The following is a 72,089-nucleotide window of genomic DNA, read 5'->3' on the forward strand; positions in this document are numbered from 1 at the left end:
TACGTGATTGGCATCAGAAATGTACTCCTGAAACTGTGAGACATGAAATACGTCATTGGTATCGGCTTATTAAATTCGAGAACTAATGTTAAGATGTTTGATGCTCCAATTTCAGATCAACATAAAGGCTTTTAGCGCACTGTGAAACCTCACCTTTTTCCTGATGTATAATCTCATCAATATCTCTGGTAAATAGTTCGCTCCGATAGACGGAATGGACTTAGTCATTTGATCCACGACAATATATTATGAAAATAATGGCTATCTTTTTCCACTTTCATTGTGGAGTCTTCAATAGTTGCAACATCTCGAATGACTTTTGGTACTCGCTCTTCATCTTCTAACATGTCAAGTATTCAGTCACACGTGCTGCCACGTTATTCATCATTTCGGGCCACTCAACCTTATTTGATCAAGATTGTGATACATCTTAGAAATCCTTGGTTGAATTAAATCTGTTCTTAATGGCTTTGGACAATGGTTTACGTTCCCATTTTCTGCATTAAGCATACTAATCTCTTCTTGTACTTTCAAATCCGTTTCTTCATTCCTCCCAGTTTCATTCTTTGTTTTCCTCGATCTATTCTTGATCCCCTTTTGTTTACCAGGCTTCAACATCCTTGGTAGCTCTCTATCGTCTTGTTATGCTTTCTGTATCTCATCTTTACCATGTTTCATAGTTGCAATGGATTTACTCCGACACCTCTAGCTACACCCTCAATATCCAACTTAGGGCTCCAACTTACCTAACATTCCTTCCTTTGGAATTTACATCCAAGCATCCCTCAGTAACTTCTTGCTCAGGGCGTTCGCTGCTACCTCACGATATTGCATTAGCATGCTTTCTAAGTCCTCCAATAATGCATCACAATAATTTCCGAAATGGTTCGTTAGGTTCAAGTGATACAAGTATTGGCACTAAGGTTAATCTTTCTCTCGAGATTCGAAAGCTTTCTTCGCATTCAGGCATCCATACAAATGGTGCATTCTAGCACGTTAACTTAATCATAGGCATTACGATTAGCAAGAATTTAAAGCTCCAAAACTCCTCTTGATGTTGCACACTTACCTGCTTCATTTTTCGTGTTCAAACGTCTTGCTCTAAGGAATCAACATCTCGATGGTTACAACTAGGATTAATATGTGATACTAATTTAGGCTAGAGTTAATTTTCAAAAAGACATTAAGCTCGAAAGACGAATGAACAATACGAACAGTGTTCGTGAAAAATCTGAAAGAAAGTCTTGTGTACAGTCAAACAGAGTTGTACCAAAATAATGGAATGTACAAGAAAAAGAACTAAGGTGCATCTCAAGAAAAGAGTGCAATTCAAGAACCCTTGATAAAAAGAACAAAGCATATAGAGTCAAGGAAATCTTAGCCGATTTTGAAGAATATTGTTCCGAGGGTTACCTAAAACTATGAGGTCGATCTCGAACGAGATCTTTTGGTGTGATCAGAGCTGTCGTGTCCGACTTGTTGGAGCTTGAGGTGCTGTTGGTCCTTGATTCACCGGAGGGTGGTGGTACTTGCAAGAGACTCCGAAACTTAAGTTAGCACGGGGTTTAAGCAGGTTTTTTGTAGAATTGGAGTATCCATTATACTTGGGTACTCCAGTGCATTTATAGTAGTGTGGAGTGACCGCCCTTGAGATACGTATATTATCATATCTTATCTTTTGTGGGCGAAATCACTTATCTTTTGGCCAGCCGCCTTCAGGTGGGCTGTGTTTCTCTGCTTTGGGCCTGTTTTGGGCCTCTATGGCGATTTGGCCGAGCTCCTTGGGAAGAGATCGGTGACGAGCCAACCTTACAAAAGGTCGATCGTTTCGTCTTCGTCCAACCCGGACCGTATAGCTCGGTCCAGGGTATGAACAATGCTCCTGCTTGAGATTCGATCTTCCCCTTGAGGTCGTGTTTTTAAACTTCGACCCCTTTGAGGAAGTCGTGTTCAAGCATTATGTCTGATCTTGTTCCTTCTTCAAAATGTCTTTCAAAAAATGTGATGCGTTTTTTTTCTTTAAATGCGGCATTGTTCCCTAGCACATTAGTTTTGGATTTACGTGAGCGCTTTTAAAGCCTTTTAATAGGGTTTTAATTCCTTTTTGCCGTTTCGTTCCCTCCTTCATTTAAAATCAAAGAGATTTGGATTTTTCAGTTCTTTCTTCTACCTTCATCTGTTTCGTTTCCATTATTCTTCTGAAAAGAACGCCCTCTTGCCAAAACTTTGCCCTAAGCTTTTCTTCTTTCTTTGAATTTTTGAAGCTTTCATTTGGACCGTTTGTGCTTTCGCCACGCATCCGTTGCTGTTTCTCGTTCTCCTTTGCAGGTTAGTGCTTTGCTTTATATCCTTTCTTATTTTTACATCTTTTAATCGTCGTCATTCTTTGTGCTTTACTGCTGCATGCTTCCTTTTTGCACAAAGTTTTGATCTTGCTGAGCCTTATTTTGAAAAGGTCGAAGCTTTCTTGGTGATTATTGGATGCCTTTATTTCTTTGAAGTCGCAATCTTTTTGTTTTGCTGTTTTTCGTGAAGAAATGTTGGTGTCTGGGTTTCTGTTTGCCTCCTTGTGTTTTCTTTTATTTGAGAGGGTTAGGGATTTGGCTTTTGCGTCATTTCTTTTTCTGTATTCTGTTCTGTTGCCTCTAAAGGGTGCCATGAGCTTTTGGTGTTTGATTTTTCCTTTTGGTGAATCTTGGGGAGCCCTTTGTTGCTATACCTCTTGCTTGTCGGTTGTTTTCTTCCTTTTTTTTCTGTCCAAGTTATTTAGTAGTGACCCTTTTTATTTTCTTGCTGTAGGTGTAGTTGCTCTATGACTTCTCGTAAGAATATTGTCGAGATGTCCACAAAGGTCCCTGCTGGTATGGCCGATTGGTTAGATTCCATAGTCCTGATGTGTGTTACCGTAGCCGACCCGGAATACTGTGAGAAGCTTAGGAGGTTTCATAGGATTTGTGAGTGTAGAAAAGATGAGAAAAATTATGAACTGGTGTCACCCGACCCTGAGGAGAGAGTTAGCTTCCCTCCCTTAGATCGGACAGAGTGTCCTTTCTTTTATGCCTATGACTATTTCTTTAGCCAGTTAGGTATTACCCTCCCTTTTACTGCTTTTGAAACCAAATCTTGTGGAACTGTAATGTGGCCCCTTCACAGCTTCTTGGGCCTTTATAAAGATCTTCCAGTTGCTGTGCCAAGAACTAGGCGTCCATCCTTCCCAGTCCCTTTTCCTTTACCTGTTTGTACTGACCAAACCGAGAGTGGCCAAGAAAAAGGCTTCTTGGATCTCCTTTCGAGCTTGGATCTCCTTTCGAGCTACCCAGGGGAGAAAGGTTTTTTCCATGTTTGATGGCTCTTTTCTTGACTTTAAGAACATTTATTTTAAAATCTGAGCTGTTGAGGGTGTTCACTCTTTCTTTCTGGATGAGAATGACGAGCCGACCTTTCCCTTATAGTGGCGGAAAGATACAGTAGTTCTTATGTATCCTTGGGAGAGTTTAAATGAAGTAGAACAGGCTTTCGTGGGTGTTTTAGAGGAGCACTGGGGGGAGCCTCCTCATCTGGATACTAAGAGGTTTCTAGGAGATCCTTCCCTCCTCCATACCGAACTAGGTAGTATCCGTCTTCTTTTTTCATAGAGAAAGTTTTCTTTCATTGTTTTTGATCTTGTCCTTTTTTGCTGTGTAATTGTTTTCCTGGTTTCTTTTCAGATATGGTGTCCTCTTCAGATTCGATGAAAATGTTTCACAAGGCAAAGAAGGCAGTGGCTGCCCAGAACTTGTCAAAGAAGACTTTGGGGGAGGGGTCTTCACAACTGCCTCCGAAGAAGATGGAATCTGATCCCCAAGGGCGGAGAAAGATCATCCCGACCCCTCGAGTTCGGACGGTTTCTTCGGATCCGCCCGTGATGACCTCTGGTGCGACATCCTCTCCTACTGCGGCTGGTCCTCCTCCGAAGAAGCAAAAGATTGTTGGGACTTATAATTTGAATGATAAAGAGTTCGATGGTGTGGCCTTTGCCTCAGAGTTGATTTCTCCTTATGGAAAGGTTCCGCTGGATGACGTGTCAATCCTCCACCATCTTGATTTTATATCGAGCAACAACATTCGGATGGCCACTATTAGTGCGTCGTTATCTTGAGTTATCCGGGAGTCCCCGGTCCGTGCTACCAAGGCCTTTATAGAGGAGGCCAAGGCTAAGTACAACAGGGTGAAAGGTCTGAAGGACGAGCTGGATACCAAGGTTGCTAAATTGGAGATTGATGTAGAGAGGGAGAAGACTCGGGCTACTGCTGCAGAGGCGGCTACAAATCTGGCCGAGGAGACGGCTAAAAAATACAAGGAGAGCTATACCGGCACATATGGCAAGCTCTTGGAGACCAGGGAGAGGCTTCAATCTGTCCAGGATGATTACGCCGAACTTCAAGGCCATATGGTGAGCAGTATGACTGACATGTATGAAAATATGAAAGCCCAGGTTCGGGAAAGAATTTTCCATATAACTTACTTGCTCAACAGAGGATTGGCCATAATCAAAACATTCACCTGAGAGATTCCTCCACTAAAATCATAGGAGCCATCATGTGCATTCACAACTGAGACTTGCATGTTTTCTAATTGTTGAGTGATGGCATTGATTTACTGTGACATGCTTTTGTTTTGAGCTAGAATAGTATCCAAGACATTCAATTCCATGAATCCCTTCCTCATTGTTCTTTCTGAAGAGTATAGATACTAATTATTGGCCACCATCTCTATCAATTCCAAAGGCCTCATAAGTGGTCTTCGCCATGTGCAGAGATTCTCCTACAGAGTTATCCAATGAGTTTCTTTGAAGCCAGAGTGATCCCATCATAAAAGATTTGCAATTGCATCCAATCTAAGAATATATCTGGAGGGCACTTTCTTTTCATACCCTTGTACCTCTCCCAAGCTTCATAGAGAGACTCGCCATCTAGTTGTCTGAAACTTTGATTGTCTGTTTTCAGCTTTATCAACCTTTAAGGCAAGAAGAATTTGGTTAAGAGCTTACTGACCAAATCCTCCTAGGTTGCTATACTTTCCTTGAGTTGTGTCTCGAGCCACTGACTGACCCGGTTCCTCATGACAAACGGGAACAACAACCACCAGTAAATATTAGCAAGAACCCCATTAGTCTTGACTGTATCACAGATTCGTAGGAAGTTAGAGATGAACAAGTTGGGGTCTTCTTGAGAACTCCCATTAAACTGACAGTTTTGTGGAACTAAAATGATGAGTTGAGGCTTCAACTCGAAGTTATTAGCATTCACCAGAGGAATAACAATACTACTGCCATCATTTTCAAGATTAGGGTTAGTGTACGACCCCAGAGTTCTTCTTACTGGTGGGATATTGTTGGGATTATTGACAACAAGATGATCATTATTCTCCGCCATACTGACTTCAGTTTTCTCTTTAGTTTCATCCCAAGGTCTTCTTCAACTCTCTAAGCTCCAACTTGTTGCCTTTGTCTGCTAAGAATGCTTTCAATCTCGGGATCGTAGTAAAGAGGTTCTTTATCTCTGTTTTCCAACATAAACACTCAAAAAATAAGGACAATTGTGATTCTCTACGTCATAGTGAAGAGAATTTCTAGTGAAGTAACTAACAAAAATTAAATAAAATAAAAAGTCTAATCTAGGTAATCAATCAATTGGTAGTTGTTAATCACTATTAATCCCCGACAATGCCACCAAAAACTTGATGCGGATTTTACAAACTACAAACTCTCGGCAAATGCACCAGATCATATCAAATAATACCACGGAAGTGGGTTATTGTTTCCACGAGAATTAACAAATTAAGCAAGCAACAGTCAATTAATTATTCTAGTCAGACAATCAAAATTTAGGGATTCAAGAGCAAATAGAATAAAAACAAAGAATTAAACAAGATCAATTATAAGCGTGTAAAAAATAATATGAGAGAAAAGTTAAGGTGTCCGAAATATTTAAATTTTTGGATTAATGATTATTATTATCTACTTTGATTATGCAGAGATATAATTCATGGCAAACCCTAAGTAATTGAACCCCAATCCCTTGACAATTCAATTTCTCCTAAGCTAATCAACCGTTAATTCCTTGAACAATTAAATATTTTAAGAGATTAAATACAATTTCCAGTTTAAAGGACACATGATTCTCAAGAACCAATCCTAATTGATTTTATGTCACTTATCAAATTAGTTTCAGACAATTGAAGAATTATGAGAAAGGGTTTCTAGCTTAATTCCAAAGATTAACTTTTCCAAGATCCAATAGAATTCAATTTAGATTAGAGTTATTTTCTAGTATACTCTAATCCTTAAGATGAAGAACGAAACTGAATTCTTGAATAAAAATCAGTGCATTAATCAAAATAGAAAAACCAAAGTATTAATCCATCAAAATAAATAGAACTCCTAACCTTAGCAATGGAGGTTGTTGCTCATGGTGAAAAAAATAGAAATCCTAATTTTGTGTGTAAAGAGAAAAAGGAATGAAGGGGAGAGGTGAGAGATCAGAGGAACGACGCTTCTTTTTTATATCAGCGTGAGATTGGGCTCTGGGTCATATTGCTGGTGTTTAGCGCCACTTGGGTGGCGTTTGGCGCCAGGTATGATGCAATTCGTGACTCCTTGCTTCCCGTCTGACGTTTAGCGCTAGTTTCTTGGTGTTTTGCGCCAAGGCTCCTGAAAGGTTGTGAAGCTAGGTCGCGGACTGGCGTTTAGCACCAATGTCACGACGTTTAGCACAGTGAGTCTAGAGAGTAAGCATATACTATTATATATCATTTGAAAGATCTGGAAGTTGGCTTTCTAATTCCACAGGAATCACGTCATTTGGACCTCTATAAATCATGTTATGCTCGTTAAAGTGTGAAGAGATCAGGATTGACAGCATCCACGAATTATTTTTGCACTTGTCTACAATTCTTAGTTCCTCGTTGTTATTTTCTTTAAGTTTTCAACACTTTCCTACATAAATCAAAACTCAAAGCAACTCTAAGAAATATTGATTGAAAGCATAAGAGTATTAATAAAACTATGGAAATCACTAACTTTATTTAAATAAATAATGACTAAAAACAACTAAAGATGCTCATGTATCATTAATCCCGCTTATTGTGGACTAATATGATAGGCAAGGACAGTGGTTAATCCCGCTTACATGTTCTGGCCTTCTGGACAAGGACGGTTGGTGAATTCCGCTTGCTTGTGGAACCTACGGGTAATGACGGTTGGTTACTCCCGCTTACTCGTGTCGAGTTGTAGCAATAAAACCAATGCGTGAGCTCACAACCAATAGGACAGGCATGCGTCATACTGCATTTTTTTGCTATTGTTTAGGTGTGCTTAAGTGTTTTGGTTTTCCTATCTGATAAATTTCGTCTAATTGTTAATTGTGTTACTTGCTGTAACTGCTCTCTAATTGTATTTGCCTTGCATTATTTGTGCTTGTGATTGATTATGTTTTGAGATTGAGTGTTGGATGGATATATTGGGCTGGAGGCCGAGATTTAATTATATTTTGGGCCGAAGGCTGTGATTAGTTATGCTTGGGTCGGAGGCCGTGATTGGTAAGTTTGGATTGATTGGTCCTGTTGTACGTATTGAAATGATATGTGATTTATCGAGATTGGAGCTTTATATAAATAAGGATACACTTTTGGATTTTTGAATTGTTTATATGTCGATGTTTGAATATATTCATAAGACGAATGATAGTCGCTGTGGCTGAAATCCATACTCTTTTTATACGTATCCTCTTATAACAATTTCAAACTTCTCTAATGAGACCGTATGGTTAGATTCTCACCCCATACAGACTTCTCTTTTCAGAAGATGGACGAAGAAGCTTGTGAAGGGATTTTAGTGTGTTTGGTTATGTGATATCATTATATTAGCTTAGTGATTATTTTCCCTCACCATTATCATTATATTTTTATAAGAGGGATAGGAATCGTTATTGTAATGTTTATAAGTTAATGTATAAAGAACTCTGGTTATTATTTATGTGTGTGTCTGTGAGAGTGCGTGCGTGCGTGTGTGTGTGTGCGTACGTGTGTGTGTGTGTGTGTGTCACTTACACCACTTTCCATCGTACGTTTGACGATTTGGCCTGATGGCAAAATGGGATAAGTATAAAACTTTAAGTCTTCTATATGTTGAAAATGTCTGACTATTGATTCTAATTTAGTGGATTTAGGGTTGTAGGTTTGAACTGCTAAAAGTGTTTGATATATTGTGATTAATGATTCTTGATAGTTGATTATAGTTTTAGTGGATTTAGGATTGTAGGTTTGAATTGCTGAACGTGTTTCATTTTTTCTGATTATTGAATTACTGAAAGTGTTTGATTATGAATTCTAGTTTAGTGGATTATAGGTTTGAATTGCTTCTTGATTATTGTCTGTTGTTCATTGATTTTTGGCATTTGGTTCTATTTAAGTTAATTGTTTATGGATAGAGTTTGTAGCGTATTTCAGTTATAGATGAAACTCTACCGAAATTTCTGTAAAAATCTCTATATATTATGGTTATTTACTTCTGAAGTTTTAATTTATATTGCCATATTAGTTTGTTTGTGAATTGTTGATAATTTGCGTCAAATAACACATGTACTCAGGAGATGACCAACATCATCAAGTTGATATACCACCATCCATGGCCGAGCTACAAGAATATCCCATCTGAGCCCAGAGAGTGATGGTTTTAGAAATGGGCGGTAATTAATATTTTTTAGTTTCAAATCTTCTTAACTAGCTTATATCTTCTATTTTGATTAACTAATTTTAAAATTTCTTTGTACAACTGAACTTTATATGGGATGCTGAACACGATGCCCTCATCAAGAAGATATATGACCATCAAATGGGTCAGCAACTGCAACAGATGCTGGAAGATGTTCATGAGGGGCACGAGCACCTCACGATCTGGTTCTGGCCGAAAGTCAAGAAGGCTTTGTTAGTTAACTGGGAGACCGATGAGAGGATTAGGCATCAACATCTCACAAATAGAGCTATCATGGCATCGACCAGGTCGTCTAGGTATACCTGCGGCTCAGCGGCCTTCATGAAGACTAAGGCCAGGCTGGTATGTAGCTTCTTTAATTTTGTTATTAGTTTAGTTATATTCTTTGACATAATGCAACATGTGTAGTCGAAGTCGTTGGATCACGATACGACATTGGCAAAGACGTTGAAGTACACCCACAGTTTGAACAAAAAGAGATTTGCTGATCAACGGTCTTAGGATCCTTACATGAGTAAACATCTGATATTGTGATATAAAATTAGAGATTAAATTTATAATTATTGTACTAATCATAATAACATGTGTTACACAGAAGTCTTACACACAGAGACTAGAGGCTGCGACTCAACAATCTCAGCAAAATGGGGAGGATATCGATGGCTTTGCTGCTTCAGTCATCAATCCGGCCTCAGTGTTGTACAAGAACTGCGTATACGGACTAAGGTCATTCTTTGCCAGCAGCCTCTGCACCTCCATACCTCCACGTTGAGACCATCATCCGCCTCTATCATCAGTTGAGCTGTCGACCCCGAGGAAGGCATTGATTTGAGGCTGCAGGCGTATGAACTCATCCGCAGCCTTCACGAGCAGGCGCAGGAGCTGGCCGATTATCGGGAGAGGTATCAGGAGATCCTCACACACGTGGCAGACACAAATGACCACAGGCTGGAGTGGAGGGAGCAGCTGGAGCGGCTCAGTGGATAGAGGCTTAGATGGAGGTGTACTAGGCTCAGATACGCATCGCTGACATCATCCTTGCTGGTGGTAGCAGTGCTGCTGGTGACGCACAGACATTACCACCTTTTGCACGCCTCAACAAGACCACGGGAACAATGACGAAGACTACATGAATCTTTAGTGATTATGACTTTAATTTCGTTTTATTGTTTCATTTTATTTATTTGATTTATTTAACTTTTAACTTATTTGAACATTTGATATTTAATATTACATAATTGGTTTCTATTATTGATAAATTGACCATTAATTGTGTGAAAGATAAATTTAAATAAAAAATTTTAAAAATTGGGTCACATTTTTTTTAAATTGACATTACCGTCGGATTTATCAAGAAAATTATTCGATGGTCATAGTGCAGGAAACAACATATTGTGGCGCCAACATTATCATCGGAAAAATTCGACGGGAACCAAAAGGTTTTTTGGATAGGTAATCTGTCGCAGACTCCGACGATAATTACTGTTGGACAAAAAATCCGACGATAACTATTTACCGACGAGATTTATACCATTCGATTTCTTTTGACGGTAACTTAATTATCATCAGATTTTATTTATTTTTCGACGATAAATCTAAATATTCAACGTTTTTTTGTAATGTAAAGAGGGAGACATATACATAATAAAAAGAGGAAATGTGTTTTATATATATATATATATATATATATATATATATATATATATATATATATATATATATTTCTATATTATACATTAAATTGGTGAATGTATTTTTAATATTATTGAATATAGAGTATGGAAAAATTAATTTTTAGAGAAATACATTTAAAAAATACTCTTGTAAGTCTTAACCCATTCTCGATGTGTTCATTAACTGTGATGACTTGTATGTTAACTTAAAATACAGCAAGTCATTGAGGGTGTGAAATTGTGAATAGTAATTATTGTCACTAATGTATACATATTAGAAATGTCAAGATATAGATTAAATCATTTGAACCTGAACGGCAACTAAACCTGAATTTCTTTTACAGAAGAAGAATTGGGACACTCAAAACGAATATAGTCATACATTATTCCCTGAAAGGGGCCTGTAGCGATGGCCTGAGTTAGATAAATGGTATTGTTTCCTTCCAATAATTGATGGGCAAGCACATCAATGTTGAATAGCCAGTATAGTCCATGAATTCCATGTCTAGCTATTGCATTGTCGTTTCCAATAACCCCGGTTGTAAATAGTGGAGGATCTTGCTTTTCATCATTCACTCTAACCTTTAAATGCCAAAAGAATAATACATTAATACTTATAATAAGGGATGAGACATACATATAGAATGGAAGTCGAAAGCATTCACTATTTTATAATTTTTTTTCTCTAATAATAAACCTAGCAGCATTCAATCTTCGCTCTCTAAGAGTTAAATTTATAGGTTGTAGCACTAATAACTTTCACTCTTCACTCTAAAAAAAGTGAAGATTAGCATTCTCCTTTTTCCCCATACAATAAACTTTAAGGATCATTTTTAATTAAAGTATATATAAAGAAAAAAATTCATTGTTTAGAATTTAAATTTATAAATCTATCCTTCATATTCTGTACAAAATGGTACATATATAAGAAGGGTAAATTATATAAATAAATAAAGTGCAGGCTAAAATTATTCAATTTCATTCAATATTTTTTAAATAATTTTCATTTCGATCTTTTACTTACTCTATATAAATTTCTCCAGAGTGTAGATGTTTCAAAATTTATACATAAACTACTATAAAATATAGAAATTTATGTGAAAATTAGCTAAAATTATATAAACTGCTAGAGACAATAACAATTTATGAAAAAATAACTTCAACATGTAAATTGCAACAGACTGCAACGTTTACAAAAATATTTAGTTTTATATCCATATGTATTAAATGTATATGTAAATTAGATAAATAATTTTACATATTAAAATCTAAATATTAGAAAAATCTATTTAAATTTTAAAAATATAATGTATAAAATTAAAGTATAAATAATACCAATTTTTTTTCACACAATTGATTCATATTGGCTTAAAAAGTTATATATGTGATTTATGTACAAAAATTTAAGAAATAAATATTATTATGTGCTTTAAAAAAATAAATATATATGTGCAATTTTTTAAAGTTTAAATTTAATATTAAAATTTATTTTTATCTAAAATTATATTAATTTTACATCATATTTTGTACAAATTGACATGCATGATGAGTTGACTAGGAGAATAATTTTTTTTTATATATAGTAGCTGGTACATATGATGTATTTGTAGTGTTTATTGTCTATTGATGAACATTAATTATAAATTTTTTTTTGAAGCTCAAATTTAATAACAATATAATTCCTTATAATTAATGTAAACTTAAAAATTATAAATTTAGTTTTGATACACTGTCAGTGTAAAGTAGTTTTATAGGTAAATTTTATTACGTAATGACATATTAGTAAAAATAACTACCTTTCATATTGACCACGTGAATAGTCATCCAAAAGAACGGATATGATTACACGACTGTGTAAAAAATTTTACAATATCAGTGTATCAAAATTAAACTCTAAAATCTATTTCTTGATACATTTAAGAGTTTATATATTTGCAAAGAGTTATATTATATCCCTAGTTTTATACAAAACAATTTAAATATTAAAATCTCAATATTAGAAAAATTTAAAAATATTTAAAAAAATGTAAGATTCTAAATTAAAGTAGAATTTATTAGAATTCAATTAGCTTAAAGTAGAATAAGAAAGGGTATAGCTTTTTTTTTTAAAGTTTATTAATAAGTATTAATATGTCTATTAATTTATTTTTTACAAATTAAATATAAATAATTATAACAAATTTAAATTCAGATAAGATAATAAAAATATTATATTAAATCCAAAGATTATAGATTCAATTATTTGAATTTACAAAAATAATTTTTTATGATTATATTTTAAAAAATAATTATGCAGAAAATTTCGCTAGCTTAGTTAAATATGTGTGATAAATAAAAGAAAAAAGATTTAGCTGGCTAGCTAAAGTCGAAAGGAAGTAAAAAAAAATTATATCAATTCTAAAGAAAAAAAGTTGAATAGGTTTCTTACTTTATCATTTAGTTATTACTATTTAATAAATAAATAAATAGACAAGGGTGCAGAGAGAGATAAAGAGACTAGAAAGAAAGAAACTGGATATGTTTGGTGGGAAAAGAATTGTTTCTCTTTCACCTTAGGATCGAAATATAATTATTATTCAAATATTGTATTGAATAATTTTAAACTCTACTTTATTTATTTATTGTAGAGTCAAAATGTTAAATGAGGTTTTTTAGTATTGTCAGTGTTCAGTGATCTGGAGGGAATACTTTGCTTAATTTTCCATAAATTCTGAACATCATACGGTTTAAATATAAACATTTTTATTATAGTTCATGCTTGATTAATTTACCTAAGTAGTTACTGCATAAATTTTGTCTCCATTGGTGTTCAGTTCAACATTTAGGTAGTCCGCATTTTGATATATAACCAATATTCTTGATCATGTTGTCTTGAAGAGTGTGTCCTATTCTATTTGTGTTGTATGTCACGAAATTACTAATCAGCCTGTTGGTTCTAATTATATTTTGCCAACAATTAACTATTAATTTGGAAAAAAGTGAACAATGAAATGATATGTTCTCTTAATGTAAATTTTGAATTTGTTATTCAGATCTATTCCATGAGGTGAAGAAAAGAAGAAACCGAAATAAACAGGAAAAAAGGATGGAAGACCTAAATGAGAAAAATAAATAATTATAAAAATGACTAAAATTTTATAAAAAATAAAAATCATTGCTATAAACATTATGAAAAATAAATAAATATAATAATTAAGGATATATCTTTATAAGAAAATTTAGTTCTTATTTTTAAATAACATTAATCTTTTTTAGCAATTTAAGTAATAAAAGTCATTTTGAAAAATTAAATTTTTGTAACAGTTCTTGTTTGACTTGTCGTCCGGGCCCAAATGGTCTAACGATAACCTGACTCTTGAGTCCAAACCGTCCTTACGGTCCAAATAGGTTAAAGGACCGGAAATTACTAATTAACATTTAAATTCAAATATCTCTCTTATCTTAGCTAACAGATAAGATAAGATAACAAAACAAATTATATATATGGAGTCAAAAGCTCCCTTGGCTACGTTACATACCCCTAAGTTATACCTCTTAGACCCATTCTAACTTAAGCGTCAAAGTGTCTTTGCAGGTACTACCCACCGCCGCTCCAAAGGTCCAATTATGTCATCACCAAGATCAGCGGATCCCCGATCCTTCCATCAACCCGTCCAAGGCAATTCTTGTACATTGGCACCGTCTGTGGGGACTTGCGAAACCTTGGTAGCATGACAGATAACATGAAGAACAGTTTTCAAACCACCACCACAAACCAAACCCACAAACATCCCCTCAGCGCATGAACCACAGAACGATGACTACCCCCGACCCACGGGAGGGTAACCAGTGTCGTCATGCCCAGCCAACCCGTAGCAAGCAATAGCCACAAGAAAACGACCGCCGATCTGGCGAGGCCAGATCAATCGACGGTCTGGGAGGACATGCAAACCGAATAATTCAAGAGCTACACCAACGGGTATAGACCTAGAAGGTCGGGTCGCCTCTAAAGAATGATACCAGCTAGAATGAACGAGTGAAGCGATCTCTCGAACCGTGTCGCGACGAGAGAAAAGGAACGAGATATCGCCAAGCCGACATCACGGCAGGCGCTAAAACCGCAGCAGATCTCGGGAAACCAAATTCCACCATGAAGATTATGAAAGGAGACACCGGAGAGATTCCAAGAGAAGAAAGAGCGAACACGTAATAATGGGAGCTACAACATTCATCGAGAAAGTCCTAGAGGCCAAGCTACCAATAGGTTTCTACAAACCAACAGACATGAAGTATGATGACACCATGGACCCTTAGGAGCACTTAATGACCTTTGTGGCCAGGATGATCCTAGAGAGAGAAGTCGATGTAGTTCGATGCAAGCCCTTCCCGGTGATAGTAGCTAGCCCAATAATCAAGTGGTTCAACGCCCTCCCGAATGGATCAATATCCTACTTCGACAACATCTCCAAAAAAATTCATGGCACAATTTACTACACAGATTGCGAAGGCGACATCATCCTACTCAGAGTCACTCAACGACTGGACAAACCCATAAGGAAATACCTAGACAACTTCAACGATGAGTGTTTGGAGGTCGACGGGCAGACTCGGTAACCAAATTGTGCTTGACCAATGGGCTGATGAACGAAAATTTTTGAAAGCACCTCACAACCAAACCGGTCTAGACCATGCACGAAATCCAGAACGTAGCAACAGAATATATAAACGACAAAGAAGTGTGCCAAGTTGTGGCAGCCAATAAACGGAACCATGGGCACACGGCATCACTGAATAACCCATCGTTCTAAGAAGCCCCAAAAGAACATCTCAAAATCACTGCCCTCAATCGGCCGCCTAAAGTGGGAAAGTTCACGAAATATACCCCTATGTTGGCCCCAATCACCAAAATCTACCACCAGATAGCAGAGGGAGACATCATCCCAAAGGCCAGACAACTGTCAGTGCACAAGAGGCAATAAAAGCCTATACTGCGACTATCATAGAGGATACGAATACAAAATCCAAGATTACTTCGACCTCAAAGATGCTCTCATACTTGCCATTCGAGACGGAAAACTCCCTGAGTTCGCCAAAATTATTGAACAGGCTAGGAGGGTCGAAAAGGAGAAGTCACCAGGACGGGAAGGACAAAATCCTAGAACGGTGTGACCGGCACATCATGAAAGCCCGGAGACTGACCCAACCATAATAGTAAATGTCATCACTGGGAAATATGCATCTAAAAAATCCAAATCCGCATTAAAAAAGGATCTCCAAGTGCCAGCTGTAAAAGATGGAAAAAGGCCTCCTCCCTCCCACTGACAATAACATTCTCCTCCAAAGATTGCCAGAATGGCATCTCAGTAGAAGATGCCCCCTTCGTTATTTCTGCTAGAGTCGAAACTGAGTTAGCAAAGCGCATACTGGTTGACATGGGAGCCGATTCCAACATCCTCTTTAAGGGAGCCTTTGATAAGTTAGGATTTAGAAACGAAAACCTACAAAGTCACCGCAATGGAGTAACAGGACTCTGAGCTAATTTTCTCAAACCAGACGGTTCCATAGTGCAACCAATCACCAATGGAACTGGCAGCCAGAAGAAAACCATACTTTACGAGTTCGTGGTTCTAAAGGACTCCACGACTTACAACATCATCCTAGGGAGGAAGACAATCAATGACCTCTCTGTCACCATATTCACTGAATTGCTTATCATGAGTTTCCAGGTAGATGACGGAACCATAGGAACCATACATGGCGACAGGGAAGTCGCGGTGGAATGCGACAACACAAGCCTAGCCCTCCAAAAATGGTCTCGCAATGCGGCGGGAATTTTCCTAGCCGACCTAGATGCCTGACAAGTCGACCAGCCTTGACCAGAACTGGAGGGAGACATGGAGAAACTACAAATAGGGCAGATCAAGGGCGAGTTCACCTTCATCAGCATGAATCTTCCCTTCAACCTAAAAGGGGAACTCCTTAAACTGCTAAAGGAAAACAGAGAACTTTTCGCCTTTACTCCCGCTGACATACCGGGAATAGACCCAAACTTGATGTCTCACCAACTAGCTGTAGATAGGGATGTTCGCAGTGTGGTTTAAATCAGTTTTGAGTAAAAAACTCATCCGATCCAAACACTAATTTTACTTGTGGTGCGGTTTTGATTAGATGATTTTTTAAAAAGAATCTAATTCAATTTGATCCAATTTAAAGCGGTTTGGAAAGGATTGGATTTGCGATTTTATTAATTAAAAAAATAAAGATACATAACAATTCTAAACATCAAATTTTAAATAAACAACAATGACACAACAAGTCTCAACAATATCTTGAAAAACCAACAATAGAATAACAATAGAAATAAAATTATAGGAAAGCTAAAATAAATAAATAAATCTCATTTTGAACATAAGATATTTATAAATAATAATAATATATGAATAATATAAAAGCGTATAACAAATTGAAAATATTATAGCACATTGTGCGGTTTGGATTGGATTGGATCGGTTTTGAAGAGTATATCCGAAATCCGATTTGATCCATGCAATTTGAAAAATTAGAATCCAATCAAATCCAAATTAGTGTGATTTTAATTGGTTTTTAGTTTGGATTAGATTGGATGATCAGTTTAATTTGTATCAATTTGGATTCGAACACCCTCAGCCGTAGACCCCAAAGCCAAGCCGGTAGCCCAGAGGAGAAGGAAGTTGTCCTCTGGCCGGGCAAACTAAGTTAAAAAGCTAGTTAAGAGCTTACTCGAAGCTAGCTTCATCTGGGAACTACCATATGCGACCTGGAAGGCAAACGTCGTGTTGGTAAGAAAAGTAACAGCAAGTGACGAATGTGCGTTGACTACACAAACTTGAACAAAGCTTGTCCAAAAGACACATTTCCCTTACCAAATATCAATGACCTGGTGGATGCCACTTCCAGACAAGAGTACCTCAGTTTCATGGATGCCTGCTTAGGTTACAACCATATACCCATGCACAAGCCGGGTGAGGAAAAAATGGCATTTGTAACCCCCCGAAGGTACATACTGTTACATAGTCATGCCATTCGTACTAAAAAATGCGGGTACCACATACCAAACACTCGTCATGAATATCTTCAAAGACCTCCCAGAAACAAAATTGGAGGTTAAAATTGATGACATGCTAGCTAAAATGGAAACAAGCGAAAAGCTTATTGGCGATCTCAAACTCATCTTGAAAATTCTGAGGAAACACTGGATACGTCTCAACCCGGCAAAGTGTGCAGTCGAAATAAAAGCAGAGAAATTTCTGGCTTCATGATCATACAACGAGGAGTGGAGGCCAACCCGAAAAAGTGTTTGACCATTTTTGAGATGAGCAGTTCTGCAAATCTCAAGGACATCCAAAGGCTGACCGGACGACTAGACACCCTCTTCTGTTTTCTCAGAGCCTCGGCTTAGAAGGCTCTCCCCTTCTTTAGACTTATGACAAAGGGTAAAAGTTTTAAGTGGGAACCTGAATGTGTAGAGGCCTTCCAACATTTCAAAAAAATGTTAGTGGAAGTTCTCGTACTCTCGAAGCCCAAAGCGGGAGAAACATTATACCTTTACCTTTCCATAACAGAAGAAGCTTTAGCATCGGCACTGATTCGGGAAGACGAACAAGAAACACAATGGGTCAATATACTTCATAAGTAAAGTATTCCAGAACGCTAAGTTGCATTATTTCCAGCTTGAGAAGCTTGCCTATGCCCTACTCACGGTGTCCTGACGGCTTCGACAATACTTCCAAAGCCACCCTATCGTGGCCCGAATAGACTAGGTTGTTAAGCAAGTACTTCAGAAGCTAGGCTTGGCAGGGTGAATGCTTTCTTATTCGACTAAACTATCCAAGTATGAAATCTTGTTTGAAACCGGAAATGTGATCAAGGCTCAGGCCATGTTGAATTTCATCACCAAGATGATCCCGGGAAGCAAAGCTCCCAAACTGTGGAAACTCCATGTCGATGGCTCGTCGAACAACAGCTCCGACGGAGCAGGAATAATATCAGAAAATGAGAATAGGATTACTATCGAACAGTCAATTTGGTAAGAATTTCCAATATCTAACAATCAAGTAGAGTACGAAACTATCTTAGATGGATTAACGATGGCTAACGATGTCAGTGCAAAGACACTGGAGGTTTGCAGTCACTCCCAGATAGTTAGTTCCCAAATAAATGGGGACTACCAAACACGTGATCCCCTGCTATAATAGTACCTATCCAAGGTTAAGGAGCCGATTACTGAATTCGGTGGAGTGTCTATCCAACACATTCGCAGAGAAAGGAATGTGAAAGCCAACCTGCTCTCAAAGCTGGTGAGCACCAATTCATTCTTGGGAAACTGAACAATAATCCAAAAAGTCGTAAAAACACCTACCGGCGTGTCCACCTACTCGACAAACCTACCATTGTCCACCTAGCACTCATGGACTCTACCAACCCTCAAGTACCTCATCACCGGAGACCTACCCAAAGACCCGAAATAGGAAAAATGTTTGAAACGGGAGGTTGCAAAATACACCACAATAGTAGGGCAGTTATATAAGAAGGGACTGTCTCAATCCCTCTTCAAGGGCATAGATCCCAGACAAACAGACTACATACTTCATGAAATTCATAAAAGATGTTACGGCCACCATATCGAGGCAAGACCTTGGCCTAGAAAGTTATCTGAGCTGGTTACTTCTGGTCTATCATTATCAAAGATACCCTTCAACTAGTTAAAAGTTACAGACAATGCCAAGTGCACACCGACCTCCACCAAGAGGCCCCACACCAACTTACCACGATAACAATAGAATGCCCTTTATTAACCTGGGGAATCGACCTCGTGGACCTTTACTTGACGGCTCTCGGGCAACTCAAATTTCTCATGGTGGCTATTGATTACTACACCACGTGGATCGAGGTTGAAGCACTGGCCACAATCACGACCATTCTATGCTGAAAGTTCTTTTGGAGACAAGTCATAACCTGATTTAGGATCCCAGAGATTGTGATCTCAGATAATGGACCCAATTTGCGGATAAAGGCTTCAGAGAATTCTCGGAAAGACTCGGCATCTCATAAAAAATTTAGCTCGGTGGAGCACCCGCAAACGAATGGCCAAGTAGAGGCGGCCAACAAGATTATCCTAAAAGGGCTCAAGGAAAAGCTAGACGAAGCCAAGGGACTTTGGGCTGATGAACTCAGTTCTGTCCTCTGGTCGCACCGAACATCATGCTAGAGCTCGACCGAGGAGACCTCCTTCAAGCTAACATACAGCCTAGAAGCCATTATTCCTGTTGATGTCGGAGAACCCAGCCCTTGAAGGACCTTCAGAGGACACGACAAAGTCACAAAACAGGATCTCGTGGATGAGGATAGAAGCATAGTCCACCTACAAGAATTCACTTTGAAACAAAAGGTGAGCCTAAGATATATCTGAGACATGTTAAAGCATGATTTCAACCCAGAAAATCTAGTCTTACGGTGCAATGATATCGGTCCTCCCATCCCGGGAGAAGAAAAGCTAACTCCCAACTGGGAAGGACTACCGAGTTAGGGCTGTAATCGAGAAGGGAGCATACAAACTGGAACGACTCAACGGCACCGAAATACCAAGGTCATGGAACGCTGCAAACATATGGTGCTACTACTCAGAGGTAAACTCTACCGAGTTAATAACTTTAGCAAAGTTTAAAAGGTTTATTTACAGATTTTGTATTTCTTTTGTTTTTGTTATTTCCATTATCATGTTTATTTATTTTCTCGAGTACTCTTTTCTACCCAAACAAACAACAGGAGGTTTTAACGAGACCCAACCTTTAATAAAAAAGTTATTCGTTTAAGACTATCTTGATCTTTCACATTTTTACCAAAGCAAAATGGTACGAACAAAACGGCCACTCCGGAAACCGATCACCCCCGAGACCAACAAAACGGATATCCCAAAAAGCGCAAATTCAGCCCACTAAAAGGCCCAAAACATAGTTCATAAACGAACAACCTAGGAAAGGCCGACCAAAAGCAATGCATATGCCGAACAAATAGTTTACAAACTTCGAAATTTTTTTACAAAAAGCACAAAATAAAAACAACTCTAAGTCAACAATCCTCGCCTCTTTCACGGTTCGGAAGGCCCCCATGACAGACACATCAACATCGGGAGCCAATACCTAGACCTGAGCTTTCATAGCCTCCTCGATTGCTGAGATAGTATCCTTAGCATTAGCAAGTAGGCCCTCTTTGTCCTTCTTCAGCTGAACGACCTCGGCCTTCAAAGACTCTATCCGGCATGAACTGAAGTGGCTCTCGACTCAGCTTTGGTAGCCCGCTTTTGTTCCTAACCAAGCTGAGAAACAAGCGAGGTCTCTAGCTCTGAGAGACGCATAATCTCCGAGCTGGCCTCCTCATCCTTCGTAGTCTTCAAACGGGCGGTCTCAGCATCCTCTAAATGCTTCTTCAGCTTGGCGACCTCCACCTGAGAATGACAGAACTTGCCATCCAGGAGAAGCACCTGGGACAGCATTGGCTCCGCCTTCCAAACAATGGTTGCTGAATAGAGGAGAAGGTGCTAGTCAATGAAGGCCGGAGCATCAAAAACCTTATCCATCACGGAAGTAAATCCCACTTCCTCTTCGAAAGTTTCCCCACTACTCCCCTTGACCGGCCTCTTCCGCTTCTTACCGGACTGAGGGACCGAGATCTCCACGACTTCGACATCGGCACTTGTGGCCCCGGCAGCAACCACCTCCTGAGATACCATTTGCAAACCCGACTGAGAAGCAGGTTGAGGAGTTGATGGCAGAGCCCCATCACCCCACTCTCGGAATCGCGAATAAAAGTAGCCTTCAAACCTCACCAAAGTTGTCTGCCTACCAGCCATCTCAACTAGAAAACAAAGCAAAAAATCACAAGTTATAAACATGGAAATAAAACGACGTCACAAACTCGGAAACTCAGAGAAGGGAAAAACCTACCCACATAAGATATACCCGCATCGGGATCCCCCACAACTTTGCGAGGATTCAATGGTTTATCCCAAAAAATCTCCAACAAAGCATCGGCAATATCTTTGTTCTCGGGAGACAGCCCTTTATAAGTTATCCAGGTAAGATACGAAGCCTTCGCATGGAAATTCCAATAAGTGGCAATTCGGCACTCAATCTCCAGAGCCAACCAAAACGGAAGGTAACCCTGGGCCGGGCGGACCTTGAAATACTCCGCCTTAAACCCGTGGAATGAATCCTCAAACAAATTGAGGAATCAATGATTTGGCTGAGCTCGAAGAGAGATATAGCCCTTTCAATGTTTTCCTTCCTTATTCGGACTCATACAAAGAAAAAAGAATAAGAACATCTTAACCCAAGCCAGAATTTCTAAGAACTCACAAACTAGCTCAAACGTTCGAATGGCCACCTAGCTATTTGAATGCAACTGAGAAGGTGCCGCAGAAACCTTATTCAGAAGGGACATTTTGGAGAAGGGTAGCCGAATTCCCAATTTGGTGAGAATCCAAATTAAAGTAGCATACCCTCTTGTTCTCATCGGCGAGCACGAGCTCACAGTGACGCTTCGCCTCGCCTCCACCACACACGACCTCCTCACTCAGTCTAGAAAGCGTACCTGAAACATCAGAAGTCACCCAATGGCAAAGATCCGGTATGCCCCTAACCGTAAAAATCAGACTTGGGTTTTTCTAAACTGTCCTCCATCGAACCATACTTATAACTAAAGGGGGCACCACGGTCAGCTAACTCGCCAGAAATAGAGAACACCAGTCCTATGCCAAAGTCTACCAAACTTATAAAGCTATACAAAAATAGCAAAATAATGGCACCCCCTTTTCTTACTACTACAGCACGAAGAAAACCTTACAAAAAGGAAGAGACAAAGGCAAAACAGTGCACGTAATCGCAAAAGCAAGATAAAGGACGCTAACCTGTTTTCAGAAATCGAAGGAAAAGGAAAAGTGGCATGGACGCATGGAAATGCAACACCGCAGAGTCTCAGCAACCAACCCAAGGAACAACGAGCAAAGAGCGTGCAGATAGAAAAACGAAACCCAGTAGGAAAATGTAGAAAAAGAAGGAAGCAGTTACAAGAAGAAAATCAAACCTCCCAATGTTTCAAATGAAAATACAGAGGGATGAGGGGAAAAATTGAAAAAGAAACAAAAACCTCTCTCATTCCCACTAAGCATTATAATGACGCCTCGAAAAACATAATGGACGAAATCTTACCACTGGGAAACGCAACGAACAGATGCAAGGATGTCCCAGCACTCTAACAACGAACTCTCGAACTCCCAAAACTACGGATCTGCAGAACCGAAGTCACCAACATCAGCAACGAGACTATACCAACATGCTCTCATGCTCCGGGGGCAACTGTTCCGAACCTGACATCTAGGGTCCCAGACGGTCCAACGATGACTCGACTCTTGAGCCCAAACTATCCTTACGGTCCAACAGGTCAGAGGACCGATAATCACTAACTAACATTCAAATTCAAATATCTCACTTATCTTAGCTAACAGATAAGATAAGATGATAAGACAAACTATATAAAGGGAGCCAAAAACTCTATCAGGTACGTTACACACTCTAAACCTGTACCTCTTAAACCCATTTTGATTTAAGCGTTGGAGTGTCATTGTAGGTACTATTGCCGCCGCTTCAAAGGTCCGATCACATCATCACTAAGATCAGTGAATCTCCGATCCTTCCATCAACTAGGGGTGGCAACATGTACTCTACCCGCAGGTACTCAATCCGACCCCACCTAGTTGGTTAGGGTTGCCAACCCGATCCGCAGCGGATAGAGTAGGGTGCAGGTAGGGTTCTCATGCGGGTTGGGTAGGGTGTGGGTTGAGCCTCAACCCTACCTGACCAACCCGCACCCTATATATGTATATGTTATATACTTATATAAAAATATATTTTAAGTGGATGTTGAACTAAAGACCTCTCACTAAATGAAAAAAATTCTTAACCACTAAAAGAAGATCATTAATTGATAATTTAATATTTTTTTATAACCTGCGGATAGAGTCGGGTATCCGCGGGTTAAGAACGAGTAGGTTAGGGTTGAGACATTCTCAACCCACGAATAGGATAGGATTGAATTTATATAAAAATCTCAATCCGCGGGTAAGATTAGGGTTGGCTCCAAATCTTACCCTACCCTATCCATGACCACCTCTACCATCAACCCATCCAAAACAATCCTTGTACAGTCTTTCAGAGTAATTTTTTCTAAAAATAATCTAATTAAAATGTTTTATCTAATATAAAAATTTAATTATAAAGTCAAATTACAAAGATCTAATTGAAAATGTGATGAATCTATAAAAATTAAGAAAGTAATTAAAGTTTTTTTAAAAAAAAATATTCCAAACCTGTAATTCAGAGACATTTGCACTTGCAAGAGCCAATCGCAGCTTATAGGTTCCACCTGCCTCCACATGAGCAAGATCGAACTTAATTTGCCATGTAGTGCCTTGGTAAGTGCCATCATCTTTCTTCCTACATGCATTCTTCTTTCATCATGAAACACCATAGGTTAATTTATTCATAGAAATCACTTCTATATATATGTACCTGGTGACATGTGCAAAGAACCAATCTTTGCTGTAATCACTGACACCAACAGTATAAATTAAATCTTCCCTTGGGTATAACTCTGAATATCTTTCCCACAGGCCGTATTGCCTAAACCTGTTAAATAGTCACTCAAAATTTAAAATATCTTTACCACTAATAAAGTGGTTGAGAAGGGGGAAAAAAAAAAAAGAAAAAAGAAACTTCTCTTTTGGTCACAATATATGGTGTTTGCATTTTTTTTGTGAATTTTTTGTAAATAGAATACTTTTATTAGATTTTAAATATGTTTGGCTACATTTTAAAAATGTTACTTTTACTTAAAAAAAAAAGTAAATTGTTGCTTTTTCTTAAAAGAAACAATAATACATTTCTTTTAAAGAAATAGAAACAAAGGAAAATTTTGATTATTTTCATTATAAAAATATCATTTACAATTATCAATAATTATATTTATATTCTTATTTTTTTTCCCTTATCAAATTTAATTTTTCCTTCAATCCTAATTTTCCCTATACATATATACTTGTATATTCCCTTCAAATCGAAGTAATCGATCATCATCATCATTTAATCATACTAATTTTTTCTCCATGTATATATATATATAAAATTTAATTTTAATACACTGATAATATAAAAAATTTTATACAATTATATAATCATATTCATTATTTTAAATGATTATTTATGCGGCCAATATAAAAGATAATTATTTTTATTAATATGATACTATCGTATTACGTAATTAAATACACATATAAAATTACTTTTACACTATTAGTACACCAAAATTAAATTCTATAATTAAATGCTAATCTTTTATCGCCATCATGTAACCCAAATGCAGACTTCCGAAATCTTGCAGTTTTCAATCTCGCTATCTAATCAAAGTTTTTGAATGATTTTTTTAATATGTTTAGATTTTTTTTTTAGTTTTTAGATTTTTTTGTATTTTAAAAAATAACATCTAAAATTTAATAAAAAAATATCTAAAATCATAAAAAAAATCTAAAATCTAACAAAAGAAAATCCAAATTTATTAAAAAGAACATAAACATCTAAAATCATTTTTATATTTTTAAAATTGTTTTCTCTTATTTAAAAAGTCTTATTATTTTTGTGTTATTAATATGTTTTTTGTTCATCACATTTCTCATAACAAAAAATATGAGTGATATTTACGAGTTCGTAAAAACAAAAAACAAAAAAAAAAGTAAATATTTCCTTTTATATAGTTTGCTTAAAAAAAGTTCTTTCATTCTTTTGCATCTAATAAAACTAAAATTACTTTTAATAATTGAAAGTAAAAGTCTATTCGAATAAAACATAGTTTTTCTAATAATAAAATAATTATTAAAATAGAAAATAAGTATTGTTTTCAAAAATCATTCCAAACGTACGGTTATTATGTCTTAACAATTTTGTATTGAATAAGTATAGAGAATCTATTTTGAATTAGTCAATGTTATTTAATTTTTTAATTGTGAAAATTTATATTATGTTTAATATACTTTTTAAAAATTTTCCCCATAAACATATATTGTTAGATCCTTGTATTGTTCGCTTTAAATTGATTTAGGCCTACCTCCAAACTAAGCTCTGGTGGAACTCCATTACAACATTGATTAAAGAATAATAGTTTACGAGATGAAATAATTAAAGAGAATGAGAAAGAAAAAAGAAAAAAAAATTATTGAAGAGAGACTAACTTATCTGGATGATCGATATAGAGCTTGTTTATGTAATTTGGATTGGGATCAGGAACATAGAACTCGGCAGCAGAACGATCTGGAATTCCTATTTCCCATAAAGTTGGACCATCTCTTGGAGGCTCAAAAATAATGTCACTAATGTTTTTGTCACAGCCTGCATGTTTCATGCTTATAATATTAATAGTTGATTCTCAATCTTTTACTAATATAAAAATGAAGGAAATTCTTTCGTTATTTATAGAAGCGAAACGAAGAGTGATTTCAAAAATATTATTATGCATTTTTCTCTAAAACGAATAGCGTATTCAAATATGGCACAATAACTTTTATTGCATGTGCATATTTTGTAAATTTCTTTTTTCTTTTTTTTTTGTTTTTAATTCTCAACATAATATGCATAGTACTTAGTGAGTTAGAATTTCAACATTATTTCAAAATTCTCTTCCTTCTTTCAATCGTGACAACTACATATAACTCATTACTCATGTGAACATACATCAGGTATACGGTATTTTCTTTTTGGTATTAAAATATAGTTAAATACCCGAAAAAAAAAGAGATCTAAGTAATTAAGTATAAACTAAACGGGAATAAGATAGTCATTTTTTTATCTTCACAGAACATACTAATTATTAATGACTAATTTTGATTTACATTTAATGTAGTTATAATAAGATTTAGAAAAAGAAATTAAAGAAGAACCTGGAGTTATGGTGAGGAGATAATTGCTCCGATAGTCTCCAATGAAACCTGGAACCCATGCATAGATATTGTAATCGCCACTACGTATATTATCAATTGAGAAGTACCCATCATCATCTGCTATACTCCAGAATTGGTATCCCTGACCAAACACCTCACGTAAGCTAAAGTTTTGGCTTTTCAAAAATAACTTATTAAAATAAGTTTTTCCGAAAATCATAACAATTATTTTCAATAAAAATACAAATTATAAAAATTATGTTTGATAAAATTACTTTATCATTTAAAATGACTAAAAATAAATATAATATATAAACTTTGAAATTTTCAAAATAATTTTAAAAAGATTTTTATAGATTTTTTTCATTTTTAATTTTTCAAAACTAAAAATACAAGAGCATAATTTTTTATTTATAAAATACAAAGTAAAACATTTTGTATTTTTTAAATATACAAATACTGTTTCAAAAATCTTTACAAGACCGAACCTTGGCATATCTAATAATAAATGCACGGACGTACCCAAGTGTTATGTGGATTCATATAGAAGTATATATTTGATTTACATATATTAATTTGTTTCTATTATTTTATTATGACATGCATTTTTTCAACTAATAATCAATTAATAGTTGATGAATAACCTATATCTAAAGTTGATGCATTAAATTTTGGTGAAAACTCAGGCGCAGTCGATTTCACGTGAAGTTAATAGCCGAGCTGTTAAATGAAAATTTAATCAAATCAATCAAATCATATAACGACTCTCAGTTATCAACTTCATATAAAGTCGACTGTACCTGAGTTTCCACCTTAAATTTTTGTCTATAATTGCAAGTATATATATATATATATATGAAGATAAAACCTTGCATTCTCTTTGCCATGATCCAGCTTCACCAGGTGGTGCTAGTCCTACGTATGCACCTCTTGCTCCAATGAAATCGTCACTTAACATCCTGAAATATTTCAATTTTATTTTTGAGATACCTTCGAATTAAAAGCTTCAGTTGCTATTCACAGTGGAAATTATTGAAACATATATATACCTGTCTCTAACTAGTAACGTGCCACTTACACTGCCCCTTTCGCTAGAAATTTGAAAATCCTCTGAAGCTGGAAAATCATAGGGCCAGTTTTCAACTTCCTCATTCATCTGCAGAGCAATTTTTTAATCTCAGTTAGTACTTTAATTTAGTCCCTAATTGATGTATTTTTATTCTTTCTTCAGTATAAATGTAACTTCGACTTTTCTATAAAGCTTGATACGACGAGAAATTATTAATTAAATGCTTCTTGTAGTGACAAAAGTGACTATGCATTGTGTAGCTACCATTCATAAGTCAATTAATATATGGATAAAATATATTTTTATTTTTAAGATTTATAATTTTTTAAAAAATATTTTTTAATGTTTAATCTTATTCAATTTTGTCTTTAATATTTTTTATTTATTCAATTTTATTTATAACGTTTTCAATTTGTTTTAAAAATATTCTTAAACATTTTCAATTTTATCTCCAATATTTTAAAAACAAAATTGATACAATTAAATGTTTTAAAGGTATTTTTAAAATAAATCACAAACATTAAAAACAAAAAATATATTTTATTCTTAATATAAAAATCAGAAATTAAAAACACAAATAACTCATAATTTTCGTTCCGGTACAATTTAATATAGATCTTAAATTTTAAAATGTATAATTTCATATATACCATGAATTAAAGAAGTTTGAAATGGTCTACAAAATAAATCTAATGTTGATATACTAATAATGTTAAAATGTTTACCGCTACATTAAATTGCATATTGACATGCAAACAAAAATAACTATAAAATTTTTACATCTATTGATAGTATAAAATTAATACAATCAACGTATCAAAAAATTATTAAACTCCAAAACAAAAATAGATAAGACATATAAAAGAATAACTATATTACTCAAGAGAAATTTCACTTATTTTTTCAAAATAAAGAAAAATAACTCATTAACTGGTTTTATTTACAAATCATCCGACTCGCCACCATACTAAAAGAACCTAACAGCGGAAATGACACAAATGTCCAACACAAGAACAATATGAAAGCACTCAAAATACAATATGACAGCAATTATAACAAGCAAATATAGCAAGTAAAACATTAACAAGAACACACCAAGATTTTAACGTGGAAAACCCCCTTAATGTGAGAGGTAAAAATTACGGGTCGTCCAGACCAATGAAATAGCTCCACTATAATCAAATGAGATACAAGAGAGTCTCAAACAAAGCACAAAAACGTGCATATAACCAGCCAAAATTTCAAAGCACCAAAGCTCACAAATAAGAAACAAGAAGATGAAATATACCCCAAAAATAGAGCTAATGTTGAAGCTAATTTCTCCCTCTGCAGACCTCCAATTAAAATCTCCACCGTCAAAAATTAAGACCAAGATGTTAAAAATCTACAGTTTAAATTTCACATCGATCCAACGGTGAAAGAATGAGAAACTGCTATTTCAAGATTGCTGCTCTGTGTAAAAATGGGAAACCTAATTTCTCTCTTTCAAAGCCAATTTCTCCTACTGCAACTCTTCAATCAACATCTCCACCGACCAGAATGAAGAAAAAAATGATAAAAACACGTAGTTTAAGTTTCAAGTCAATCCAACGGTGAAAAATTGAGAAACTGCCATTTGAAATTTACTGCTTTGGGCAAAAATAGGAATTCTGTTTTCCCCCTTCTTTCTCTCTTTTGGTGGCTACTCTCTTTCTCTCAAAACACCTCAAAAAACTGAATTAGGATTGTGACACTAGGATTCAAGAATACACCCTCAAAAATTTGGGCTTGGGCCTCACAAAGGAGAGAAAAAAAACCAACAAATCTCCCCTTTCTCGACTAGGTGGAGGCCCTCGCCATTCCGGCGATCGAACAACATGTTTCAAACTTTTCTCTTGACAATGCTTTTGTCATCATATCAGCACCATTGTCATCAGTGTGAACTTTCTCAAGTTTCAACAACTTGGAATCTAACACATCCCGTATCCAGTGATATCTAACATCAATATGTTTAGATCTTGGATGAAAAGTAGAATTCTTGGCAAGATGAATAGAACTTTGGCTATCACAATATAACACATAACGGTCTTGCTTGAAACCAAGTGCTGCAAGAAACTTCTTCATCCACAACAACTCTTTACATACTTCAGTTGCTGCAATAAACTCTGCCTCTGTGGTAGAAAGTGCAACGCACTTTTGTAGCCTTGACTGCCATGAAATAGCTCCCCCTGCAAACTTGACCAAATAACCTGAAGTAGACTTTCGAGAATCAATATCTCCTGCCATGTTTGTATTAGTAAAGTCAACTAGCAAATGTTTCTCACCACCAAAACTCAAACTCAAGTTAGTTGTAGCTTTGAGATATCTCATAATCCATTTAATAGCATTCCAATGTTCTTTACCTAGATTTGAGAGAAAAAGACTCACAGTACCAACCGCATGAGCAATGTCTGGTCTAGTACACACCATAGCATACATCAAGCTTCCAACAGCTGAGGCATAAGAAATTTCATCCATTGCTTGTTTCTCCTCATCAGTGGTTGGACACTGCTTGGTGCTCAACTTAAAATGAGGAGCAAAAGAACTAACAACACATTTGGCATCATTCATGCCAAATCTTTGAAGCACCTTCTTTATGTACTTCTCATGTGACAAATAAAGCTTCTTGGAATCTTTATAACGAGTAATAGTCATGCCCAAAATTTGTTTGGCAAGACCCAAGTCCTTCATAACAAAGAACTTGCTCAACTGTTTCTTCAACTCATTAATCCTCAAAGCATTCTTGCCCATAATCAAAATATCATCCACATAAAGTAAAAGAATGAAAAAATCATCATCAGAAAATTTTTGCACAAATACACAATGATCTGAAGTTGTCTTACGGTAACCATGCTCCCATATAACAGATTCAAACTTCTTGTACCACTGTCTTGGAGCTTGCTTCAACCTATAAAGACTCTTCTTAAGCTTGCACACAAAATCTTCCTTTCCTTTAACAACAAAGCCCTCCAGTTGCTCCATGTAGATCTCCTTATCTAAATCACCATGAAGAAAAGCTGTCTTCAGATCTATTTGCTCAATCTCTAAATCAAGAGACGCTGCTAATCCAAGCACAGCACGAATGGATGACATCCTCACAACAGGAGAAAATATCTTCTCATAATCAACATCTTTTCTCTGACTAAAGCCTCTAACAACCAATCTAGCCTTATACCGAGGCTTAAAATTGTGTTCTTCATTCTTGATTCTGAATACCCATTTGTTCTTCAAAACACGCATACCCTTCTGTAGCTTCACTAACTCATAGGTATCATTCTCAAGCAAGGACTTTATTTCTTCTTGCATAGCTTCAAGCCATTGACTTTGCTTTCATCTTCAACAGCCTCTCCAAAGAATTCAGGTTTTTTCCCATCAGTCAACAAAACAAACTCATATGAAGAATATCTTGATGAAGGCTTCCTCTCTCTTGTAGACCTTTGGAGTGCATTTGCAGGAATTTCCAAAGCTGGTTCTTCATCTTGATCATCATCACCAACTTCATCAAGTATCGGATCAACTGTTCCATCTTCACCTGCACTTGTATCATGCTCATTATTTTGAGCTTCAACTCTACCATCTTCTACCATAGACATAGAGAGAATAATATCCAAGTCAGAAAAATCATCACTAGGCTGAACTATTGGCTTCTCCGCATGATCAACATCCTTCAATGTTTGGTCTTCAACAAAGACAATATCTCTACTTCGAATCACCTTCTTGCTAACAGGATCATAAAACCTATAACCAAACTCATCCATGTCATAGCCAATAAAAATACACTGCCTAGTCTTTATATCAAGTTTAGATCTCTCATCTTTGGGAATATAAACAAAAGCTTTACATCCAAAGACTCTTAAATGATCATAAGAAACATCATTACCTGACCATACCTTCTCTGGCACTTCAAATTGCAAGGGAACACATGGTGTCCGGTTCAAGATATGAACAATAGTGCTCAAAGCTTCACCCCAAAAGGATTTTGCCAATCTAGATTATGACAACAAGCATCTAACTCTTTCAACCAATGTTCTGTTCATCGTTTCAACCAAGCCATTCAACTGAGGAGTCTTTGGAGGAGTCTTCTGATGTCTTATACCATGCTCTTTACAATAAGCATCAAATGGACCTGAGTACTCACCACCATTGTTAGTACGAATACATTTCAACTTCTTCCAAGTTTCTCTTTCAACAGAAGCTTGAAATTGCTTGAACACATTTAAAACTTGATCTTTGGTCTTCAAAGTGTAAACCCATAATTTCCTAGAATGGTCATCAATAAAGGTTACAAAATAGATAGACCCTCCAAGTGTTCTTGTCTTCATCGACCCACATACATCAGAATGCACCAAGTCAAGTATCTCCGGCTTCCTTGAAGGTGGATGACTCTTAAAAGAAACCCTGTTTTGTTTTCCAACAAAGCAATGATTGCACTTTTGCAAAACAACCTTGCAACCAGACAAAATATTCCTCTTGGATAACATATTTATGCCTTTCTCACTCATATGACATAATCTCTTATGCCATAAATCAGTTTCATCAACAAACTCAGCAGCATTAACAACATCTTTCACAATCTTTGCTTGAGTTAAATAAAGAGTAGAGTGTCGAGTACCTCTAGCAACAACTATGGAACCCTTGGTGAGCTTCCAACTATCACGAGAAAATGAGCTATCCAAGTCTTTATCACACAACTTACCAATAAAAAGTAAGTTCAACTGAATATCTGGAACATGTTTCACACGCTTCAAAGTCAACTTGGTACCGTTGGGGGTTTCTAAGCAAACTTGTCCAACACCAGCACATTTTGCAACACCTTGATGAGCCATTTTCACATCACCAAAATCACCAGGAGTATAGGACGTAAACAAATCCCTCCTAGATGTAACATGAATAGAAGCACCGCTATCAATCATCCAACTAGTGCTATTATCAACAAGGTTAACAGATTCAAACTCCTCAACAACAAAAAAATCATCATGAGTTACATTAACCTTGTCTTCATTGTTACCATCATCTTTATTTGTGCTCTTACCTTTACTTGCATTGGCTTTCTCCTTCTTTAGCTGCCAACAAAATTTCTTTACATGTCATTTTTTACCACAATGATGACACTCAATATTCTTATACTTTCCTCGAGACTTGCTTCTGCTTTTATCTCTACCTTTAGCACCTCGACTTTTGCTTCTCCCCCTAAACTCAGAAACAAGAACATCTGAATGTGTAGTCGATGTACCTTGTGACTTTCTTCTCATCTCTTCATTCAAAATACTACTCTTAGCAAGATCTATAGAGATTACACCATCAGAAGCAGAATTGGACAATGACATTTTGAGAATTTCTCATGAGTCTGGTAAGGAGCCAAGAAGTAACAATCCTTGAACCTCTTCATCAAATTTGATACCCATGGAAGATAACTGATTCATAATTCCTTGGAAATTATTCAAGTGATATGTCATTGATGTCCTATCTATATACTTCAAAGCCAACAACTGCTTGATCAAAAAAATCTTGTTATTTCCAGTTTTTCGAGCATACAACTGTTCAAGTTTAATCCAAAGGGTCCGAGCATGTGTCTCTCCAATAATATGATTCAACACATTATCGTTAACCCACTGCCTAATATATCCATAGACTTGCCTATGCAACAAAGTCCAATCATCATCAGATTTATCATTAGGCTTCTCTGTACCAAAAATTGGTTGATGAAAATTTTTGACATAAAGTAAATCTTCCATCTTTGACTTCCACAAATCATAATTAGGACTATTAAGAGTGATCATCCTACTAGTATTAGTATTAGCTTCCATTGTTCACAAAATCACAAGCCTAGAAAAATACCAACAAGCTCTAATGCCAGTTGTTGGGCCAACTGTGGAGAGCTTTCGACCACCGGGGAGACTTCGAGGAGGAATCAAGTGAGAGAACATAAGATGAGAAGACACCACATCCAACTCAAAACCTTAAGGTGTCAAGTTAATGGGTCTCTCATCTTATAGACTCCTCACTCTTTCTTGCTTTCTTTGATGTGGGACTAACTTCAACACTCCTCAAACTTGCAACACTAACAATCTCCCCCTCAAGTGTGAGCCTCCACATCAAGCATCAACTCCCCTCTAGCTCCTCCACCACCACAAGTATTCGTCCATCACACCGCCGCAAAACACCGCGGGACACGCCACCCGGACAACCTTTGCTGGGAAGACTTTCGATGCTTCACCTTGAATACCCCCTTAAAACCACCAGACCGATTAATCATCGGCTCTGATACCAGTATGAAAGAGCCTAGCAGCGAAAATGACACAAATGTCCAATACAAGAACAATATGGAAGCACTCACAACATAATATGGCAGAAATTATAAGAAGCAAATATAACAAGTAAAGCAATAACAAGAACACACCAAGATTTTAACGTGGAAAACTCCCTCAATATGAGAGGTAAAAATCACGGGTCGTCCAGACCAATGAAATAGCTCCACTATAATCAAATGAGGTACAAGAGAGTCTCAAACAAAGCACAAAAACGTGCATATAACCAGCCAAAAATTCAAAGCACCAAAGCTCACAAATAAGAAGCAAGAAGATGAAATATACCCAAAAAACAAAGCTACTATTAAAGCTAATTTCTCCCTCTGCAGACCTCCAATTAAAATTTCCACCGTCAAGAATGAAGACCAAGACGTTAAGAATCTACAGTTCAATTTCACGTCGATCCAACGGTGAAAGAATGAGAAACTGCCGTTCCAAGATTGCTGCTCTGTATAAAAACGGGAAACCTAATTTCTCTCTTGCGAAGCCAATTTCTCCTACTGCAAATCTTCAATCAACATCTCCACCAACCAGAATGAAGAACAAGATGATAGAAACACGTAGTTTAAATTTTAAGCCGATCCAACGGTGAACAATTGAGAAACTGCCATTTGAAATTTACTGTTTTGGGCAAAAACGAAAATTCTGTTTTTCCCCTTCTTTCTTTCTTTTGGTGGCTACTCTCTTTCTCTCAAAAGACCTCAAAAAACTGAATTAGGGTTGTGACACTAGGATGTAAGAATACATCCCCAAAAATTTGAGCTTAGACCTCACAAAAGAGAGAAAAAATCCAACAAATACTCTGAAACGTACAACCTAAATTACAATGACCGAAATTCAGAGAATTATATTTACTATTTTTCCTTCTCAAAATTATATTGACTATCGAAAAATAATGACTACTATAGGTTGAGATATATACACGGAGCTATGTGAATAATATAGCAACACATTCGACCATACAAGAATATATATACATCTTAACATGGTGTCATTCTAGTATTATATGATAGGGAGTTTCTATAATGGCATTAATTTTAGTGATTAAGAGTAACATAAATTTAATTTATAAATAAAATATTGATACATCATAAAAAAATTAAATCTAAGACTAAAATAATTTTTTTCTCTTATAATTACTTTTATTAAAATAAATTTTTATAATTATTTTTATAATTATAAAAAATAATTTCCAAGAAATAACATAAAAATATTTTTTAATTATATTTTTAATTATTATTTTATTATTATTATTTAAAAAATAATTTTTTATAAATATTTTTATTAAAATTATTTTTTTATAATTATTTTTATTTTTTATTATTATTATTTTTAATAATTTCAAAAATTAACACAAATTATTTTTTAATTATTTTTTTTTATTATTATTTTTAAAAGATAATTTTTTATAATTATTTTATTATTATTTTTATCAAAATAATTTTTTTATAATTTTTTTTGCAATTTTGAAAAACTAACACCAAAATGATATTCTCTCTCTTGGTGTTAGTTTAAAAAAATCATAAAAAATTATAAGAGAGAATATTATTTTGGTGTTAGTTTTCCAAAGTTACAAAAAAAAATAATTATAAAAAATTATTTTGGTAAAATAAAATAAAAATATTATAAAAAATTATTTTTTAAAAATAAAAATAATTTTAAAAAATAATTTTGTTGTTATTTTTAGAAATTAGTAAAAAAAATAATAATAAAAAAATTAAAAATAAAAATAATTATAAAAAATTATTTTAGTAAAAATAATTATAAAAATAATTAAGAAATTATTTTTTAAAAATAAAAATAATCATAAAATAAAAATATTAATTTAAATATAATTAAAAAAATTATTTTATTATTATTTTTTAAATTATTTTTTATAATTATAAAAATAATTATTTTAATAAAAAGAATTATAAGAAATTATAAGAGAAAGAGAATTATTTTGATCTTAGATTTAAATTTTTTTTGTCATGTATCAATATTTTATTTATAGGTCAAATTTATGTCATTTTTCATCACCAAAATTGATATCATTATAGAACTTCCCTTATATGTTACAAGCAATCTTACTAAAATTAAAGTAATACCTTTTTATTATTTTATTTAACAACGTTTTTAAAAAATATTACCCAAAAAATATCACTAAAATATAAAAAAATCTAACTTTAAAACAATATACTTACATAACTATTGTAAATACTAGAATAGTAGAATTCAATTTCATAAATATGTTAATAAATAATTTTTTTTTTCTGGCCTTGTGATAATAATTAAATTTAAACCTGATCTTTGGCATCCTCCCAAAGCTCAAGTGGGTCTTCACCATCCAACAAAGCATTAAGATATATAAAAGTGGGGCCAAAAACTTTCTTCCAAGGTTCGTTTGGACTGAGTTTCAGGACCAGATCCTCTCCTGCGTAATGAGCGCTAAGAAACATCTGATACACAAAACAATGTTTAAAGAGCTTTTAATTTTACGTTATTAAAATTAAGCACAAGGATATAATAATAAAGCACCAAGATAAACTAGGTCCTCAACTATTTTTCTCTCTAACAATCTTGTCTTCATCATTTTTTAGTATATTATATTCGAGTATCCTAAATAAACGAATAATATGGAGGTAATTTTCACTTTCTCTTCTCTGTTTCCTTTGCATTGTTTTAAAAATATTATTTATATATTAAAATTAATTATTATATATTTATATATAAATATATGTGTAATTTATTTTTTTAATATATATTTTATATTTTAATATATATTTTATTTATGAGTTTTGCTAGAAAACTAATAGAATATTTGTATAATATGTATAATGAGTTATATATGAGTTAAAAAATAACATCATTCATACTATTCAGAATCTATTCGGGGATCGAACTCTTGACTTTTTGGATCTAGAACTCTGATGTCGTGTTATGAAATCACTCATTTTAAAAATTTAAATTGATAGAAAAAAATAACACTAATAGTTATATCTCTAATATTAAATTAAACATTTCTAATTCTCTATTATATATATTGTACAAGTATTTTATTAGTTTTTTATCTTTTTTCTTTATCTTATATCTTAATTATTAATTTTAGTAGTTAATTTTAATATATATGTAATATGATTGATATTGTTTTATGTATTCATGCAGATTCTATTGATATTTGCTTTCCTAAAAAATAAAGGAACAATTATTGTGAGGAGGGTGAAACATCAGCAAGTAATCATGATTCATGAGTAACCAATATTAATTAATAATGGATGAACACTTACGGCGAGGCTAATAGGACCCACATGGGAGGTAAGATTCTGTTTCGTGAGGCCACCCGAACGAAACTCATTGCTAGGTATGATTACCCAAAATCCTGTGCCTGTATCACTTTCCGATTTAGAACTTATCCACCCATGAACCTTTAGATCTTTGTTTTGGCACGAGTATTGGTACTTGTCATCCACCTAAATGAGTCAAATATGCTAATAATATAAGTTTTATTCTTTTATTTGATTGTTTGTAATAAACTCCACAGATGACTACTAATTTGATATAAAAAAATTTAAACGCAAATAAAATTTTTTTTAATAATTTTATTGATAAAATAATTTTTGAATAATTTAAAAATATAATCAAAATAATTAATAAATATTAGATTTTTATAAATAATAAAATTAATTTGGACAAATTATATAAGTAAATTAATTGAGAATCAAAATTATTCAGATATTTTAAATTGAATTTGGTTACATGTACATTTTGTTTGATCTTTTATATAAAACGAATCAATTAAATTTGATTTACATTTTTTTAATGTTGGATTCGATTTAATATGTATATATTGTGCCCGTAGTAAATCGAATTAACTTGATTCGATTTATTATTAATTCAGCATATTGATTTATTATTGTATAACACATATATACTAAATCGAATCAACTTGATTCAATTTAGTATTGATATAGATTATTGATATTTTTTAAGTTAATCGCTTATAAATGTTAATAAGAAAATACTTTCAATTTGAATTCAAATAAAATATAAAAAAAATATAGTTAATTTTTTTATATTGTATAATTATTTGTTATTTGTGACTATGAAAAAATCTAAATTTTAACTCTTATGCTATCTTAGAAGATTATACTTTATATTAACTTTTTTTTAACATTAAAAATTTCGATAATGTTTCTTTAGATATTAATGAGTCAAATGATAATTTTTAACGAATTTTTAAAAATCGTTTATTGTTCCATAATAAATTTATAAGTTTGTAAAAATATAGATTTTCATAAATTTAAACTAAAATACAAAATTTTTATTTTTATTCGTTTTGATTTTTTTGATATTTTATTTGAATCTAAATGAGATTTTTTTTTCTTATTGACATTTATGTTTTAAAGTTAAATAAGAAGTATCAATAATCTGTATTAATAGTAAATCGAATCAAGCTTATTCGATTTAATTAGCATGTATGTGCTGTATAATAGTAAATTAAATAAAATTAATTTGATTTATTACTGGTATAACATATACATATTAAATCGAATCCAACTGAATTGATTTATATTGAAAAAGTGTAAATCGAATTTAATTGATTTGATTTACATAAAGAGTCAAACATAACGAGACATATAACCAAATTCAGTTTAAGATATTTTTGTAATTTTGATTTTTAATCAATTTATATGTAATTTATCTGAAAAATCATATTTAACAAACGACTTATCTATTTAATCTGAATTATTTTGTAATATTTGAATAAATAATTAAAAAATATACAAAAAAATTAAACGCAAAATTTAATCTTTATATTTTTCTATTTATTTTTTAAAAAATTGGTCATTCACAATAAACAATTTAAAAAAATCACTTCACAAAAAATTATTAAATTTTAAAAATAAAAATATTTTTTTTAGTATTACTTTAAATTTTTTTTAAATATATATTTTATATTTAATTTATTTTATCGTATTTTTAACTCTTTCGAACATTTATTTATGGTCTTTTAAACATTTAAATATTATTTTAGTAGTTTCATCTGGGTTCTACTCTTGTTATATTTGAGCACTTCCTTTGAAAATATAAGTTAAGTACCTCCCCCTTGAACTCTGGCTCCACAGGGTCAGCAAGCAAAACTGCTTCCGGGGGAACGAGTACTTTTCCCCTTCCGGGTGATCGGTCCTCTGGAAGAGGCATGAATCTTTGTCTATTATCTGCCACTGCCATATAATGAAACCTACACATACAGCAATTAAATGTTCTTGATTGCCAAATTGGCTACCATAATTATAAAATGCAATTTTACATCCATACTTGTCTTCTCGAAGCTTGAAAACGATCCTGATTTGGGGGATGTTGAAAGCAGGCCACTCCTTTTGGTGTTCAAATATTGCGTAGCAATAGAATCCTGAGGAATCACGTAGCATCACATACCTGCACAACCATTATTCGGAACATAATATTCATTTTATTTTTCCAAACTGTTTGTTTTGTGCACAAATTAAATTAACAATTAATTAAGCACCTTTTGTCAATGTTGAGAGGGGAAAGCTTTCCTTCCATAGACGGATCCCACATTCTTGTGAACGATATTTCAATTTGTTCTTCATTTTCCACTATAACATTAAAACTCGTTCCTACAATCCTGCATGTATGAATGTGCACCCAACTCATATCTCTCGAACTAAATCATAACTCGATCAACCATGTTAGATGTACACTAAAAATTAACCAAACATTTTTATAATCGGATTAGCAACTGTCAATTATTTTACCGCTCAAATGTCCCGGTAGTTCCTGTACTTCCTTCTTTACTCCAAACAACGTCCCAATACCTTCAAATTTCATTCATTGAAGTAACCATAAATTATGTCCATGAAATATCAAAAAAATATAATGAAAAACTTTCTGAATATTCGTTCTGTTTCATCTATATATATCGAGTCGACACATAAACCAAATCAAAGTAAAAGATCTTAAGCTTAAAGATTCATTGTGCACTAACCCTCTGTTGAATTTTTCATTTCCAGCTTCCAGCAGATTATCAATGCCATTATATTGTATTCTGGTGACAAATCCACTCGGTTTCGACAAATAAACTTGTAGTATGCCATTGTCCATAACCACCTGCAATTCAAGAAAATTGTTGATTGATTAAAACGTATCAAGCAGTTCACTTTGACACAAATCCGCATAAATTAAAATGAAGAAACAAAAGATGGCTTACATGATTGTCTTCGATGCGCAACTGCATTGCTTCTTCTGATGACATTTTTTAGTAGGAAATTTATTTGCTAAATCTAATCTTACAATATGCTTTGCTATAATAGTTTCCTTTTTTCTTTTGTGATATAACAAAACAGCATAAATTCTAGTGCTGCATGTATTCTATTTAATTTGTATTTGGTTTCCGTAGTGAATTCTTTACTCATTCGCCACTGTAGCCGTGCACGTTTTTTCAATAGTGGGAACAAAACTACAATCTAAAGCAAAAGAATATATGACGGCCACATGAATTTTGCCTCCCCATATAGTTGCGTTCTGTCAATGTATCATGTCTCAACAAACATCACCAAACACATTTTTTAGGATAAGATTAAGTCTAAAGAATAAACATTCATATTAATTTTCAAGGAATTTTAAATGAGATATTTTGGGGATTTTTTTTAAAATAAATAATTTAAATATTTTATTTACGGATATAGATAATTTATAGTCTATTTATGAATTTGCGTTCCTTTATTTATCTCGTTTACATTGTAAACAAAATAAGACATAATTCGCATTGCATGTATCATGCATACAAATGTGATACATGAAATAGAGTGATCAACACGTATCTCGTTTATAATGTAATCGAAATATAAGAAAAGATAACATGTTTGCACTGTAAACGACAAATTTCGAGCACTTATAAAATGATCTGCAATCATTTGTATTCTCCACAAATATTTCAATTCTTCTTCTCCTCCTTTTCTTCAAAAAATATAGTAAAAATGTCTAGTGGTAGTGAATATATTGTTGTAAGTGTGTATCCCAAATTTTCAATTGTCATATGAGAAACAATGACACCGGGATTATATTTGAGTGTGATAATCCTATTTTGTTACGCACTCGAAGAGTAAACTTTTTGGTCAGAGGTAAAGAGTCTAATATTGACAAACTTCGGTCCTAACGGGACAAAAGAGGCTGAAAGAGTTGGATATAGGTTGCTAACACCAATGGACAATGGAATATTTCGGTTTTTCGTCTATTTTTTGGCTCGATGATAATGAGCATGTGCGCCTCATGTTTGATATCCATGGGAGAATCGTGACGGAAAAAGTGATGGAGCTTTTTGCGGAGGTTGGTGATGTTAGAGGTGGTGGTTCTGGTCACTCAAATTTTGTCTAGGATGACCTATCTCTTGCACCACCGCCGCTGCATTATGCTAGTCTAATGGTAGACATAGACGTGGACGGTGAGAAGTCTGATGAGGAGTATGTTGCTGATAGCAATGATAATGATTCTTCTGAGGATGATGATGAGGAGGAGTTTGTACCAGAAACTCTGGTTGGTGCTTTAGTTCAGTATCTTCTGTTTACCCCACAATCAATTTTGAGTTATCAACTGTACCCAGTCACTATCATACATTAGATCTGGACGTGTGATGCATGAGAAAACTCCATTTTCCAATATGGGTGAGGACGATTATAACATAGATGGTGGTGTGGAGATTCACATTGGTCACAGATTCAAAAGCAGAGAGGTAGTCATGCAAGGTGTGAAGAATTGTAACATTTAGAGAAGTACTGAGTACTGAGTTGTGGAGTCGGATCGATCAAAGTACCATGTGCATTGCAGGCAATTTGTAGTAGGATGTCCTTGGAGTCTTTGTGTTGCCCTCCAACAGAATCTCGAATATTGGTAAGCCTTACTTTATATTATCATGTATATTCTTATTTATCATGATTATTTTGCTTTTGAATGCCTACCGATTATATTTTAAGTCGTTAGGGATGTGCATAAATTCGGCGGTCCACACACTTGTTTATCTCCACCATGTCTCAAGACCATAGATAGTTGGACAACAACCTAATATGTAAGTGTCATCATGCCCCTTATATAGACTAGTCCATCAGTTACTATCCATGTTCCACAAGGTGCAGTTAGACAAAGCTATCACTTCAAACCCTCATACAAAAAGGTCTGGATATGGCGAAGCAAAATACAATTGCATAGATATACGGTGATTGGGAGGAGTCATATAATAAGGTGTTGAGTAAGGATGGAAATGGGTTGAGTCAAGCTGAGTTTTGGGTTTGACGACTCTGGCCATATTATAAATTGATGGCCCAAGCCTGGGCCTGTTACTTTTCATAAACTTTTTTTAGGCTCGAGCCTGGCATGTTTAAAACCTGACAAGCCTACGAGCCTATTTGAAAAACCTATTTCGTGAATTAGAGCTCAAAACAATACACGTAAAATATTTAAATTAGCATAAATGCATTCTACAGTTTTTAATTCATAATTTATAAAGCATAATTCATTTATATATTAATCGTTAGTCACATATCATAACCATATTTACAATTCATAAACTTTTTCATTTAGCAAAAAACTTACAATCTTAACTAGTCTTGACTATTGATTCTTTCTTTGTTTTATTTTGTGTTCAATATAAGTGAATAGTCGAAAGTCTAAACTAAGAATAATTTATTTTTACAAAAAATATTTTGACAAGCTAGCCCAACGAATTTTGTAGGTACAGGCTGCCAAATTCTCATTAGAGATGGCAGACAAATCCATGAAAAGGCTTATGGACAGGTAGAGGATGTGCTAGTAAAGGTCAAAGGCCTTTACATCCCTGCTGATTTTATAATCCTAGACACTGTGAAGGATGAGGATGAATCCATCATCCTTGGAAGACCCTTCCTAGGCACAGCAAAGGCTGTGATTGATGTGAACAGAGGAGAGTTGATCATTCAATTGAATGAGGACTACTTTGTGTTTAAAACTCAAGGATCTCCCTCTGTAACCATAGAGAGGAAGCAAGAAAAGCTTCTCTCAATGCAGAGTCAAACAAAGCCCCACAGTTAAACTCTAAGTTTGGTGTTGGGAGGCCACAACCAAACTCTAAGTGTGGTGTTGAACCCCCACATTCAAACTCTAAGTTTGGTGTTGGGAGGTCCCAACAATGCTCTGAACGTCTGTGAAGCTCCATGAGAGCTCACTGTCAAGCTATTGACATTAAAGAAGCGCTTATTGGAAGGTAACCCAATTTTATTTTTCTATGTTATTTTCCTTTTTTTTAGGTTGATGATTATATGGAGTCACAAAAACAATTGCAAAAATTCAAGAAAAATAAAATATAGCATTGAAAACAGCACACCCTGGAGGAGAAACTTGCGTTTAAACGCCAGTAAGGGTAACAGCATGGGCGTTTAACGCCCAGTCTAGCACCATTCTAGGCGTTAAACGCTAGAAAGAAGCAACAAACAGGCGTTTAACGCCAGAACGAAGCAACAAGCTAGCGTTAAACGCCAGAAACAGGTTGCAGCCTGGCGTTTAACGCCAGAAACAAGTGGCAGTCTGGCGTTAAACGCCAGGATTGCACAGCAAGGGCGTTTTGTACACCTAATAGGAGCAGGGATGGTACATCCTTGACCCCTCAGGATCTGTGGACCCCACAGGATCCCCACCTACCCTCCCACAATACTCTTCCCCAAATACCCCTCACCAATCAACTCATTCACTCTTCCCTATCACCTCTTCTCCAATCACCTCCAGATCTCTTCCCCAAAAACCCCACCTACCTCACTTTCAAATTCAAACACTTTTTCCCTCCCAAACCCAACCCTAATGACCGAAACCTAACCCACCCCTCACCCCTATATAAACCCCTCACTAATCCTCACATCTCCCTCCATCTCCTCCATTTTCTTCTTCTCCTCCTTCTTTCATTCTTCTTTTACTCAAGGACGAGCAAACTTTTTAAGTTTGGTGTGGTAAAAGTATTGCTTTTTATTTTTTCATAACCATTTATGGCACCTAAGGCCGGAGAAACCTCTAGAAAGAGGAAAGGGAAGACAAAAGCTTCCACCTCTGAGTCATGGAAGATGGAGAAATTCATCTCAGAGGTCCATCAAGATCACTTCTATGAAGTTGTGGCCAAGAAGAAGGTGATCCCTGAGGTCCCTTTCATGCTCAAGAAAAATGAATATCCGGAGATCCGACATGAGATCCGAAGAAGAGGTTGGGAAGTTCTGACCAACCCCATTCAACAAGTCAGAATCTTAATGGTTCAAGAGTTCTATGCCAATGCATGGATCACTAGGAACCATGATCAAAGTATGAACCCGAATCCAAAGAATTGGCTTACAATGGTTCGGGTGAAATACTTAGATTTCAGTCCGTAAAATATAAGGTTGGCATTCCACTTGCCAATAATGCAAGAAAATGCACGCCCCTACACTAGAAGGGTCAACTTTGATCAAAGGTTGGACCAAGTCCTCATGGACATATGTGTGGAAGGAGCTCAATGGAAAAGAGACTCAAGAGGCAATCCGGTTCAATTGAGAAGACCGGACCTTAAGCCTGTGGCTAGAGGATGGTTGGAGTTCATCCAACGCTCCATCATTCCTACTAGCAACCGATCTGAAGTGACTGTGGATCGGGCCATCATGATCCATAGTATTATGATTGGGGAGGAAGTGGAAGTTCATGAGATCATACCTCTAGAACTCTACAAGGTGGCTGACAAGTCATCCACCTTGGCAAGGTTAGCCTTTCCTCATCTCATTTGTCACCTATGCAATTTGGTAGGGATTGACATAGAAGGAGACATCCTCATTCAAGAGGACAAGCCCATCACTAAGAAAATGATGGAGCAAACAAGAGAGCTCATTCATGGACCTCAACAAGAGCATGAGGAGGATCCTCATCAAGAAATCCCTGAGATGCCTCAAGGGATGCAATTTCCTCCACACAACTATTGGGAACAACTCAACACCTCCTTGGAAGGCTTGAGTTACAACATGGATCAACTAAGGGTGGAGCACCAAGAGCACTCCATCATTCTCCATGAGATTACAGAAGATCAAAGAGCTATGAGGGAGGAGCAACAAAGGCAAGGAAGAGACATAGAGGAGCTTAAGAGTTCTATTGGTTCTTCAAGAGGAAGACACCATCCACACTAAGGTGGACTCATTCCTTAATCTCTTTGTCTATTTATTTTCTATTTTTGGTTTTTGAGCTTCATGTTTATCTATGTTTGTGTCTTTATTACATGATCATTAGTGTTAAATGTCTATGTCTTAAAGCTATGAATAATTCCATGAATTCTTCACCTCTCTTAAATGAAAAATGTGCTTAATTACAAAAGAACAAGAAGTACTTGGATTTCAAATTTTATCTTGAAATTAGATTAATTATTTTGATGTGGTAGCAATACTTTTTGTTTTCTGAATGAATGACTAAACAGTCCATATTTTTTATAGTGAAGTTTATGAATGTTAAAATTGTTGGCTCTTGAAAGAATGATGAACAAAGAGAAATGTTATTGATAATCTAAAAAAATTATGAAATTGATTCTTAAAGCAAGAAAAAGCAGTAAAAAAAAAAGTGGCGAAAAAAAGAGAAAGAAAAAGAAAAAGCAAGCAGAAAAAGTCAATAGCCCTTTAAACCAAAAGGCAAGGGTAAAAAGGATCCAAGGCTTTGAGCATTAATGGATAGGAGGGCCCAAGGAAATAAAATCCAAGCCTAAGCGGCTAAATCAAGCTGTCCCTAACCATGTCCTTGTGTCATGAAGGTCCAAGTGAAAAGCTTGAGACTGAGTGGTTAAAGTCGTGATCCAAAGTAAAAAGAGTGTGCTTAAGAACTCTGGACACCTCTAACTGGGGACTTTAGCAAAGCTGAGTCATAATCTGAAAAGGTTCACCCAGTTATGTGTCTGTGGCATTTATGTATCCGGTGGTAATACTGGAAAACAAAGTGCTTAGGGCCACGACCAAGACTCATAAAGTAGATGTGTTCAAGAATCAACATACTTAACTAGGAGAATCAATAACACTATCTGAAATTCTAGGTTCCTATAGATGCCAATCATTCTGAATTTCAAAGGATGAAGGGAGATGCCAAAACTGTTCAAAGGCAAAAAGCTACTAGCCCCGCTCATCTAATTGGGTCTAAGTTTCATTGATATTGTGAGATTCATTGTATATTCTCTTCTTTTTATCCTATTTGATTTTCAGTTGCTTGGGAACAAGCAACAATTTAAGTTTGGTGTTGTGATGAGCGGATAATATATACGCTTTTTGGCATTGTTTTTACATAGTTTTTAGTATGATTTAGTTACTTTTTAGTATATTTTTATTAGTTTTTAAGCAAAATTCACATTTCTGGACTTTACTATGAGTTTTTGTGTTTTTCTGTGATTTTAAGTATTTTCTGGCTGAAATTGAGGGAGCTGAGCAAAAATCTGATTCAGAGGCTGACAAAGGACTGCAGATGCTGTTGGATTCTGATCTCCCTGCACTCGAAATGGAATTTTTGGAACTATAGAAGTCCAAATGGCACGCTCTCAACTGCGTTGGAAAGTAGACATCCAGGGCTTTCCATCAATATATAATAGTTCATACTTTTTCTGAGTTTAGACGATGCAAACTGGCGTTTAATGCCAGCTTTCTGCCCTATTCTGGCGTTAAATGCTAGAAACAAGTTGCAAAGTAGAGTTAAACGCCAAAAACAAGTTACAAACTGGCGTTTAACTCCAAGGAAGACTTCTACACGTGAAAGCTTCAATGCTCAGCCCAAGCACACACCAAGTGGGCCCGGAAGTGGATTTCTGCATCATTTACTTACTTCTGTAACCCTAGTAACTAGTTTAGTATAAATAGAACTTTTTACTATTGTTCTAGGGGATCTTTTTCCCTATTTTTGAATTCACATATCATTTGGGGAGGCTGGCCATTTGGCCATGCCTACACCTTGTTCTTATGTATTTTCAACGGTGGAGTTTCTACACACCATAGATTAAGGGTGTGGAGCTCTGCTGTTCCTCAAATATTAATACAATCACTACTGTTTTCTATTCAATTCATGCTTATTCTTATTCTAAGATATTCATTCTCACTTCAATTTGATGAATGTGATTACCCGTGACACTCATCACCATTCTCACTTATGAACGCGTGCCTGACAAACACTTCCATTATACCTGCGAAAGCTAGAGTGTGTATCTCTTGGATTCCTGGTCTACGACGCATGGTTGCCTCTCCTAACAACAGAGCCTTCTATTCCGTGAGATCAGAGTCTTTGTGGTATAAGCTAGAATCCATTGGCAGCATTCTTGAGATCTGGAATGTCTAAACCTTATCTGTGGTATTCTGAGTAGGATCTGGGATGGGATGACTGTGACGAGCTTCAAACTCGCGACTGTAGGGCATGGTGACAGACGCAAAAGGATAGTAAATTCTATTCCTACACGATCGAGAACCAACAGCTGATTAGCCATGCGGGAAACCGTAGAGGACCTTTTTCACTGAGAGGATGGGAAGTAGCCATTGACAATGGTGACGCCCTACATACAACTTGCGATAGAAAGGAGTATGAAGGATTGGATGAAGGCAGTAGGAAAACAGAGATTCAAGAGGGATAAAGCATCTCCACACACTTATCTGAAATTCCCACCAATGATTTACATAAGTATCTCTATCTTTATTTTACATTCTATTTATCTTTTAATTATTAAAACCCTATAACCATTTGAATCCGCCTGACTGAGATTTACAAGGTGACCATAGCTTGCTTCGAGCCGACAATCTCCGTGGGATCGATCCTTACTCACGTAAGGTGTATTACTTGGACGACCCAGTGCACTTGCTGGTTAGTTGTGTGAAGTTGTGAAAAAGAGTGATATTACAATTGCGCGTACCAAGTTGTTGGCGCCATTGAGATCACAATTTCGTGCACCACCTTCCTATGACATTTGTAATTGTCGAATCTGAGACTACGGAGTCCTGGTCGTCCTTCCTTACCAACCTAAGACAATATGTGATACCACAAGAAGGGCTTTTGATTATATCTGATAGATGTCAACTGATCAAGGTCACACTTAGAGTTGATGATAGTGATTGGAAGCCTCCTAAAGCATTCCATGCGTACTATGTCAGGCACATAACTGTGCATTTTATGTCTCGTTTTAAATCTGCCGAGGGAAAGAGATATCTCATGAATGCTGCTTATAGCCCAAGCAATATTGGGTACAAGGGGTACATGGATGCTTTGAGAGGGATATTGTGTGAGATGGAAGACTGGACCAGTAGATTCAACAAGGAAATATGGTTACAATATTGTGATAGTAGCCGCAGGTTTGGGCACATAACAACTAACCTCTCCTAGTACATAAATGCAATTCTGAAGGGTACGCGGTATTTACCGATTTCAACCATTGTTTGATACACTTACGAGAGGCTACAACAATTGTTTGTCAAGATAGACTGGGAAGCACAAGCACAAATGACAACCGGTAATCGGTTTTTTCAGTGGCTACTAGGTGCTGTTGAGAAAAACAAGAAGGGAATCCCCAAGATGCGTGTTACATAATGCGACAGGAGGGCCTTAGTATTTATGGTGGAGGAGTTAAAGCCTTTTAAGGGTTGGAGTCAAGGTTCATTTTGTGTTCGGTTGAGTGCGAGGGCATGTGACTGTGGTCTTTTCCAGTCATTTTATTTCTCGTGTCATCATGCACTTGCTGCTTGTGCTGCCGTAAGTGTTGAGTAGGTGAAGGATGTTCATCCAGTGTACATGCAAGAGACTGTGTTCAAGGTGTACGAGCTTGAGTTCTCTCCGATACCAGACAAGAAGCTATGACTGAAGTTGTATAAGACACGTTTGCATCCTGATCCCGCCATGCGTAGGAAAGCAACCGGTAGACCAGTTTTCACGAGGTTTCATAATGAGATGGATGAGGTTGAGCTCCAAGAGAAATGGTAGGGGCTATACAGGCAAACCAACCATAATCGAAGAGGTTGTCCCAATCAACCCACAGAGGATAACTAGTTGTGTCATGTCTGTTGGTGTATTTCATTTGTTCTAGTTGTGTCATGTATTTATATGGCTGGTGGACGAAATTGTGATCATCAACAATGGCTCCAAAGACTTGGTGCTCTTAAACATGAATCACACTTTGTCACAACTCCACACAACTAACCAGCAAGTGTACTGGGTCGTCCAAGTAATACCTTATGTGAGTAAGGGTCGATCCCACAGAGATTGTTGGTATGAAGTAAGCTATGGTCATCTTATAAATCCCAGTCAGACGGATTCAACTATATTAAGAGATTATTAGATTTTCGAATAAAAATAATAAATTTAAACAGAAAATAAAGATAGAGTTACTCATGTAATTCAATGGTAGGAATTTCAGATAGGTGTATGGAGGTGCTGTGTTCCTTCTGAATCTCTGCTTTCCTATTGCTTTCATCCAATCCTTCTTACTCCTTTCCATGGCAAGCTGTATGTAGGGCATCACCGTTGTCAATGGCTACATCCCATCCTCTCAGTGAAAATGGTCCAAATGCTCTGTCACAACACGGCTAATCATCTGTCGGTTCTCGATCATGTTGGAATAGAATCCCTTGATTCTTTTGCGTTTGTCATCACGCCCAGCAATCGCGAGTTTGAAGCTCGTCACAGTCATTCAATCCCGGAATCCTACTCGGAATACCACAGACAAGGTTAGACTTTCTGGATTCCCATGAATGCCGCCATCAATTCTAGCTTATACCACGAAGATTCTGATTAAGGAATCCAAGAGATATGCGCCCGGTCTAAGGTAGAACGGAAGTGGTTGTCAGTCACGCGTTCATAGGTGAGAATGATGATGAGTGTCACGGATCATCACATTCATCATGTTGAAGTGCAACGAATATCTTAGAAGAAGAATAAGTCGAATTGAATAGAAAATAGTAGTAATTGTATTAAAACTCGAGGTACAGCAGAGCTCCACACCCTTAATCTATGGTGTGTAGAAACTCCACCGTTGAAAATACATAAGTGATGAAGGTCCAGGCATGGCCGAATGGCCAGCCCCCATGAAAGACCGAATGGTCAAAGAAGTAGATAGTCCAAGACTAGATAATCAAAAGACTAGTAAAAAGTTCTATTTATACTAAACTAGCTACTAGGGTTTACAGAAGTAAGTAATTGATGCATAAATTCACTTCCGGAGCCCACTTGGTGTGTGCTTGAGCTGAGCTTGATCTATCCACGAGCTGAGGCTTCTCTTGGAGTTGAACGCCAAGTTGTAACGTGTTTTGGGCGTTCAACTCTGGTTCGTGACGTGTTTCTGGCGTTTGACTCCAGAATGCAGCATGAAACTGGCGTTGAGCGCCAATTTACATCATCTAATTACGAATAAAGTATGAACAATTATATATTTCTGGAAATCTCTGGATGTCTACTTTCCAACACCGTTGAGAGCTTGCCATTTGGAGTTCTTTAGCTCCAGAAAATCCATTTCGAGTGCAGGGAGGTCAGATTCCAACAGCATCAGTAGTCCTTTGTCAGCCTTTTTTCAGAGTTTTGCTCAGGTCCCTCAATTTCAGCCAGAAAATACTTGAAATAAAAAAAAACACACAAACTCATAGTAAAGTCCAGAAATGTTAATTTAGCATAAAAACTAATGAAAACATCCCTAAAAGTAACTAGATCATACTAAAAACTACCTAAAAACAATGCCAAAAAGCGTATAAATTATCTGCTCATCACAACACCAAACTTAAATTGTTGCTTGTCCCCAAGCAACTAAAATAAATTAGGATGAAAAGAAGAGAATATACTATAAATCCCAAAATATCAATGAATATTAGTTCTAATTAGATGAGCAGGACTTGTAGCTTTTTGTTTCTGAACAGTTTTGGCATCTCACTTTTTCCTTTGAAGTTTGGAATGATTGGCATCTCTAGGAACTTAGAATTTCAGATAGTGTTATTGCTTCTCCTAGTTAAGTTTATTGGTTCTTGAACACAGCTACCTTTATGAGTCTTGGTCGTGGCCCTAAGCACTTTGTTTTCCAGTATTACCACCGGATACAATAATGTCACAGACACATGACTGGGTGAACCTTTTCAGATTGTGACTCAGCTTTGCTAAAGTCCCCAGTTTGAGGTGTCTAGAGCTCTTAAGCACACTCTTTTTTGCTTTGGATCACGACTTTAACCACGCAGTCTCAAGCTTTTCACTTGGACCTGCATGCCACAAGCACATGGTTAGGGACAGCTTGATTTAGCCGCTTAGGCCTGGATTTTATTTTCTTGGGCCCTCCTATCCATTGATGCTCAAAGCCTTGGATCCTTTTTACCCTTGCCTTTTGGTTTTAAGGGCTATTGGCTTTTTCTGCTTGCTTTTTCTTTTTCTTTCTAAATTTTTTTGCCACTTTTTTCTTCGCAAGCTTTTGTTTTTCACTGCTTTTTCTTGCTTCAAGAATCAATTTTATAATTTTTCAGATCATCAATAACATTTTTCTTGTTCATCATTCTTTCAAGAGCCAACAATTTTAACATTCATAAACAACAAGATCAAAAATATGCACTGTTCAAGCATTCATTCAGAAAACAAAAAGTATTGTCACCACATCAATATAATTAAACTAAATTCAAGGATAATTTCGAAATTCATGTACTTCTTGTTCTTTTGAATTAGAAACATTTTTCATTTAAGAGAGGTGAAGGATTCATGGAATTATTTATAGCCTTAAGACATAGTTACTACATACTAATGATCATGAAGTAGAGGCACAAAACATAAACACACATATAGCATAAAAACCGAAAAGCAGAAAAAATAAGAATAAGGAATGAGTCCACCTTAGTAATGGTGGCGCTTTTTTTGAAGGACTAATGGTGCTTTTTGAGCTCCTATGTGTCTCTTCCTTGCCTCTGTTGCTTGATCCCTAGTGATTTTTGTGTTCCTATCCTTAGTTGCTCTCAATAATTATGGGGAGGAACATGTATCCCCTGAGGTATCTCAGGGATCTCTTGATTTGCAGTCAAATGCTCTACTACTGAGCTATGGACCCTTGAGATGAATCTCTCCATCTCCCATGATTCAGAGGTGGAAGCTTTTGTCTTCCCTTTTTCTTCTTCTTTTTTTTTTGAGGTTTTTCTGGCCTTAAGTGCCATCAATGGTTATGGAAAAGCAAAAAGCTATGCTTTTACCACACCAAACTTAGAATGTTGCTCGCCCTCAAGCAAAAGAAAAAAGAATAGAAGAAGAAGAAGATATGGAGGAGAGGGGGAGAGGTGTGTATTCGGCTATGTAGGGTGGGTTTGGGTGGGAAAGAGATGATGGATGTGAGTGGTGAAGAGGTAATGGGGAAGAGAGATTGAGGTGATTGGTGAAGGGTTTTAGGGAAGAGTATTTATTGGAAAGAGAGGATGAATGTTGAGAAGAGGGGAGAATATGGTAGGTGGGGATCCTGTGGGGTCCACAGATCCTGAGATGATCCTGTGGAAGATCCTGAGGTGTCAAGGATTTACATCCCTGCACCAATTAGGCATGTAAAATGCCTTTGCATGCAATTCTGGCGTTTAAACACCGAAGTGATGCATGTTCTGGGCGTTCAATGCCCATGTGCAGCATGTTTCTGGCATTGAACGCCAGTTCCATGCTTGTTTCTGGCATTCAGCGCCAGCCAGATGCTCCTTACTGGTGTTTAAACGCCAGTAAGTCCTTCCTCCAGGGTGTGATTTTTCTTCTGCTATTTTTTTATTCTGTTTTTAATTTTTATATTTTTTCGTGACTCCACATCATCATGAACCAAACAAAACATAAAAGAACAATGAAAATAAAATAAAATTAGGTAAATAAAAATTGGGTTGCCTCCCAATAAGCTCTTCTTTAATGTCAATAGCTTGACAGTGGGCTCTCATGGAGCCTCACAGGTGATCAGGTCAATGTTGTATAGTCCCAACACCAAACTTAGAGTTTGGTTGTGGGGATTCAACACCAAACTTAGAGTTTGGTTGTGGCCTCCCAACACCAAACTTAGAGTTTGATTGTGGGGGCTCTGTTTGACTCTGTACTGAGAGAAGCTCTGCATGCTTACTCTCCCTTGTTACAAAAGGATAGCCGTGTGCCTTAAACACAAGGTAGTCCCCATTCAATTGAAGGACTAATTCTCCTATATTAACATCTATCACAGCTTCTGCTGTGGCAAGGAAAGGTCTTCCAAGGATGATGCATTCATCCTCCTCCTTCCTAGTGTCTAAGATTATGAAATCAGCAGGAATGTAAAGGCCTTTAACTTTTACCAACACGTCCTCTACTAATCCATAAGCTTGTCTTACTGACTTGTTTGCCAATTGTAATGAGAATAAGGTAGGCTGTACCTCAATGATCCCCAGCTTCTCCATTACAGAGAGTGGCATAAGATTTATGCCTGACCCTAGGTCACACAGAGCTTTTTCAAAGGTCATGGTGCCTATGGTACAGGGTATTAAGAATTTCCCAGGATCTTATTTCTTTTGAGATAAAGTTTGCTGAACCCATGTATCAAGTTCACTAATGAGCAAGGGAGGTTCACCTTCCCAAGACTCATTACCAAATAACTTGGCATTCAGCTTCATGATGGCTCCTAGATATTGAGCAACTTGCTCTCCAGTTACATCTTCATCCTCTTCAGAGGAAGAATAATCTTCAGAGCTCATGAATGGCAGAAGGAGATTTAATGGAATCTCTATGGTCTCTATATGAGCCTCAGATTCCTTTTGATCCTCAATAGAGAACTCCTTCCTGCTTGAGAGACGTCCCATGAAATCTTCCTCATTGGGATTCACGTCCTCTCCCTCCTCCTAGCATTCGGCCATATTGATTATATCAATGGCCTTGCACTCTCTTTTTGGATTTTCTTCTGTATTGCTTGGGAGAGTACTAGGAGGAGTTTCAGTGATTTCTTACTCAGCTGGCCTACTTGTGCCTCCAGATTTCTGATGGAGGATCTTTTTTCATTCATGAAACTTAAAGTGGCCTTAAACAGATCAGAGACTAAATTTGCTAAGTTAGAAGTATTATGTTCATAATTCTCTGTCTGTTGCTGAGAAGATGATGAATAAGGCTTGATATTACTGAGCCTATTTCTTCCACCATTATTAAAGCCTTGTTGAGGCTTTTGTTGATCCTTCCATGAGAAATTTGGATGATTTCTCCATGATGAATTATAGGTGTTTCCATAAGGTTCACCCATGTAATTTACCTTTGTCATTGCAGGGTTCTCAGGATCATAAGCTTCTTCTTCAGAAGATGCCTCTTTAGTACTGTTGGATGCATTTTGCCATCCATTCAGACTTTGAGAAATCATGTTGACTTGCTGAGTCAACACTTTGTTCTGAGCTAATATGGCATTCAGAGCATCAATTTCAAGAACTCCCTTCCTCTGAGGTGTCCCATTATTCACAGAATTCCACTCAGAAGTGTACATGAATTGGTTATTTGCAACCATGTCAATAAGTTCCTGAGCTTCTGCAGGCGTTTTCTTTAGGTGAATGGATCCACCTGCAGAGTGGTCCAATGATATCTTGGAAAACTCAGATAGACCATAATAGAATATATCTAATATGGTCCACTCTGAAAACATGTCATAAGGACACTTTTTGGTCATCTGCTTGTATCTTTCCCAAGCTTCATAGAGGGATTCATGATCTTTTTGCTTGAAGGTCTGAACATCCACTCTAAGCTTGCTCAGCTTTTGAGGAGGAAAGAATTTATCCAAGAAAGCCGTGACCAGCTTATCCCAGGAGTCCAGGCTATCTTTAGGTTGTGAGTCCAACCATGTTCTAGCTCTGTCTCTTACAGCAAAAGGGAAAAGCATGAGCCTGTAGACTTCAGGATCTACTCCATTCGTCTTAACAGTCTCACAAATCTGCAAGAACTCAGTTAAAAACTGGTAAGGATCTTCAGATGGAAGTCCATGAAACTTGCAGTTCTGTTGCATTAGAGCAACTAATTGAGGTTTCAGCTCAAAATTGTTTGCTCCAATGGCAGGAATTGAGATGCTTCTTCCATCAAACTTGGACGTGGGTTTAGTAAAATCACCAAGCATCCTCCTTGCATTATTGTTGTTGGGTTCGGCTTCCATATCCTTCTCTTGTTCGAACATTTCAGAAAGGTTGCCTCTGGATTGTTGTAATTTAGCTTCTCTTAGTTTTCTCTTCAAAGTCCTTTCAGGTTCAGGGTCAGCTTCAACAAGAGTGCTTTTTTCCTTGTTCCTGCTCATATGAAAGAGAAGAGAACAAGAAAAGAAGAGGAATCCTCTATGTCACAGTAAAGAGGATCCTTATTATTAGTAGAAGAAGAAAAGAATAAAGAAAGGAGAATCCAAACACAAGGGTAAGGATAGAGGCAGTGATTGGAGATTGAAGAGAGGTGAGGTGAAGTGTTAGTAAATGAATAAATAAATAGAAGAAGATGAGAGAGAGAATTTGAAAATTAATTTTGAAAAGGAGTTAATGATTTTCGAAAATTAAAGATGAGATAAAATTAAAATTAAAATTAAAATTTAAAACAATTAATTAATTAAAAAGAATTTTTGAAAAAAAAGAGGGAGGTATTTTCGAAAATTAGAGAGAGAAAAGTTGTTAGGTGGTTTTGAAAAAGATAAGAAACAAACAAAAAGTCAAATAGTTAGTTGAAAAAGATTTGAAAATCAAATTTGAAAAGATAAGAAGATAAGAAGATAAGAAGTTAGAAAAGATATTTTAAAATCAAATTTTTGAAAAAAGATAAAATTTTGAAAAAGATATGATATATAAGATAAGATAAAAAGATATGATTAAAAAGATATGGTTAGAAAAGATTTAATTTTTAAAATTAAAATTAATTACTTGACTAACAAGAAACTAAAAGATATGATTCTAGAATTTAAAGATTGAACCTTTCTTAACAAGAAAGTAACAAACTTCAAATTTTTGAATCAATCATATTAATTGTTAGCATAATTTTCGAAAATAAAGATAAAATTAAGAAAAAGATTTTTGAAAAATAATTTAAAAAATAAATTTCGAAAATTAAATAAAAAAATGAAAAAGATTTGATTTTTGAAAAAAGTTTTGAAAAGATAAGATTTTTAAAATTTGAAAATTTGACTTGACTTACAAGAAACAACTAATTTTAAAAATTTTTAACTAAGTCAACTCAAATTTTCGAAATTTTAAGAGAAAAAAGGAAAAGATATTTTTTTATTTTTGAATTTTTAATTATGAGAGAGAAAAACAACAAAAATGACTCACAACATGAAAATTATTAATCAAAGCACATGATGCATGCAAGAACACTTATGAATGTCAAGATGAACACCAAGAACACTTTGAAGATCATGATGAACATCAAGAACATATTTTTGAAAAATTTTTTATGCAAAGAAAACATGCAAGACACCAAACTTAGAAATCTTTAATGCTTAGACACTATGAATGCAAAAATGCACATGAAAAACAACAAAAGATACAAAACAAGAAAACATCAAGATCAAACAAGAAGACTTACCAAGAACAACTTGAAGATCATGAAGAACACTATGAATGCATGAATTTTCGAAAAATAATGCTTAAATTTTAAAAACATGCAATTGATACCAAACTTAAAAATTGACTCAAGACTCAAACAAGAAACACAAAATATTTTTGGTTTTTATGATTTTATGATTTTTTTTGTATTTTTATTATTTTTTCGAAAAACATATAGGAAAAAGGAAGTAATGAATTCATAGTCCTCAATCAAAATCCCTGGAATTAGACATGGCTTAATAGCTAGCCAAGCTAAAACATGTTATATGAAACTCTAGGATTCATTCTTGAAGACTCTGTAAATTTTCGAAAACAGGTGAGGAATTTTGAAAAACTTTTTTGAAAAGAAAATAAAAAGAAAATTACCTAATCTGAGCAACAAGATGAACCGTTAGTTGTCCAAACTCGAACAATCCCCGGCAACGGCGCCAAAAACTTGGTAGACGAAATTGTGATCATCAACAATGGCTCCAAAGACTTGGTGCTCTTAAACATGAATCACACTTTGTCACAACTCCGCCCAACTAACCAGCAAATGTACTGGGTCGTCCAAGTAATACCTTACGTGAGTAAGGGTCGATCCCACAGAGATTGTTGGTATGAAGCAAGCTATGATCATCTTATAAATCCCAGTCAGGCGGATTCAACTATATTAAGAGATTATTGGATTTTCGAATAAAAATAATAAATTTAAACAGAAAATAAAGATAGAGTTACTCATGTAATTCAATGGTAGGAATTTCAGATAGGTGTATGGAGGTGCTGTGTTCCTTCTAAATCTCTGCTTTCCTACTGCTTTTATCCAATCCTTCTTACTCCTTTCCATGGCAAGCTGTATGTAGGGCATCACCGTTGTCAATGGCTACATCCCATCCTCTCAGTGAAAATGGTCCAAATGCTCTGTCACAGCACGGCTAATCATCTGTCGGTTCTCAATCATGTTGGAATAGAATCCGTTAATTCTTTTGCGTTTGTCATCACGCCCAGCAATCGCGAGTTTGAAGCTCGTCACAGTCATTCAATCCCGGAATCCTACTCGGAATACCACAGACAAGGTTAGACTTTTCGGATTCCCATGAATGCCGCCATCAATTCTAGCTTATACCACGAAGATTCTGATTAAGGAATCCAAGAGATATGCGCCCGGTCTAAGGTAGAACGGAAGTGGTTGTCAGTCACGCGTTCATAGGTGAGAATGATGATGAGTGTCACGGATTATCACATTCATCATGTTGAAGTGCAACAAATATCTTAGAATAAGAATAAGTCGAATTGAATAGAAAATAGTAGTAATTGCATTAAAACTCGAGGTACAGCAGAGCTCCACACCCTTAATCTATGGTGTGTAGAAACTCCACCGTTGAAAATACATAAGTGATGAAGGTCCAGGCATGGCCGAATGGCCAGCCGCATGAAAGACCGAATGGTCAAAAGAACTAGATAGTCCAAGACTAGATAATCAAAAGATTAGTAAAAAGTTCTATTTATACTAAACTAGCTACTAGGGTTTACAGAAGTAAGTAATTAATGCATAAATTCACTTTCGGGGCCCACTTAGTGTGTGATTGGGCTGAGCTTGATCTATCCACGAGCTGAGGCTTCTCTTGGAGTTGAACGCCAAGTTGTAACGTGTGTTGGGCGTTCAACTCTGGTTCGTGACGTGTTTCTGGCGTTTGACTCCAGAATGCAGCATGGAACTGGCGTTGAGCGCCAGTTTACGTCATCTAATTACGAATAAGTATGAACTATTATATATTTCTGGAAAGCTCTGGATGTCTACTTTTCAACGCCGTTGAGAGCGCACCATTTGGAGTTCTGTAGCTCCAGAAAATCTATTTCAAGTGCAAGGAGGTCAGATTCCAACAGCATCAGCAGTCCTTTGCCAGCCTTTTTTCAGAGTTTTGCTCAAGTCCCTCAATTTCAGCCAGAAAATACCTAAAATCACAGAAAAAAACACAAACTCATAGTAAAGTCCAGAAATGTGAATTTAGCATAAAAACTAATGAAAACATCCCTAAAGGTAACTAGATCATACTAAAAACTACCTAAAAATAATGCCAAAAAGTGTATAAATTATCCGCTCATCAATGGCTTCATTATCTTATTTGTTTTGTTTATTACAAATTGAATGCAAAATCTGAATTAGTAATCGATATTCTTTATTCAAGTAAACTTGAAAATAGTAACTAAACTAACATAGGTTGGATAATAGACGATAGTAGATAAATTCAAATTCCAATAAGCTAATTAAAGTGTCGATACACAAACTAAATAAAGTATAGAATACAATATAAATAATACAAAAAGTATGTAAAATACATCATCGATGCTGGTCAGGTGGGTAATGCAAGTGATTCCCAATGCCACATAATGGAGGTTGTGTTTGCCGAGATGGTCTACCAGGTCGTGGAGTCGGAGTAGCCTCTACGTGCAGTGATGAGGAGATGAAGGATGTAAGTACACCTGAATGTCATGATACTGCATATGAGGATATGGCTGTGTCTGGTAGTGAGGATGTACAGGTGGATAATGTGGTGGTGACGGCTGATGCGCGAGCATCTTTTCTTTATTTTTTTATTATTTTAGATATGAATTTATTGAGTTTATTTAGATTTTGGTGTTTTGAAGCCTATTTGGATGCTACTTTGAGCCGTCTATTGTTTTGATTATTTTAGGTGAAGTTTGAATCAGTTTGACAGAGACTGTGTAGAAGAAAAAAGAAGAATTTTGATTTTGTTGAGTTGGTGCTAAACGCTGCATCTGGCATTTAGTGCCCAAACACTTTGGATTGTGTGCAGCCATTCTGTCAAGATTGCGCTAAACGCGGACCTAGGCATTTAGCGCCAGGTGCCTTATAACGTGTGCGAGCTCTCTGCCTCGAAGGGCGCTAAACGCCGATGAAAGACAGCAAGGTTTGGAAGCTTTCTGCCACCTGGGGCGCTAAACGCCGATTCTTGCGATTAGCGCCAGTAGCGCGGATCCAACTTCAACAAAGGGGCTTCATTAGTTAGATTTGGATTATAATTATTGTATTTTATTTTGTTTTAGTTATTTCTATTCCCAAACACAATCTTTTTTATCTTTAGTAATTATTAGTTTATTTTATTTTCAGATCAAATTAGATTAGATATAAAAGGGAAAAGATTTAGCCCGTCGGCGGCTCTCTTCTTCGCTACCTCATTCTAGTTTTCAAACACCTTTGAACCCAAGTTTTCTCTCCAATTTATGAGCAACTAAACCTCCTTGGTTAAGGTTAGGAACTCTATTTATTCTATGGATTAATATTATTATCACTCTATTTTAATTAATATATTGATTTAAATTCAAGGATTACTTTCGTTCTTCAATCTATGAATCTGAGTGTTTTGGAAAATAACACTTGTTCTACTTGAATTCTTGTTAATTCTTGGAAAATTTATCTCACTTGAATATTAGCTTGAAAGTAAATTCCTCCTAAATCACTAATTGTCTAGTCTTAACGGGATACATAACATATAATAATCTTATATTTGGGTAATTAGGATTTTTGTGGCTAATAAACCAGAATTGAACCTAACCCTTTAATCTATATTAAGTGAGCAAGGAATTAGCGATTGACTAGGTTAAAGGAGACTAAATTTCTAAGGAACTAGGGTTTAGTCAATTACAATTTGCCATGAAATGAATCTTGCATGATTAAAATAGTTGGTAAGAAATATAAATCCGGGAAAATAAACATCTCTAAAACCTTAACTATTTTCTCACATACTTTTCACACCGAATCCACTTTAATGCACTTTGAATCTCAAAACACCATTTTCTGCTTGTCTGACTAAGTGAATCATTCGACTATTGTTGCTCAGTCCATCAATCTTCGTGGGATCGACCCTCACTCACCTAAGGTATTACTTGGTACGACCCAGTGTATTTACCGGTAAGTTATGGATTGTAAATTCTGCGACCAGGTTTTTAGTGCTATTGCCAGGGATTGACTGTGATTGACAACTACTTGTTGTTTGATCGCTTAGATTAGACGTCCTTGCTTTAATTTTGTTTGGTTTTCTTCGTTATGTTTTAAAAAAAATAGCTTTATTTCATTTAAAAAGGCTCTTATATTTCAAAACTTAAGTCTCGTGTCCCTGTAGTTTCTTTATTTTATTCTTCCTATTTATTTTTCCTCATTATTTTCAAAAATTTTAGTTTTTTTCTTATTAGTTTTCAAAAATTCTAGGTTAGTTATTTAGTTTACTTTGTTCTATTTCATTTACTCAAGATACCTCTTTGAAAATTCTCTTTACTCTGACATAGAGATTCTCACATTTTCTTGTTTTCTGTTTGTTTTTTAGTAGTAAGAGGAACAAAGAACCTCTTCTTGACTTTGATCTTGAGATTTAGAGGACCTTGAGAAGGCATTTACATCATGCTAGAGCTCATAAAGCTGTTGAGAATTTCAAGAAGAACTTTGAGAAGGAAGTTGAAGAATTACTATGGAGCTCAATAACAACAATGTGGTTAATCCCAATATTGTTAATCCTCCCAATGTGCCTGAGCAACCTAGGAGAACACTTAGCTCATACACTGCCCCTAGCCTTGATTTCTATGGAAATAGCATCGTTGTACCCCCTGTGGCTGCTAACAACTTTGAGCTGAAGCCTTAGTTGATTTTTTTGGTGCAACAAAACTGCAAGTTTTACGGACTCCCATAGGAAGACCCAAACTTGTTTATATCAAATTTTCTACAGATTTGTGACACTGTGAAGACCAATGGAGTTCATTTTGATGTCTACAAGTTGCTTCTCTTCCTATTTGCTATACGAGATAGAGCTAAGCAGTGGCTTGACACACAGCCTAAAAAGAGCTTGAATACTTGGGATAAGGTGGTCAATAGGTTCTTGACCAAGTTCCTTCCACCTCTGAAGCTGACCAAGCTGAGGACGGATGTTCAGACTTTCAGACAGAGAGAGAGTGAGTCTCTCTCTGAAGCTTGGGAGAGATATAAGTTGATGCTTAGGAAGTGTCCTCCTGATATGTTCTCAAATTGGATTCGGCTACAAATCTTCTATGATGGAGTCTCTGAGACTGCCAAAATGTCTCTAGATAATTCTGCCGGCGGATCCCTTCACATGAAGAAGACTCATGAAGAGGCTAATGAGTTGATTGAGATGGTTGCCAACAATCAATACTTGTATTCTTCTGAGAGGACCTTTGTGAAGAAAAGAGTTATGGAATTAGACATTTTGGACATAATTCTTGCTCAGAACAAGACCATGTCTCAACAAATAATGCCATTACGCAACACTTGGGTGGACTATAAGTTTCAACGATTAATACCTAAGATACTTTCTATGACATGAGTGGTGGATTCCCTCAAGGTGAGCCTTATGACTATGTTCAATTTTCCTCTGAACAAGTTAACTGTGTTGGCAACTCCTCCAGACCCACTAATAATGATCCTTTCTCTAAGACATACAATTCGAGGTGGAGGAATCACCCAAATTTTAGATGGGAAAATCAACCACAGAGGAACTAGAATTTCAATAACAATCAGGGCCATTCGAACAGTTTCAATTAGGGTGGTTTCAACAACAATAACCCACCATCTAATTCCCAGAAGTCCTCTGACTTGGAATATATGGTTACAGAGCTCTCCAAGAGTACTCTTAGCTTCATGCAAAAAATTAGAGATTCGCTAAGCAACTTGAAGGTTCAGATGGGCCAAATAGCCACAAAGGTTGCTGAGATTGATCAGAGGACCACCAATACCCTTCCTAGAAACACAATTCCAAAGCCAAGAGAGGAGTGCAAGGTAGTCACATTGGTAAGTGAACCAATAAATGGTGAGGAAGCACAAAATACTGAAGGATCGGTTGAAACAGTAGCTCCAGAGAAGACTGAGGATGCTGTAACACATGTTCTCTAAGGCATCCGGATAATCCCTTTCCAGTTGATCATGAAAATTATCTGGCATTGCCTAAGTCACCTGAGTACAAGTCTGAAATACCATATCCTCAGAAGCTTCAAAAAGAGACCAAGGACAAGCAGTTTTCAAAGTTCTTGGAAGTCTTCAGAAAGTTACAAATCAATATTCCTTTTGCTTGAGGTTTTGGAGAAAATGCGTCTCTATGTCAAGTTCATGAAGGATTTACTTTCCAAGAAGAAGGCTTTAAAGGGAGATGAGATAGTGGTCCTGACCAAGAAATGTAGTGCCATAATTCAGAGCAATCTGCCAAGGAAGATGCCGGATCTAGAGAGCTTTCAGATTCTGCGTACCATTGGGAGCACGACCTTTGACAAAGCCTTATGTGATCTATTGCAAGAATTAGTTTAATGCCCTTTTCTATGATGATAAAGTTGCAAATCAAAGAGGCACAACCAACAAGGATAGCATTATAAATGGCAGAAAATCTCTAAAACATGCACATGGAACAGTGGAGAATCTCTTAGTCAAATTGGAAAAGTTCTTCCTCCCAGCAGATTTTGTGATCCTTGACATGGGGGAGGATGAAAACACCTCCATAATCCTAGGAAGGTCATTCCTAGCCACAGAAAGAGCTCTGATTGATGTAGAAGAAGGTAAATTGGTGCTGAGGGTGCATGAGGAGCAGTTAATTTTCAAGGATTTTAAACCCATAGATCATTCAATTGAAGAAGGTACTTGCATGAAGAATGAGTGCACTAATCCAAGTCTCCAAGAATCCCTTAATGGGGTAAAACAGAGTTTGCAGCTTAAGCTTCCTTCAATGGAAATCAATATAATTTTCCCTGACATCAAATATAAGTCTGGTGTTGGGTGTGCATCATCACCAAAAAGGAAGTTCCCAAGAAGAAAGTGCCCAAGGAATGGAGAAACAAGAAGATCCCCACTGAAGAGTTCTCACCGGAAATGAAAGTGGTGTTAACTCGAAGCCCAGTATTGTCTCATACGGTGAACAGGATCCTCTCTCTTGAGCACATTGAGTTAATCCATGAAAACACAGGGAAACGATTCACAGTGAGAGGTGATGAGTTGAAGTGCTATGACCAATCCTCACCTTAACAAGATCCAAACGTCAAGCTATTGATGTTAAAGAAGCGCTTGTTGGGAGGCAACCCAGCCCTAACATCCTTTGATTTTATGTTCATTTTAATTTTCAGTTATTATGATTTTTATTCATAGTTTTTCTTGGTTTATTTATGTTTGTGGCCATACAAAGTGTTTGAAGCAGGAACAAGAGAAATCTGAAGGAAGAACAAAACGCCTTGGAGAGGAGTTCATTCGGGTGCTCCGGTGCTAAATGGCAGGCTAGGCATTCGGCCAGGAGGGGCACAAAGTTTAAAAACCTCTCAATTTGGGTGGCGCTAAATGCCAGGCTGGGCTTTTAGCACCAAGGAGCACAAATTTCGAGGAGCATTTACGTTGACATTGGCACTAAATGCGGACCTAGGCATTCAGCGCTGAAATGGCATAAAAAGTGGAGTTGCTTCTGTTTGCTTGGCGTTAAACGCCAGGAGAGGCATTTAGCACCCAAGATGGCACAATTTTCAAAAAGCATTTTGTTTTTCCAGTGCTAAACGCGGACCTGGGCATTTAACACCAAACCCTCGTCCCAAAAAAAAACTTTGAAAATGCTATGGTGCTAAATGCCGACGCTGGTGTCTAGCGCCAGTAGCATCAGAACGGTCAACACGGAAGGGACATTGAATTTTGAAAATGAGATTTTGTAGGTCCTACTCCTACACTCTCCCATCAGTTTCTCCTTTCCCCACCCCCTTCCTTTTACCGTTAACTAATCATTCCACCCCCTATTTATTTCTTTCAATTCCCCATTCCCTTCTCAACAACCCACCATAATTCCCATTCAATTCCATTCACCCCCTTCCATAAACCAAATGTAACCCCCTCCCTCACTTTTATAAATACCTCCTTTAACCCTATCCTTTTACTACAACACAAAGCCTACCCGCTCTTCCCCTTTTCTACCATTCAATCTCCAACTCCCCTTTTCTTTTCTCACACAACCCTTGCCCACTTACTACAAATTTCTTTTCCTTATTCCCTCCCTCTACCTATCTTCTCCGTTATTATTTTCTTTATCTTTCCTCTTCACTATCTTTTTACTTTTCCCCTCTATTTTTCTTTTCTTTTCCCTAAGTTTAGTGTTGGGCGCTTCGTTATTTTTACCCAAGACTGGCAAGTCCTCCTTTAGGAAGAGGAAGGAGAAGGCTCCCACAACCGGTCCTTTTGACAACAACTGGTTTAGCTCTAAGACCCATAAGGATCACTTTCACGAGATTGTGAGCAAGAAGAAAGTGATCCCGTAAGTGAAGTTTGATTTATTGTCCTTAAGTTGGACATTTGGGAAGCTCTTTATCATGGTAGCTTATGCTTGTACTCATCCTTGAATCACCAAGGATCATTGTTCTTCAAATGGTTGATAGAAATTCCAAACAAATTCACCATCCTTGGGCAAAGTTCTACCCAAGAAATGAGCTCCCATAGTTGGTTGACATGCTTCGATCCGGAATCCCACATCTTATTCTCACACCCATCTTTTAGTTGATTGTCATGATTCTTCCATCCGTATGGTTGTGACATAGAATTCTCTTGAGCATACCAAGCCTTCCTCCTAGACCAACACAAGGTAGCATGCATCCAATCATAATTCCCACATTTTGAAGCCTTGACCTCAATGAGCTTAATTCCAAACTTCCAACCACTACACAACCCCTTTCTACTCTTGATCTCACAAAGAGCCCTAAGTTGCCCATCCGTTTCAATCAAACCATATTCAAGTGAGAAAGTGAAGCTTGAGGGTAGGAGTTTTATCTACTTGAACGGTGTGTTGGATGGTGACTTGGGGAGGGGGACCTCCCCACACTTGGACAATGCAAGGTCTACTTCCTTAAGCTCTTCTTTAGTTGTTTCCACCTCTTCGCAAGCTTTTTTAATTTCAACCTTTTGAAGATGCTCTTCACATTCAATCACTTCCTCACCAACTCCTTCTGGCACTTCTCCACTCCTCATGTCATAACTTGGAGGTAATGTGGAACTTATCTCAACATCCACCTCAATTTCAAGAAGAGAAGATTCCTTAAGTGCCCAAGGATCATGTGTTGGTGTGGGATCATCTTTAAAAGGAAGATTTGTTGCTTGCTCACCTTCTTCTAATTCTTCATCATTCATTATATGCCTAGGAGGTTGCGCACCCTCCTTAACATCGCCTTCAAGCTCAATGGAAGAGGGTTCAACAACTTCCACAAAATCATCAACAATGTTACTTGGTGTGGAAGTGTTCTCAAATTTGGAATCCACCTCTTGTTCAACTTCCTCTAACTCTTCAACCACTTCTTCTTCTTCAACAATCTCTCCCTCCTCCACTTGTTGCAAGACATACCCCATCTCCTTGTCCTCATGTTGAGATTCTAAAATCTCCTTCATGCTCCTTTCTTCGGTTGATTTCTCACACTCATCCGTGGAGATGCTTTGCGTGTTGCATGAGTCCCATGAGTCCAAGTTGGCTTTAATTTTGGCAAGGTTAGCCTCAATAGCTTCATAATTTGTCCTTTGGGCTTCCTCTTGCTCCTTTTGACGGATTATTGCTTGAAGTCGATCCATTTCTTCCTTGAGATGATCCATTGACTCTTGGATGGATGGATGTGGGTGTTCTTCCTTGGAGGGTTGTGGTGGAAAGGGAAATTCATTATGTGGTTGAAAGTTGTCATACATGGGAGGTGATTCATCTTGGTGAGGGTAGTGAGGTGGTGGTTCTTGAGGGTATTGGTGGTGGAATTGGGGTGGTTCTTCATATGGTTCATATGGATCATAAGGTGGTTGGTATGGTGGATAGGAATTAGGGTCATAATGAGGTGTTTGGTGGTAGGGGGCTTGTGAGTAAGGTGGTTCAAAATCATGTTGAGGGGGTGGTTCATAGGCATGTGGTGGTGGTTGTTGACAATCACAATAAGGGTCACCACATCTATTAGATTGATATGCATTGGATGAGAATTATACCCATAAGAAACCGGAGGCGGTTGTTGCCAATAAGGTTGATCAATCCCTTGAGGCTCCTCCCATCTTTGATTGTTCCATCCTTGACGCACATCCTCATTGAAGCTTTTATTTCCTACAACATAGTTTGAACCAAACTCATAGCCAAAGGGGTGAGAATTCATGATAGCAAATAAAAACAAAAACTAACAAAAATAAGCAACAAAGTCCTAAAGCTAACAAAAACTAACAAATAAGCAAAAGGCAAACATATTCACAATATTCACAATAGCCAATAACATAACACCATTGCAACTCCCTGGCAACGGCACCATTTTGATTTAAGAAAATTGTCGTGGTATAGAATTTCCTCAATTGAATGAATTCTTGTTGCAAGTATAGTTCTACACCAACAAACAATCCTCCCAATCAAAAATATTGGTTGTCACATGTACAAACCCCAATGAAAATTAACCAAAGTATTAAGACTCCGGGTCGTCTCACAAGAAATTGCAATGAAGTGCTTAATTATTGGCTATGGGGATCAAGGGGGGTTTGATTTGATATTGGGCAAGGAAATGTAAAAGCAAGAAAGTAAATGATACAAAAAGTAAATCAAACAAGCAATTAAAGGAAGCAATTAAAGAAAGAGAGACATTCATGGCAATGAATTGAGATCATAGGCTTTCTATCCTAGTCATGCATGATTAATTCATCTTATTTAGTCAACTCCAACAAATAGGGAGAAAGTCAAACAAGATAATCAATCATATCACAATGATAAACAAGAATTTATCTCATTACGTCAACTCCAACAAATAGGGAGAAAGTCTAACGAGACTAGCTAATCTCAATCCAAAAGTCCTAACCGACTTACTAATTAAACTAGCAAAAGATTAGCGTCAATGGAAATAATCTTCCATAAGTCCTAATCAACTCACTAATTAAATTAGCAAAAGATTAGCGTCAATGGAAACAATATTAGCTAACAACTCTAGATCACCAACATAAGTTGGGTTTTCATGACTCAAGATTGCCTAATTACTCTTTCCAAGCCAAGAATGCTCAAAATCTACTCTAACATCCAACCAAGCATTTTGTCAAACACTTGGTGGGCAAAAAAGGAAAGCATAGTAAATGTGCAAGAATAATAAAATCTACCAACTACCAATAGCAAGAAAAGTAAAATCAATAACTCAAATCAACAATAAAAATAACATCAAACATAAAATTGCATTAAAGGAAAATTAAGATCCAACAAGGTTCATGAACATAAAAGCAACAAAATAAAAGAAATGAACAAGTAAAAACTAGAAGAGTAGAGATGTAACAACAAGAAATTAAAAGGAGAAACTAAATCAAAACAAGAATTAAAAGTTGGATTTAAGAAAATTAAACCTAAACTACCCTAAATTCTAGAGAGAAGAGAGAGCTTCTCTCTCTAGAATTCTACCCTAAAACATGATGAAAACTAAACTATGACTAAGTGTGTTCATTCCCCCCTCAATCCTTGGGTTCAATAGCATCAGAAATTGGTTGGATTGGGCCCAAAATGAGCTGCAAAATCGCTGGGGGCGATTTCATTAAAGTGAGCCACGGACAGCATCGGCGCGCGCGCACGTCGATTGGCAATTCTTCACCCGCGCGGACGCGGCATGTACGCGCGCGCATCCATTGGCGAGACAACTTTCGCGCGTGCGCGCCTTGTACGCGTGCGCGTCCCGTGGTGCATTTCCAATTCTTGTTTCTTCATGCATTCTCCTCTTTGCATGCTTTTCTCCTCACTTCTTCCATCCAATACTTGCCTTATGAACCTGAAATCACTTAACAAACATATCAAGGCATCGAATGGAATTAAAGTGGATTAAAATCACCAATTTTAGGGCCTAAAAAGCATGTTTTTACATTTAAGTACAATTCAAAGGAGAATTACAAAACCATGCTATTTTATTGAATAAATGTGGGAAAAGGTGATAAAATCCCCCAAAATAAGCACAAAATAAACCACGAAATCGGGGTTTATCATATATCCACAAGGCTAGTAATGGAGTACATCCAGAAATGTTAGGGGTAGATAGATGTGCTGCAGAGCATAACGAGTGATACGTCCATGCAAGCACAACGGATCCCTAAGAGAGACTGCAACACCTCTCAAAGTCCTCTAATGATGGCAGCCACTTGATATGAACCTGACTGTTTGACTTATCTATCACCAAGTAACCCTCAATCAGCAACATAATGTAACACCTCATGTACTATCGGAGGGCGGCTGCATCTGCAGTAGCTGGCATATGCCGTACTCAGTCCCTAAACCATGTCAGCTTAATGAAAAATGACTCATTTCTCTGTGCCTCCTGCTGCTGAGTATGAGGAGGCCTAGCACCGAGGAGCTCCTTTATCCACTCCTAGGTCGGATGCTAGTACCATATTTGAAAATCTCGCAAACACCCACCCACTGACTCTTCGTGCATGCATAACCCAAAGTGGTACGCAATATCTTGTAGGGTGATGGTATACTCACGCCAAGTCTGGTAGAAAGTGTGGGTCTCTGGATACCAACGCACCACGAATGCAGTAGTCAGGGGTTGTCAAAGATAATCCCTGAGCTGCACCGTGTGGCCAAACCCAACCTCTCTCAAGTAAGGGAGAATGGCGTCTAGTGGTGCAAGAGTGTGGCTCACTCGCCTAGGGAGTAGTAGGCGAGACCTTGGTTAAAAAATAAAACATTTCAATAATAAATCTATTTCAAAAGTAAAAATTTATATCTTGAAATAAAAAGATAAAAATTATAATAAACAATTATTTCACATTTCATGATTTAGTTGGATTCAGAATAATTAATTTTAAAAATCAAACATTTAAAAAGCTTATCCAACAATATTGCAACAAATATTCAGTAAAACAAGTTATCTAGCATATTCAAAATTAAAATTAAAAATATAACATTCGAATTAAAGAAATAAAAAACGTAATAAATATTTTCTAATTAAATTAAATTAATTAATAAATTAAATTAATTAATTAATATTTACTAAGAATATATTCCACCACCTAATAGATACTAAATCTATAAAAGTATTCTAACTATAACTATATGCTTATTTAACTAAAACAGAAAAATAACAACACTAACCTAGAAGTCGATCACTCTAGCGATATGCCACGTCGCATTTAGGCGGTTGATATCATTATCTCATGCATCTGCACGCACCATAATGTACGAGTACCTCAACAATATCAACAAAAAGGAAGAAAGAAAGTAAAAAATAGTTTGAAAGTGACAACAGTCACGCTGTAAACGACTTACTTATATAGGCGCGTTCCTTGCTAAGTGTAAATGAATAAGCTTTTACATATTTCGTTTACACTGTAAACGAGATAAGTCCCGTTTCACAATACGTGTACAAACATGATACTGCAATGACAAACATGAGTTATCTTGTTTACACTTAAAAAAATATAAATTGATAAATAAATTGCAAATTACATACATAGATATGTAAATAAAATATTTAATTTATTTATTAAAAAAATTTCCATATTTTGGCCTCTAATAAATTTATTGCTAACCAATAATTTTTAAAATTATTCCTGTTTAACAAATTAGTCTCTTTGTCGTTATTAAAAGAAATCCATTTGTCTTGTAGTGATATTTTTGAGACCTAATTTTCTTATAAATAAATTTTGGTGAAGAATAGAATTAGACGAAAAATAAAAATTTTTATTGGTAGAAAAGAAATTGTACATGATTTTTTTTATAATTTTTTTTACTAAAAAATAATATTAACGCCTTACTAAAACTTTATTCTTTACCATAACATTACCCTTGTACTATAATAATAAAATTTATTAGGGCCTAATATATATTTTATAGTTTTGATTGATGAAAGCAATTCTCAAAATTTTATAGTGAATAAAAATTTATTAGAGGTTCTTTGAGAGTCGATTTAAATATTATTTTATAAAAATCTTACATAAATTTTATGAAATAGATAAAAATTCTTATCTAATACTATTTTCGTTCCCAAAAGTTTCTGTCTAAAGGATTAATATAATACCTAATATATAGTTACATACCACCTCAAAGGATTAAGCTTAATCGATCGCATATTAATTGTGTCGCACATTTCTATTATAAAAAAGACCTGACATCATGAAAAACAAAAAACGGAAATCATTTCGATTCATATATTGCCAAAATATCAAGTTATGTACAAGGCCTGGCTAGGGAGATTTGCTTTTCTTTCTTTTTCTTGTTACTTAGAAAGTAGGCAAAGGATTCGGTGCCCATCCTCAAGAAAAGATTACTGATGCCTCTTCCCAAAAAAGAGGAAACATCCACCTGTATTTATAAAAGATAAAAATGTTAATAAATATATTTATAAAAAAATAAATTTATCTTATGTTACGAAAGATATTTTTTGTTTATCAGTGCTTAAGCAGTAAATCTTTTTTATTCTCTTAATTTTTCTTCTTATGTGGTAATTAAATCTCCAAATTAGATTTCTAATTTTTTTACAAAAATTTAATAGTTTATTTTAGACAAAAAATTTGGACAAAATAATAATTAGGTCGTTTTTAAGAAATAAATTCATGCATTCACCATTTTATTCTATCAGAGTTTAGATGTCATCATGACCATATTTAATTAGAGATAACTCAAAAACCACTATTTAACTATTAGAAGTTACTTTTATTTCTATTACCTTTCTGTTTTATTATTGTCGAGATGAGTCTTATAAAATCCCAAATTTTTAAAAAGTAAACTATGAGTTATTTAAAATTTATGATATTTATTTATAATTTTATTGTCAAAAAAATTATCTTACAAAAAATAATTAAAACAAAGTTACGAAGTTTTGAGATTTAAAATTAATTAGAATTCATATAATTTTTATAATAATAGAGTATTTTTATTTATAATTTAAAATTTTAGTACTTAAAAAATAATAAAAATTTTATATGATTTGATTTGAATATTGAGATTTTAAAATTTATTTTATGAATAAAAGAAAAGTTACTTAATTATCTCCGATTTTTGAATTAAAAATACATATCTAAAAATAAGAATTTGTAAATTGATGAATAAATAGTATTTTTATTTTATAGATAATTATTGTTGAATTAAATTTGATTTTCAATTACTACATTAATTCTAATTTTATTAAAAATATCTATCCCAACACTAATTTTCAATTTAGTTCCCAAAATAAATCTTAATTTGACCCTAGCCTTAATTCTATCACTACACCCAACCGCCACTCTCGCTTCTCCTCACACACACCCACGCAAACAAAAAAGAAAGAAACGAAAAGGAGAGTTGTGACGAGAAGAAGAGGGGAAGGAATGAGGGACGGCGTCGGTGGGGCTGGAAGCCGCCGTCGTCGTTGAGCACGAACAAGAGGGAAAGAGAGACAAAAAAGAGAGAGGTCAAACAAAGATATATATATATATATATATATATATATTGGATTAATGTTCAAATTCGTTTCTGAAAGATCACGCGATCTTCATTTTCATTCTCGAATGATTTTTTTAATCAAATTAGTCCCTGAAAGATAAACTGTTAGTCAAATTAGTCCTTCCGTCAATTGGATGATGACGTGTCACGTTAAGTGTCACGTGGCATGATGACGTAACACGCCACGTGGCATGTCAGGTGTCACTTGACATATAAAAAAATTTTCTATTAGTCAAAATAGTCTTTGAAAGTCCTGATGTAAGTCATTTTTATCCCTCAAATTTTAAAAATTAGTCAAACTAGTCCTTATATAATTTTTTTATTTTTTCTTCATAA

General features: G+C 35.8%; 1 protein-coding gene across 1 annotated transcript; it reads right to left on the reverse strand.

The window, feature by feature from the left end:
* Positions 1-10,573: 10,573 nt before the first annotated feature.
* On the reverse strand, positions 10,574-40,363 carry LOC112703281 (uncharacterized). The gene is made up of 15 exons (XM_025754668.3): positions 40,032-40,363; positions 39,810-39,931; positions 39,580-39,639; positions 39,330-39,449; positions 39,119-39,238; positions 38,900-39,041; positions 37,087-37,269; positions 36,103-36,258; positions 27,475-27,581; positions 27,294-27,384; positions 26,426-26,567; positions 25,721-25,877; positions 24,009-24,125; positions 23,807-23,933; positions 10,574-11,007 (listed from the first exon to the last, which is right to left on the reverse strand). Exons 1-15 carry the CDS (start codon positions 40,074-40,076, stop codon positions 10,747-10,749), a joined length of 1,950 nt encoding a protein of 649 aa, XP_025610453.1. The 5' UTR covers positions 40,077-40,363; the 3' UTR covers positions 10,574-10,746.
* Between the last annotated feature and the right edge of the window lie 31,726 nt (positions 40,364-72,089).

Source organism: Arachis hypogaea, chromosome 7 (genome assembly GCF_003086295.3).
Source record: "Arachis hypogaea cultivar Tifrunner chromosome 7, arahy.Tifrunner.gnm2.J5K5, whole genome shotgun sequence".
Lineage (NCBI taxonomy): Eukaryota > Viridiplantae > Streptophyta > Magnoliopsida > Fabales > Fabaceae > Arachis > Arachis hypogaea.

What these genes read in the sequence shown, in the direction of transcription:
- LOC112703281 (XM_025754668.3), bottom strand. Translation starts at nt 40,076, where the DNA reads ATGTCATCAGAAGAAGCAATGCAGTTGCGCATCGAAGACAATCAT. An exon ending in CATGGCAAAGAGAATGCAAG is followed by an intron (nt 26,568 to 27,293) that starts GTTTTATCTTCA and finishes GTGTTTGGTCAG; the next exon opens with GGATACCAATTCTGGAGTAT. An exon ending in TATATCGATCATCCAGATAA is followed by an intron (nt 24,126 to 25,720) that starts GTTAGTCTCTCT and finishes ACTATTTAACAG; the next exon opens with GTTTAGGCAATACGGCCTGT.